Source organism: Microtus pennsylvanicus, chromosome 2 (assembly GCF_037038515.1).
Source record: "Microtus pennsylvanicus isolate mMicPen1 chromosome 2, mMicPen1.hap1, whole genome shotgun sequence".
Lineage (NCBI taxonomy): Eukaryota > Metazoa > Chordata > Mammalia > Rodentia > Cricetidae > Microtus > Microtus pennsylvanicus.
This window is the reverse complement of record NC_134580.1, coordinates 70,855,102-70,927,190: the sequence shown is the minus strand read 5'-3', so window position 1 is coordinate 70,927,190 and position 72,089 is coordinate 70,855,102.

Genomic DNA, 72,089 nt, shown 5'->3' with positions numbered 1-72,089 from the left:
ACAGTACTTACAGACCACTGCCATTACCTCCAGTGAAAAGCCAGGAGACGGCTGTCTCTGCTTTCTCACTGGCCTGGGTAGAAGTGGTGGCTTAGGGAAACTCGAGGCTTAAGTTGTGTTTAGCTGAAATAGGGACTGGCCATTCCGATTTGGAAGAATGTGAAATATTCACAGGCTGAGCGGGATGCGTGGGGGTGGAGGCTGGGGAAGTGTTATTGCAAGGACCTTTGGGACCTGTACTCCGCTCTTCGCAGAGGCTCATTCACCCAGCAAGGCTCGGTGGGAGCTCTCTGAGTTCTGGACCCTTCCTTGGAGGACCTGCTGCTGCAGAAATGGTACTGCTGGTATCAAAGCCTTCCTGAGGATGGGGTGTGTTTCAGGTTGAAGTCCCTCTCCTGAATCCAATAGTCATAGTACATGGAATGTGGTGCCTGACCACCGTCTCCCATTGAGGCACAGGAGCAAAATGACTCAAATATGCAGGTCCTGAGGAAGGACAAAGGCTGCTCTGCTGGGTTGTGTTGCCAGCAGACAGCTGAGCCTGGCTTCGGTGTCAGGGAAGCCAGAGGGAAAACAAAACAACAAACCAAGCAAAACTCCTTTTCCACGCCACCTTTCAGCTCTCTGCCTTTGCTTAGCTGTGAGTGGGAACACCCAAGGAAACTGAGAGGCAGAGGCTGCCCAGTACATTCAGGACCTGGTTTAGAATCTCCCACATGGGGGCGGGTGGATCTGGCAACTCTCTGACTTCAGGATCCTCTGTTCCCTTGGTAGGACGCATGGGCACTGGGACTTGCAGCCCATGTTTTTCACAGAGCTCTGCTGAGCTGGCTCCTCCTGAGAGAAAATTCTGGAGCCCTTAGTGCAGATGCAGAGAACACTGACCCCTCGATGAAATAAGCTTCTGGCAGCCGCCAACAGTCCAGGACCCTCTGCTCCTGCCACAGTGTATGTGAAGGAGAAGCTGCCTGTTCCCCATCCAGCAAGCCTTGGCCTTCATGTCTACTGTGTTAGGCCCCCTTTCCTATGTGAACATGACTTAGTGTCTATTGGCCCAGCCTGTGTCTAGGACTGGACACCTGAGGCAGGTGTATCCTAAATGTGGAGTGGCAATACTTTTTTTTTGTCCCTAGATCCTCAGAGCCCAGGACAAGCCGTGACATCCAGACTCTGAGTGCAGGCTTCTAGGGAGATTCTGGAAGGACAGGGCTGGATCTGAACCCTTAGTTACTCTTTACCCCATGGCCACAGCTTTGCAAAGACCCCGTTTTTAGGGTTATCAATACTGAACAGACTGGGAAGGGAGACACCAGGCTTCAGAGCCATCTATAATGAGTTTAAGGTCCCTAAGAAACCTGGTCTGTATGGGCCTGATTGATTCTGGGCTTTGAGTCTCACGCACAATAAGGAAACTGGTGAAAACACAGGGATTCAAGATGTGGAAGCCAGCCTTCCTAGGAGGAGATGTGACATGGAGCCAGCCTTCCTAGGAGGAGGAGATGTGACATGGAGCCAGCCTTCCTAGGTGGAGGAGATGTGACATGGAGCCAGCCTTCCTAGGTGGAGGAGATGTGACATGAAGCCAGCCTTCCTAGGAGGAGGAGATGTGACATGGAGCCAGCCTTCCTAGGAGGAGGAGATGTGACATGAAGCCAGCCTTCCTAGGTGGAGATGTGACATGGAGCCAGCCTTCCTAGGTGGAGATGTGACATGGAGCCAGCATTCCTAGGTGGAGATGTGACATGGAGCCAGCCTTCCTAGGAGGAGGAGATGTGACATGGAGCCAGCCTTCCTAGGAGGAGGAGATGTGACATGGAGCCAGCCTTCCTAGGAGGAGGAGATGTGACATGGAGCCAGCCTTCCTAGGCAGAGATGTGACATGGAGCCAGCCTTCCTAGGAGGAAGAGATGTGACATGGAGCCAGCCTTCCTAGGCGGATATGTGACATGGAGCCAGCCTTCCTAGGAGGAGATGTGACATGGAGCCAGCCTTCTAGGAGGAGGAGATGTGAAATGGAGCCGCCTTCCTAGGCGGATATGTGACATGGAGCCAGCCTTCCTAGGAGGAGATGTGACATGGAGCCAGCCTTCCTAGGCAGAGGAGATGTGACATGGAGCCAGCCTTCCTAGGAGGAGATGTGACATGGAGCCAGCCTTCCTAGGAGGAGGAGATGTGACATGGAGCCAGCCTTCCTAGGCGGAGATGTGACATGGAGCCAGCCTTCCTAGGTGGAGATGTGACATGGAGCCAGCCTTCCTAGGAGGAAGAGATGTGACATGGAGCCAGCCTTCCTAGGCGGATATGTGACATGGAGCCAGCCTTCCTAGGAGGAGATGTGACATGGAGCCAGCCTTCCTAGGAGGAGGAGATGTGAAATGGAGCCAGCCTTCCTAGGCGGATATGTGACATGGAGCCAGCCTTCCTAGGAGGAGATGTGACATGGAGCCAGCCTTCCTAGGAGGAGATGTGACATGGAGCCAGTCTTCCTAGGTGGAGGAGATGTGACATGGAGCCAGCCTTCCTAGGTGGAGATGTGACATGGAGCCGGCCTTCCTAGGAGGAGGAGATGTGACATGGAACCAGCCTTCCTGGAGGAGATGTGACATGGAGCCAGCCTTCCTAGGTGGAGATGTGACATGGAGCCAGCCTTCCTAGGTGGAGATGTGACATGGAGCCAGCCTTCCTAGGAGGAGATGTGACATGGAGCCAACCTTCCTAGGCGGAGATGTGACATGGAGCCAGCCTTCCTAGGCGGAGATGTGACATGGAGCCAGCCTTCCTAGGAGGAAGAGATGTGACATGGAGCCAGCCTTCCTAGGAGGAGGAGATGTGACATGGAGCCAGCCTTCCTAGGAGGAGGAGATGTGACATGGAGCCAGTCTTCCTAGGAGGAGGAGATGTGACATGGAGCCAGCCTTCCTAGGCGGAGATGTGACATGGAGCCAGCCTTCCTAGGTGGAGGAGATGTGACATGAAGCCAGCCTTCCTAGGTGGAGATGTGACATGGAGCCAGCCTTCTTAGGCGGATATGTGACATGGAGCCAACCTTCCTAGGAGGAGATGTTACATGGAGCCAGCCTTCCTAGGAGGAGGAGATGTGACATGGAGCCAGCCTTCCTAGGCGGATATGTGACATGGAGCCAGCCTTCCTAGGAGGAGGAGATGTGACATGAAGCCAGCCTTCCTAGGTGGAGATGTGACATGGAGCCAGCCTTCCTAGGTGGAGATGTGACATGGAGCCAGCATTCCTAGGTGGAGATGTGACATGGAGCCAGCCTTCCTAGGAGGAGGAGATGTGACATGGAGCCAGCCTTCCTAGGCGTAGATGTGACATGGAATCAGCCTTCCTAGCAGGAGATGTGACATGGAGCCAGCATTCCTAGGTGGAGATGTGACATGGAGCCAGCCTTCCTAGGCGGAGGAGATGTGACATGGAGCCAGCCTTCCTAGGAGGAGGAGATGTGACATGGAGCCAGCCTTCCTAGGAGGAGGAGATGTGACATGGAGCCAGCCTTCCTAGGAGGAGGAGATGTGACATGGAGCCAGCCTTCCTAGGCGTAGATGTGACATGGAATCAGCCTTCCTAGCAGGAGATGTGACATGGAGCCAGCCTTCCTAGGTGGAGATGTGACATGGAGCCAGCCTTCCTAGGCGGAGATGTGACATGGAGCCAGCCTTCCTAGGAGGAAGAGATGTGACATGGAGCCAGCCTTCCTAGGCGGATATGTGACATGGAGCCAGCCTTCCTAGGAGGAGGAGATGTGACATGGAGCCAGCCTTCCTAGGAGGAGGAGATGTGAAATGGAGCCAGCCTTCCTAGGCGGATATGTGACATGGAGCCAGCCTTCCTAGGAGGAGATGTGACATGGAGCCAGCCTTCCTAGGAGGAGATGTGACATGGAGCCAGTCTTCCTAGGTGGAGGAGATGTGACATGGAGCCAGCCTTCCTAGGAGGAGATGTGACATGGAGCCAGCCTTCCTAGGTGGAGATGTGACATGGAGCCGGCCTTCCTAGGAGGAGGAGATGTGACATGGACCCAGCCTTCCTGGAGGAGATGTGACATGGAGCCAGCCTTCCTAGGTGGAGATGTGACATGGAGCCAGCCTTCCTAGGTGGAGATGTGACATGGAGCCAGCCTTCCTAGGTGGAGTTGTGACATGGAGCCAGCCTTCCTAGGAGGAGGAGATGTGACATGGAGCCAGCCTTCCTAGGAGGAGGAGATGTGACATGGAGCCAGCCTTCCTAGGAGGAGGAGATGTGACATGGAGCCAGCCTTCCTAGGAGGAGGAGATGTGACATGGAGCCAGCCTTCCTAGGAGGAGGAGATGTGACATGGAGCCAGCCTTCCTAGGAGGAGGAGATGTGACATGGAGCCAGCCTTCCTAGGAGGAGGAGATGTGACATGGAGCCAGCCTTCCTAGGAGGAGATGTGACATGGAGCCAACCTTCCTAGGCGGAGATGTGACATGGAGCCAGCCTTCCTAGGCGGAGATGTGACATGGAGCCAGCCTTCCTAGGAGGAAGAGATGTGACATGGAGCCAGCCTCCCTAGGAGGAGGAGATGTGACATGGAGCCAGCCTTCCTAGGAGGAGGAGATGTGACATGGAGCCAGTCTTCCTAGGAGGAGGAGATGTGACATGGAGCCAGCCTTCCTAGGCGGAGATGTGACATGGAGCCAGCCTTCCTAGGTGGAGGAGATGTGACATGAAGCCAGCCTTCCTAGGTGGAGATGTGACATGGAGCCAGCCTTCTTAGGCGGATATGTGACATGGAGCCAACCTTCCTAGGAGGAGATGTTACATGGAGCCAGCCTTCCTAGGAGGAGGAGATGTGACATGGAGCCAGCCTTCCTAGGCGGATATGTGACATGGAGCCAGCCTTCCTAGGAGGAGGAGATGTGACATGGAGCCAGCCTTCCTAGGAGGAGGAGATGTGACATGGAGCCAGCCTTCCTAGGCGGAGGAGATGTGACATGGAGCCAGCCTTCCTAGGAGGAGGAGATGTGACATGGAGCCAGCCTTCCTAGGAGGAGGAGATGTGACATGGAGCCAGCCTTCCTAGGTGGAGGAGATGTGACATGGAGCCAGCCTTCCTAGGAGGAGGAGATGTGACATGGAGCCAGCCTTCCTAGGAGGAGATGTGACATGGAGCCAACCTTCCTAGGCGGAGATGTGACATGGAGCCAGCCTTCCTAGGTGGAGATGTGACATGGAGCCAGCCTTCTTAGGCGGATATGTGACATGGAGCCAACCTTCCTCGGAGGAGATGTTACATGGAGCCAGCCTTCCTAGGAGGAGGAGATGTGACATGGAGCCAGCCTTCCTAGCAGGAGATGTGACATGGAGCCAGCCTTCCTAGGTGGAGATGTGACATGGAGCCAGCCTTCTTAGGCGGAGATGTGACATGGAGCCAACCTTTTTAGGAGGAGATGTTACATGGAGCCAGCCTTCCTAGGTGGAGATGTGACATGGAGCCAGCCTTCTTAGGCGGATATGTGACATGGAGCCAACCTTCCTAGGAGGAGATGTTACATGGAGCCAGCCTTCCTAGGAGGAGGAGATGTGACATGGAGCCAGCCTTCCTAGCAGGAGATGTGACATGGAGCCAGCCTTCCTAGGAGGAGATGTGACATGGAGCCAGCCTTCCTAGGAGGAGATGTGTCATGGAGCCAGCCTTCCTAGGAGGAGGAGATGTGACATGGAGCCAGCCTTCCTAGGTGGATATGTGAGGACCCACGTGGTTGAGAAAAGGGCAACCTTCCCATTCTGTTGGCTCTGGTTCCATTGGAAAATTTTATTTTCTATTACAGCTTTGGGTCATTTTAGTTTACAGTTGAACAAGTCCATGTGGCTCACTTGGCTCATGTGGATCATGATGTGGCTGTCTACCTGCTACCTGTATTGGTCTGAGGACAGGGAGGAGCCTCTGCTTCTGAAGCTCCGGCAGATACAGCTGCCCGCAGTGACACAATTCTATCTTTTCAGATAACCCAATGCTATCTAGCTTGGAGCCATCCTTTTAAAAAGCGTGGTCCAGGAGTCTGCACAATGGAGAATTCCAGGCGTTTGGAAAAACGACATGCAGAGATACTACTGGACATTGCGTGTGTGGATTTAAAGACAATAATATTTATCTATTTATTTTCTGCTCTTTTGCCTTGTGGGGGAATACAGGCTGAACTCAAGGACTGGCACCAGCTAAGCACACACTGTCTATTGAGCTAACTCCTGTCCTTAAACTCATTTTTATTTGAGACAGTTGCTCTTTGTAGCCCTGGGTGTCCTGAACTCACTCTGTAGACCAGGCAGTCCTTGAACTCACAGAGATCCAGAGTTTAAGTTCCTTTTTTAATGACAAAAGTGGCATGGAAGTCTGATAAGAGACACACTTGGAGGTGCTTCTATAGTGAATGGACCTAGTGACTGCATGCCACTATTACCCCCATGGATCTGTGTCTATCCCCTTCCCGTGGCTCCAGGACCCCATGGGCTCCCCGAACTGATGATCCACCTGGAATATAATTTTCAGAGTGGTTCTGCCTACTCTTTTGAGTGCCTTGGACGTGTGACATGAGAGCCATGGCTTTCTGTCCCTCTGGTCTTCCGAAGGTGGCTAAAGAGGGCATCTGACTACCCTTTCTTTAAAAAATATCTATCTATCTATCTATCTATCTATCTATCTATCTATCTATCTATCTATCTATCCATTATACAAGTCTGTCTGCATGTATGTCTGCAGGCCAGAAGAGGCACCAGATCTCATTACAAACAGTTGTGAGCCACCATGTGGTTGCCGGAATTGAACTCAGGACCTTTGGGAAGAGGAGATAATGCTCCTAACCACTGAGTCAACTCTCCAGCTCCAGCTGACCACTCTTGACTCTGAATGTCTCTCAGGAGTCAAACAGACCTGGGGTGTGAGCTACCCTGTGGGCAGGGTAGGGCATCTTTCTAAGACTCAGTTTCTTTATCTCGAAAATGGGGCCACAAATCTCCATTCTCAATTTATTCCTCCAAATCAGATTTTCCCAAGGGCCTAGCATTGTGTTTCCAGAAAGTTTCTTTCTTTCACAGGACACCAGATAGAGAAGGACTCAGCAGGAAAAAAGCAGGGGAAGTCAGGAAAGGCTTCCAGGAGGCAAGGACAGGATAATTGCACCCTAGAGGGTGGGTAGGAGCATCTTGGTTGGCTTGCAGTTAGGAAGGGAACGTAAATGGCCGTGTAGCTTGAGTAGCTGTTTGATGGATCCCATGGCAGTCATAGGACAGAAGGGAAGGGAAGTGGCAATGAGACTCTCCAGCCACATCAGGTTGGATAGCAGAACACAGAATGTATTTAGGCTGCTATGTCTCCTGTGCTGCCCCCAGGAGAAAGGGATGCCCCTTCAGCTTAAACGGGGAGTGTTTTCTCTTGGTTGAGTCTGAGGGCCAGACAAACTTGAGACCTTCAAACCCACTGCCTCCAAAGGTGCACCACCACACACGTGCTGACCTCAGGCAAACCTCAGCTTCCCCACTAACGACATGAGGACCATGGCAATGCCACGCCATGCCTACCTTGCCCAGCTGGAAGAGTCCAGATGGCCCAGGGCACTTAATGCCTAGCACGTGCCAGGAAGTCTGCGGCTGGCTGCGTTCTCCACCAGCCAGCCAGGCCCTGCGCCTGGACTAACGCCATCCCTGTCCCTCCTCCCAGACACACGTCCAGGTCCCAGTTCATCTGGGGTCTACACGAACGCAGCAGTTTCATCTCTCTAGTAGGTGTTTGTCTTCCTGGGCTGATATCCACCCCACCTGCCTGCTGGCTCTGCAAACCCCATCAGGCAGAGAAATTGAGTGACCCCTAAAAGCAAAGGGAAGAGATGGCTGTGAAGTGTGGAGATGCAGGGAAAGGAACTTGAGTGCTGTCCCCAGCAGCTAGGCCACACAAGGCGCAGCAGGTAAGCTTCACACCTGCCCAGGAGCCCCCCCACTGCACTTCCCAAGCCAAGCAGGCAAACGAGGCTTTGACTCTCCTCCCTCCTCTCATCTGTAAAATTGAGACATTACAATCCCAGAATGGGCTTTGAGCCTGTGCAAATTAATCGGGTCTGTCAGGAGGGCTGAAATAAACATATTGTTTCGATTGGTGTTGACATTTGGATTGTGGAAGCTTTGAAAATGGAACTGTCGTGGGACTCTGCAGTCCATACACGGTTTCCAGTGGAGGGGAAGCTTCTCTACCGGCAGAAAGGGGTCACTAGAAAAAGTACCCTAAAGCTGGCGTGGGGTACCCTGCTTCTTTGGAGTTCAGCATGTTGTGCCCTTCTAGGTAGCGTGGGGGTGCCAACCACTCCAGGCAAGACTCAAATTATTCAGAACACCCACTGCAAAATGTACTTCGTCCAGCCTGTTGTTCAGGCAGACACACCGAGACCCGAGTCACGTGCCAAAGCCACACAACGATACAGTGAGACCTTCACTTTGGCGTACTTTGGGTCTCCACAGACTGCTCTATGCTGCTCGCTGTATGCCAGGAGCTTTCTGGTAGGTCTTCTCACCAAGAGAAAGCTTGAGCTTGAGCCTGAACTGAGGTGGCCTAAGCTGGTAGGTGCTTGGGTATGGATTGCCAGCTCCACTGCCTCCTGGGGTCCAGATAAATCTGAGCCTCCTTTATCTTCTCTCCATTATGGGAGCCTAGAGGGCGGGATTGTGCCTCGTTCTATGCACTGGGGATCCTTCCTCAGTGTGCTCTGAGCCCTAGGGCTTCCCCCTCCCACCCAGTTCTAGCCTCCTGACTCAGCCTCTGTCTATGGGGAGGCAGCGTGGTTTCTCATAGAAAGGAAAAAGCCCTGATTAGTCTCTGGCCTCAGGGTCAGGGCAGCAGGACATATGCAGCTTTGGGAGTAAGTGAGTAAGAACTTTTTTTTTTTTTGAAAGCTCAGTAAATTTTACAGCTGACAACTTTTCCACACATTAGGGTTCATCCATTAGGCCTTCAGCCTCTGGAGCAATAAGGGCTATATCTAGTGGCTTTGATTTCTAGTCCTCTCTCCTCCCCTCTCCACGACCAGCTTAGTGTGACTGGCAGACAGCCTTGCTGAGCGGTCATCTTTCAAGTCACCAGCCTTCAGGAACCTCAGATGCATCTGTGGTCCTGGCTGGACCTCTCCCACTGCTGGCCTCCCAGACCACGGCAGGGTCCACTAGGCAGAGGCCTCCTGCTGCCTGAGGGGGCTCCCTGCATTGCACATCCCATCTACCCACAGGGGAAAAGCCTTGGCTTCAGGAAGACAGGAAACAGGGCCTTGAGATGGTGGCCCAGGCTCCACCTCATCCCCGGAGCTTCTTGGAGGCTGACACCATGCCTGGCAGGGAAGGTGGTTCTTCAGTTCCAGCCTTCCTTGGCAGAAACTCAGGCCTCCCAGTTTCTACTCGGAATCGAGCACAGGACCCTGCATTGTGAGAGGCCTTGTTCCCACTTGATACCCTGTCTCACATTCAAAGGTCTGAACTGTGGTAAGAGCTTGTAGGCAGAAGCTGGGACTGGTCCCACACTGCTCTGGGAACACATGTTTGGGTGTGGACCCTAGGGGTGTTTTTCATGCCCTGGCTGGCATCGCCTCTGGGCAACCAGGCTTTTGTGTACTTCAAATTTCTGAAAATCACTGTGGTTTTGGGTCATGGTTGGGTTTGATTTGAATGTTGATGGCAACAGTGGCCAGGTGGCTCCACATTGAGCCTATGTTTGGTCCTTGGGGGCTGAGTGAGAGACAGTCAGGGGTGTGGCTCGTCCCCAGCCAAGGCCTTGAAGGAGAGGCTAAGGCCTGAGAGGTGAGCGTGGGCTGTTTGAGGTGGGTGTGCTCTTGTCCCTTAAATGTTTTATCAAAGAGTGCGTCCACTTTCCGTCATAGTAAACGCTGGAGGGAAGAGCCGGAGGGAAGGCTTGGAGGCCTGTGCTGGTCACAAACCCCACTGTACAACTCGGGGCAGAGACTCTGCTTCTCTGAGCCCCTTTCTGGGCTCTACCTAAGGCTGCTGTAAGGATCAAAGGGCTCCCGTGCTGCAGAGGAGCAGAGGAGGTCAGAATTCATCATGCCTTTGAACCCAGCAGAGCTGTGCCCGGCCTGTGCCAATCTCCCTGAGTTAGAACAGGGCCTGGCCCCAATATTCACCATTTTCAACAGAGAGCAGTCTCATGACTGTCTCTGTGAACATGGCTCTGCCCCCCACATCTGGGCTCTGAGACGGAGGCCTGCCCTGCCCTGAGATGGAGGCCTTCCCTGCCCTGAGTTGCCACAGGAGTCCTTCCCTTTGGGCACAGTTGTCTTTCGAGACACTAGCCTTTGGTCATTTCCCCAGGGTGCTCCCTGGCCTGCTGAGGCCTGTCACCTCCTGCTCTCAACTGACCAAGTCCATTTCCACCCTCCCGGGGTGAGAGAAGCCGGCCTTCCTGTCAGGAGGAGTTCCCACAGACTCTGGGGTTTAATTTTGGACCAGCATGCTGGAACTTGAGGCCTTGGTGGAGCGCCCACGTGTTCTGGACTTCCAGCCATGGTTTAAATCCCCCAGTGACATTGTCCTTGCGAGTGTCAGCCTGGCGACCTTCAGTTTGAGTCTGTAAATAATCTTGGCATTGACCCACTTTTCTGTTCTCAGTCCTCACTGCCACTCTGGGAGGCGACAATGCTACCATTAGCAGCCCATTTTATAGAAGAGGAGACTGAGGCTCAGAGAAGCCAATTTCTGCAGCAGCTGAATGTCTGCATAGATTTAGTATAAAGATTGATGTTATCAATGCTTGGTGGCCCTGAAGCTTTGTGCACGAATGGGCATGTTTGTGTGTGCATGTATGTGTCTTTGTGGGGTGGGGGAAGAGAGGGTGTCAAAGGTCAAACTGGAGTGTCATTCCTCAAGATGCTGTCCACCTTGTCGTTGGCTGGAACTATCCAGGTAGGCCAGGCTGGCTGGCCAGTGGACCGAAGGGACTTTCTTGCAGTTTCTCCAGCGCTGGATTACAGCCACACGTTACCATGCCTGGATTGTTTTTTGCAGGTGATAGCTGGGTATTGAACCCAAATTTCCATGCTTCGGAGAGCAAGTGCTTCCCCACTGAGCCAGCCTGTGACCTTGGATCTCATCTGGAACAGGGACAGGGGAAATCCCTGGTAAGGGCTCTGGCACAAATGGCTGTCACACCAGACTGGGCTGGCACAACTTGCTCAGGAGGGACCCTGGCCATGAGTGATGGACACTAGGGAGTAGAGTGTCCAGGGCTGTGCTCCCTGACACTCCCTGCTGGGCTTTCCATAGCCCTGTCAGCCCTCAGCTCTGTTCGGTCACACAGCCACAATCATCAGGATGACAGACCCACCATAGCCTGGATAAGCTTATGGCTACACGTGACAACATTCCCATTTCATTTCTGTCTCCTGCTGTCAACGGATGTGAATTTTAAGAAAGACACAGGATTGTATCTGTTTTTTAAACTGCTTATCCTCAAGGTCTGGGAGTATGGCTGTACACAGCATGACCCGGATAAATGCTGCTGGATGTCTGTTACCAGTCCCAGGTTTATTTATACCTTCTGAGGTCTTTACATTTCTCTTAAATAAGGCCAATTTCTTTAAATCACCCTCAGAGGCCACATGACCACCAGAATCCAGGCTAATGTCCCCACCCCACCTTGCCACCCCACCCTCTTTACCTCTCCCAATTATTTCTTAAATTTGGTTCTAGCTACTAGCTCTTCTTTCTGCTCTGAAAGGTGCAGGCTTCAGACACAGGGCCTTTGCACGTGTTGTATCTTTTCTCTGGAAGGTTCCTCCTCCCAGTTTCCTCACCCTTTAGGTATTCAGCTAATTGCTCCTGGCTTGCCTGGTTCAGGCCAGTCAGAGAAAGGGTTCCAGGGAAACTCTACCAGAGTCAAAGGTGATCTGTGCCGTGGTTGTCTTACTGTTTACGTCCCCCAGAACCGCGGGCCCCATGGGCCAGGTTGTGATCACAGGTATGTTGTATCCTCGGCAATGACAGGCTTAACCCATCACACAGGCTAGTAAGCAACGGGTGGGATAAAGGGCAATCCTGGCACTATGGCATTTCCATAAAAATGGAGCAAGCACTGTCTCTAGGGCCTGGAAGAGCCAGGAGGGCATTTGGAGCTGTTCAGACTAGCGTCTTGCAGGAATGCATGCCCCAGTGTCTGCAATGTCCCATGCTGCCGCTAGCTGTGGTGCACATCATTTGCACAAGTATGTGTGTGCACTTGTGCATGTAAGTGTTGGGGTGAAGATAATACAAGCCACAGCACGTGGAGACAAACCTGCAGGCATGTGGACACTGCTGGTTTTGGCAACATCTTTCCTTCAGGTCCCTCCCTCCCTCCCTCCCTCCCTCCCTCTCTTTTCCCTTCTTTCCTTCTGTCCTTCCTTCCATACTCCTTTCCTTCCTTGCCTCCTACCTTCCCTCTGTCCCTCCCTCCCTTCTTTACTTTCTTTGTTCCTTCTCCCCTTACTTGCCTCTTTCCTTCCCTCCTTGCCTTCCTTCTTTCCTTCATTCCACTCTTTCTTTGGCGCTGGAGACGAACCTTAAGCATGCTAGGCAAGAGTCCCACCAATGAGCTATGTGCTCAGCCCCTCCCTGTTTGGTGCTCAGAGAAATTAAGACCCAGAGAGCCAGAGAAACTCGCTCAAGATCACAGAGCAAGGGCGTGGCATTTGTGTGTGACTCAACTGAGAAGGAAGCATGAGGACCTGAGTTCAATTTCCAGTACCCACATAATAGCCAGGCATGGGGGGGGGATGTCTGTAACACCAGTGCAGGGGTGGGAGGGGATGGAGGCAGAGACAGTCAAATCCTCAGAGCTCCAGTTCAGTGAGAGACGCTGTCTCAAAGAATAAGGCAGAGATCAAACAAGGAAGACAGTTAGTGTTGATATCTGGCCGCCACACACATGTGCACACATTCCCAAAAGAACAAATGTACACGTGCATGTACTCTCACACACAAACATACACACATGTACACACACAGACGCAGACAAAGACACACACACACACACACACACACACACACACACACACACACACACACACGATGTGTGTCATGAAGACCCCAGTGCTGGACTTTGGTAGCTCACCCCAAGCACCTGTACATCCGAGTACTCCTAAGAAGCTATGGAGATTAACCAGTTTTCTTCCATCATCAGGTGATTCGGCAATTATTTTTCTAGCTGAAGACATGACTTCCTGTTCACACACAGAAAAATCACGTCAGGTGCTCCTGTCTCTAGAAGGTCCCCAGGCAGGAAACTAACCTTCTGAGTCTCTCTAGAAGTCTGTGCTCATCGACTACTTTACGATACTGTCTGAAGGAGGCCCTACAGAGCTATGGCAGAGCAGATACCCGGGCTTCTGGAAAATTCACAAAAACAGGACTTAGGGGAGTAGACTCTGTCCACTCAATGAATTCATTCTCTCTCCCTCTTCTCTGCTCCCCCCACCACAGACAGCCAGGAGGAGCTTTCTTTATTCTCTCTCTCTTATCCTCCCCCCACCACAGATAGCCAGAGGGTCTTTCTCTTATACTGTTATTTTGTATTCTTTAAAAAAATAACTTTTCATTTTTTTTTCTTGCTTCCAAAAGAAACAGGCAGCCCAGAAAGCAGAGCACTCAAGGAAAAGAGAGATGGTGCCCCCTCTCCCCAGGCAGCTGCAGACTGAGCAGCTTCCCTCCCTACTGAGTGTCAGGCCCCATTTCAGGAACAACAATGAGAGATGCAGATATCAGTCGTGTCCTTTTGAGATCACGGGGAATAGACACAGAGTCTTTGCAAGACTGTGAGAGTCGCTTGCCTTTTAGGTAGAAAATGAGCAAGCTGAAGGCGCACAACTGGGCTGAAGGCCTTGATGAGAACGTCTAAGAAAGCTTTGCTGAAGGCGTGAAGACGCTGGGAGCCCTCTTCTGTGAGTGGAGACAGAAGGAAAGCGTGTTTAAACAAGAGGAAAAGGCCGGTGCAAAGGGCATGTAGCACAGGGGGCAGATTAAGCTTTAGAACTTAAGCTGAGGAACTTCCAGAGTTAAGACTGTGTAGACTGCTCAGCTTTTTGTATCTTAAGAACAAAGAAAGTTTTGAAGCTCTTTTCAATGGGATGAGTGCAATTGAATTTGGACTTGGCATCCATTCCTGATGTTTTGGTGTGTGTGTGTGCCCATCAATTCCTTGTGTAACAGGACGAGTGAAGACTGTCGTTGGCTCTACAGTTGCATCTCCAGCAGCCCCTGGAATTCAGTTCTTCCCCATCTTCTTGCCTTGGAGATTGCCCACTCTTTTCAGGCTCCACATGGCACTTCTGTAGCTCTGAGTATTTCAATTTCATACTCTACCCATGACATAGGAATAAGACATATCTGTCACAGCCAATATTGTAGCTCTGCTCTGCTTGGGCCAAATAATTGGGGGAATGCAATGCTATGATTGGTCAGGCCTGTGTCACATGTTCTAGACTGAGATGCATAGGTGACTCTAAGAAGAGCCCTTGGTCTGATGGGTGGGTTGGAAGTCATTATAATCTTGAAGAGGGTGGGAGGGAAGTCCACTGGGAGAGGGCCCAGGGGTCTCCATGATCCCTGTATAAGGTGGGGCTGTCTAGAAGAAAACCGAGATAATAATGCATAGAATGTATATGCATTATACAGGGAATTGGCCAGAATGGCTTATAGCCAGTAGAGGCTGGCTAGTCCAACAATGACTATCTGCACACTGGAGAGGCTGAGAATCCAGTAGCTGGTCAGGTCATAAAGCTGGAAGTCCCAGCAGTCCCCATCCAGCAAGGAAAGGATGGAGACCCCTGTAAAGTCACTGGTATGGAGATCATATTATAAAGTGGAAGGAGCCAGAATTCTGTGTTAGTTGAAGACAACAGCCTTGACAGACTCACCTACTCAGAAAGTAGTAAAGAAAGAAATACAACTTTCTCCTTGGATGTCCTTACATTTGAGCTGTCCATTTGGATGGTGCAAATCACCTTGAGGGCAGGATGCTGTGCCCCAAGAAATGTCACAATCCTGTTACTAAGAGAGGAGTGAATGGGGAGGTGATGATCCCAAGAGACTCACAAAAGCACACACACAGTTCTACCACTGTATGGATACTGCATGTGCCCTCTCAGATGATTTAATCACTTAGGAGTTCTGTGCTTCTCTGTGCTGACCATATGGTTAGGTGTTTCCTGCAGCAGATTATTGAAGAACTATATATTCATTAGGCAAATGAGCTGTGTCTCCTCCGCGCTTCCTCTGGGAGGTGAGAGCCTAGAAGCATGCTGGGGACCATCCCCTGACAGCCATAGGTCACCTTGTACTTTTATGACTCATAACTTTTGTGGTTGAGGACCAATGCAGCATCCAGGATAATCTCTCCCCACATGCCGCAGAATGGCTAGGAAGGAGGCTCCAGCCCCAGATGTTAGAGGTTAGGTTCTATGTAGTTGTAGACATACTGTATTGTTGACCAAGGTTTCTCTTCTGCCCAGTCCTACAGTCAGTCATTCAGTCCCAAAGAAATACACAAAGGTCTACATTAATCATAAACTAGTTGGCCTATTATCTCAGGCTTCTTATTTTTAGTTATTACATATTAACCCATAATTCTTATCTGTGTTAGCCACGTGGCTTGGTACCTTTCATCAGTGAGACATTCTCATCTGCATCCTCTATGTCTGGGTCATGATAGCAGACTGAATCTTTCCTCTTTCCAGAACTCTCCTGTTCATATTGTCCTGCCTCTACTTCCTACCTGGTTGCCCTGCCTATATTTCCTGCCTGGTTCCTGGCCAATCAATATTTTATTAAACAAGTATAAGAAACAAATCTTTACAGGGTAAAACCATTGTCCCACAGCACTGTGTATTCTAAGGCAAATGATCCCCCTACCCCTGCTGTGCTCACTTCATCCTTATCACAGAGATAAGGATGTGCTTTGGGGTGTTTGGCTGCTAGCAGTGTTGGAGGAGGCCGCTTGTTGGTTCCTGGCTGCCTGGCTAGCTTAGACCAGAAATAATCACACAGAAACTGTATTAATTAAATCACCGCTTGGTCCATTAGCTCTAGCTTTTTATTGATTAACTCTTATATTAATTTAACCCATTTCTATTAATCTGTATATTGCCACGTGGCTATGGCTTATAGGGTAAAGTTTTTAGCATCTGTCTCCAGTGGCTCCATGGCTTCTCTCTGACTCTACCCTTCTTTCTCCCAGCATTCAGTTTAATTTTCCCTGCCTACTTAAGTTCTGCCCTATCAACAGGCCAAGGCAGTTTCTTTATTCATTAACCAAGATAGAAGGACCTCCCACATCATTTCCCCTTTTCTGTTTAAACAAAAAGGAAGGCTTTAACTTTAACATAGTAAAATTACATATAACAAAATAGGTATCAAACAAGAATTACAGTTACAATATTTATATCTACTTTATCTTTTATCATAACTAAGGAAAACTATAACTATCACTATAAATTCTTCAACTCCATTAAAGACTCCAGAAGGATATAATATTACCTAAGTAAACAAAAAGTACATTGTAAGCAACTTTCCAAACTCTAGAAATCACAGAGACATCTTTCTGCCTGGGCAGTCACCCAAAGTTCTTCTGTACCATTGGGGCATCCATCTTCAGTCTACAGGCCCATAGTATCCAGCAGACTTTTCCATGAGGCAGGAAATTTCAAAGGCAGTTCTGCTTATGTATCCTGCAGAATGTCTAGCAGACTCTTTCATGAAGCAGAAACCCTGAAGGACAGCCTCATATTTAGGCAAGTTCAGCAGTCATTTCTCTGTAGGTCCTGCATGTCCAGTTTATCAAGCAGGGCAGGTAAGAGAAGTTTCTTGCCCAAATGGCTAACCAATGCCATAAGGAGTCTCTTTAATGCCCATCTTCCTCTTAAAGTAATTGGTGCTACCAGGAGCAGATGTATCTCACTGTTATGAAAAGTCCTAATTTCTTAAAACATTTTAAATGCCATATTCTGTAGTCTTTGAAAGGTTTGAAGAATGCCTATCCATCTGAAATACATCTCTATAAATCTAGAAAATCTAACTAACATGACAACAAGCTTGAATATTATAGGTAATTATCTATTAACCTATATTTCTTAATTATATATTACATTTTAAATAAGCTGCACAAACACAATATCTTAATCAAGAACAGAAATATACATATAACAAAATTGATCTTAAATTTGTATCAATAAACTAAATCCATACCAATGCAAATCTCTATAGCATATCCCCCTTTAAATGTAAAGAAGCATTTACAAACAATATTTGGGAATATGGGTGTAGTTTTGTCCAAATTTCTTCCTGCTATTTATTGGATAAAGTAATTTTTGGTGGTGTTCATGGTGACATCTCAGGGGGTCGTGGTCTATCAAACCATATATCCTGAAATGAATCCACAGGTTCTCATCCTCTGTGGAAAAAAAAGAACCTCTTTTCCAAAGCAACATATCCTTAGACCCAAATTCTAAAGTCAAGATACCTTTATAATATACATGCTGGTTTAGTTAGCAGCCCATACAATGAAATGTCTCTCTGTACTTAGCTCCTTCACAGTCAAAAAAATCAAAGAAAACACAATAATATACATAATCTAGACTGTGTATAGTTCATCTTTATGTGGCTTATTTTTCTTTACCCCTTTTAATCTATGACTGTCTGTACTCTGCCTCGTTAAAGACTTTTTTAAAAAATGATTTACTTCTTTTCTAACTCTCTATACTCTTTTTCTTCTCTCTCCCAAGCCTATGTATCCAACACTGTGACCCACTTAGAGTGCTTTTATGTCTGAATTAGTCCTTATTGCATTATCTGTAATTTTTTACTATCTTGAAGAGCTTTTAAAATGGTAAACAGCTTGGTTGCAGCTTCTCTGGAAGCTGGCTCTATCTCTCTCCACTTTTAAAATGATGGAGGTACCATTGCTACTGCCAGCTCTGGGGCTTCCAGGAAGGAGCAGAGCTTAGCACTTTAACTCTGAGAATGAGCATTAGCACATAAACTCCTTTTATCTGAGTAATAGCTAAATCTGCCATGCAGAGCATTGTGCATCCTGGAAATATCTCTGTGTATGCTGGCAGGAATCCCCGCCATGCTCTCCTGCTTGTGCATGTCTATTAGACCTGATCCCACCACCTGCCCAGGTGGGAGTGCTGAGCCATGGGCGTGGTCTCAGTTACTTTCCTCCCAACCCTGAGTGGGCACACAAACACCCAGGTCCACAAATGCCATTCAAATGCTCCATAGCCAGAGTTCACACTGGCAGCACAGCCCAGGAGGCTGCATTTTAAAACCACACTGTTTTTTCTGCTATGGCTGAATCAGGAAAACCTCTCTTAAAGGAGCCATGTCTCTGCTTGCTTCTAGCAAACAGAGCCCACCCAAGAAAATGCCACTACCAAACCAAGCTTAACTGTGTTATTTTGTGTCTAGGATTACTTTTAAGTGTTTTCAGGTTTTTATGTGGATGTAGTTACCCATGTTGGTGCGCCAGTCTGCTGGAGGAGGGCCACTTGTTGGTTCCCACCCTCTCAGCTAGCTTAGATCTGAAATAATCACACAGAAACTGTATTAATTCAATCACTGCTTGGCCCATTAGTTCTAGCTTCTTATTGGCTAACTCTTATATTAAGTTAACCCATCTCTATTAATCTGTATATTACCACGTGGCTGTGGCTTACCAGGTAAAGTTCCCACATCTGTCTCTGGTGGCTCCATGGCTTCTCTCTGGCTCTGCCCTTATTTATCCCAGCATTCAGTTTAGTTTTCTCTGCCTACCTACATTCTGCCCTATCAACAGGCCAAGGCAGTTTTTTTATTCATTAACCAAGACAGAAGGACCTCCCACATCATAGCAGAGTTCCTGGCATACAGGAATTGTGCTACCTAGCACAAAGGGAGAGGTGTTGCCAAGCTTTGGGGGTGTTGGGGAGTTCTAGAGAAATGCTTAGCTGTGGATAGGGCATTCTCTTATCTGCTGGGTCTTGTGTGGACCTACCTCGCCATTTTCAATATTAACACTTTCTGGCATCTTCTCTCAGCCTTCTTCACAGGGTTTTGGGGTCTCCTCTGGGAGCCTGTAGGAGGGCCCTAATGACTGCCCAGAGCTCATGGATACCTACCTGGGCATCTTCCCCTTGACTCTATAGTATCATGGCTGCCTAGACTGTCTTAGTAAGGATTTCCATTGCTCTGAAAAGACACCATGACTATGGCAACTCCTATAAAGGGAAAGATTTAATTGGGGCTGTCTTACAGTTTCAGAGTTTTAATCCATTGTCAGCATGGTGGGAAACATGACAGTGTGCAGGCAGACATGGTACTGGAGAAGGAGCTAAGAGCTCTGTATCTTGATCTGCAGATAGTAAAAGGAGACTGTGTGCCACAATGGGTGTAGCTTGAGCATATGAGACCTCAGAATCTGCCTTCAAAGAGACCATGCCTCCTAATAGTGACATTCCCTATGGGCCACATGAGTGTATGGGGGTCATTCCTATTCAAGTCTCCACACAGCCAATGTTGGTATCTTCTGCCTAAGGAAACCACATACCTGCTTGTGTGCTTGGGTGCACTTGTGCCCCTGACCCATCCATTTTCCCATTTCCAGCCAGAATCCTGAGCTATGTCTGGCTGCACTGGCCACCCCTAGCATCTGCTACATATTTGTGACTCCATTTCATCTTCCTCTCAGCTGGGAAATCACATGTTATTTAGCTCAGCTCTGAGGAGCTACCCTCCAGAGGGTCCTCAGGCTTCTCGCTGGAAAACCATGCCCAAGCTACACCTGGCAGGGTCAGGAGGACTAGAGCAAGGAATGAGTTCCCCCAGTGTATACTTCCTTCCCATCTCAGCCATGAAGATGTGGTTGAAGTCTATAAAGCCATTACTTCTAACTCTCATGTCATAAGCAGAAGACGGTGAGTCTTAAAGATGGAGGTGAGGAGAGGACTCTGTGTGCAGAGTATTTATGCAGGATGACCTGGGTTTGAACCCGCAGAACCCACACAAAACTGGTTGTGGTAGCTCACACTTGTTAACACAGCTCTCCTATAGCAAGATTCTCCTAAGACAAGAGAATTGCAGAAACTCAAGGGTTAGTGAGCCTGGCGTGTACAGCAATGAACAAGAAACCCTGTCTCAATAAGGCAGAAAGTGAGGGCCAACATCTGAGCTGTCCTCTGAGTTCCATACGTGTGTCATGGCATAAGTGTGCCCATAATCACACACACACAACCCCCCCACACACACACATACTCTCTCTCTCTCACACACACACAGACATAGACACAGACAGACAGACAGACAGAGAGAGCTTTGCCCTTCTTTTTTCCCTGTGGCAAGCCTTCCCTAAACAATCACCACTCCCAGTTCTCTCCAAATCCTTGGCTGTAGGCATGTCCCCTAAAAGCCCTCTTTGTAGTAAAAGGATACCAGCACTCTGAGAACAGAGCGGTGGAGAGCCGCTTAGCCAGTGAGCCGAAGAGCCAGAGCCTGAACTACGGTGTGACCGACTCTAAAGCCAAATCAGCCCCACTTTTTTAAATCACATATGTTTCCCTGTAACTCCTCGGGTCATGAGCTTGTCAGTTTCCTCCAGAGTGAGGCTTCCCTTGTGGCCCCAGTCAGCACTTTCTGAGGAAAGAATGGGAAGACAGAGGTGAGGCAGAGGCGGGAGAAGCGCTGGGTCAGCACAGCTGGAAGAGCCGGTGGGGAACACATGCGACAGACAGCTCTGGAGCCTCGGTACCAGCAGCGCTCCCCTCTGCACTCAGGGCAAGAAGGAACCGAGTCCATCCCTCAGTTTCCCCATCTGTCAGATGGGGATGAGGACACAGCTGAGAATAAATCAGACAAACTCAAGGATGGCTCGCTTTTCCTGAGTTGGAGCTCGCCCTGTGATAGAGGCCTTGGGAGGACCATGTTGTCCCACTGTGGGCGAAAGGAAGGCAGGGAGCTTCACATGGGAGGGTCAGGTGGGCGGCCGGTTGCTGTGCATGGCTGTCGGCTGAGATCACTGCCTTCCCCTTCCAGCTGCCTGGGGATATTATAAGGTTGTGGAGACAGCAAGAGGAAGCACTAGCTTGAGGGCCTCTTTGGGGGGTAGGGAGGGGAGCAGAAGAGTCAGACGCTAATGAAAAAAACATTTGGCTTTCAAGGTGACTGCAAGGGTTGGGGGCTTGTTGGGTCAGGGTCTGACTTTAGCTGGAAACAAGTCCCCAGATGCAGAGGGGCCAGTCTGGGGACAGCTGCTGAGGAGGTGTCTAATACAGACCTTGTTGACCTTGGCTTCTTGGGAGTGGCAGACCGCAAGACCTTGACTCTGAGAAGATGCCCTGTGGGGCAGCTGTGGTCTTGAGGTCTTGGGGCCCAAACATCCCCGTGTTTTCTGCCTCCAACCGGTGTGCTTGTTGCAGTGGCTTCCCAGTTCATCCAGAGAGGGCATTTGCTGGGTAACTGGGACACAAGAACTCACCAAGGTGGTAAGGTTGGGATGGACTCGGGGCACAGTTTCTAACTTACCTCTTCATCTGCCGGACAAGAATCCTGACTAGTTTTCCTCCTGATTAAAAGAACCGAAGCTTGCCCTCCCTCCCAGCACCTCTGCCAGGGACACACCTCTACCTCCCAGCTGGGGGATCAGGGCTCAGAAAGGTTAAGGTCTTAAGCTGCTCATCTGAAAAGGGATGGAGGCTGAGTCTCCACTTCTGATCATAAGGGGAGAAATCCTTTGCTGCAGGCCAGTCCTTTCTATTTCCTTCTAGATGCTCAGAAACACTTAAAAGTTGGCCATCATGAGAGACATAGAGAGTGTGGGAACTGAGCGGAGGGCCATGGAGCAGGACATTGGTCTTCAGGTTGCTTCTGTGAAAAGTGACAACCTGTTTGCTGGAGAAAGGGCCTTGGAGAAGCTATAGGAGCAAAGCGACTAAGAATGTTCTCAGGGGAAGATGTTCATTAGCCACTGAACAAGACTCCATCGGCAGCCTTTATCCCTCGGGAGAGAGAGGGGTCCTGGCAGTGAGCCTTCATTCTCATGGGACCCTTGGTTCTCCTAGGGATGAAGTCATCTGACCACACAAGTGCCTCTTGATATAAGCTCTCTTAGGGAAATCCAGTCTCTTGCTCCATCAACAGTTTCTAGGTGCCTGGCTGTATTAGAGAGCTCTGAAGATGTTGCAAGCGTAGGTTGCCTGGTGGCCTCATATGGGAAGCCATGCCTCTGTATGTCCCCTTTTGGGTATCTTCGTCAGGCCATAGGCAGTCTTGGTCCTTCACAGGGCTGGAGAAGCACCCACTCTGAAAGGGACGGTGGAATCATCCCTTCCAACTTTCTTAGGAGAAGGTCAAGCAAATCTAGTCCCAGGAAGGAGAAAGCGTTACTAAGTGGGAATTAGAGAACTTTCCAGAAGTGTCTTGCAAGGACTTTCTGGAGAAGAACACTGGAGGGGGCATAAAGTAGACATCCAGGAGTCTGCACTAAGGGGTTACGGAAAGAATCAGGCCGTGGAATACTTAGATATAGTTTCCTGCTTCAGATACCTCCAGAATCAGGAAGGCCATCTTCCTGTTAGACTGGTTCTGCTCTGCTTGGACTCGAGTAGAGGGTGAACCATCTAGATGAGAAGTCGGAGGACGGCTCCCCAACCGCCCTGACAGTGACTGTTATGTGAGGAAGCCTTCTGCTGAAGGATGCTCTCACTGAAGATTCCAAGAAAGCCAGCTGCTAAAGCTGCCTGGGCTGAGAGTCATCACCCCAAACCAGGTACCACTTCTACACCGAGCACAGAGGATTCTCCAGTCCTCCTGGAGACTGAGAAGTGTTTCAGAAGCTCTCAGGTGGGCAGAGCCTGGGATGGAAGCTGATGTTGGGGAAGATTGCAAAGCCAGATCGGTCTTCCTGTTTGCACCTTCTGCTCCTCTGGAAAACAGCATACGACACACGCCTAAAAAGCCCCTTCACGTTCAGAACCCATTTCTACCCCCTTTAGCACTCCTTCCTTTTCCTCTGTTTTACATGGAGGATGCAAATTCCCAGCACCACCCCCTCCCCAAATACAAAACAAAAAGCCCTCCCAGTCTAAAGAGATATGATAGGCCTGGACACCGCTCCCCACATCTCCCAGAGCACAAGGCCTCCCGTATTCCTGCTCAGAAGCAGAACGGCTGTTCTTGCCGAAGACAATGTGGTTCTAATATATATCAACAGAGTCACAGAACAGCTCCCCCTCCCCTCTTTTTTTTTTTAAGAAGTTAACTTCATTTCTAGGACTTGTGTGTTTCTCATTAGTAACGCTGTCTTTTGAAATGCAGGCGAGGGAGGCGACTCCAGATGAAATCAAAACTGATACGTGAGCGTTTGACTTAACCGCTGCTCTCTGCATGCCTGCCTGCTGCCTCGCTGGGGCTGATGCCCACAGAGATGGGACAGCGAGTCTGCAGTCCCCAGTTCTCTGTATAGCAAGGGAAAGCTCCAGGCTGGAGCAATTCACCTCTGTCCTTCATGTCAGTCTAAAGAGAGGGGTGACCTTGACAGAGGGGCTCTGCTGAGTGACCACGATGCTAAGCTCCCTGGGATGGCTCCAGTCATCACAAGAGTCACAACCTGAACGCTTTTTAGATGACAGAGCGGGGCGCACACATTCCACGGGGGGGGGGTGTCATGTCGCTCCTCACTTTCTAGGTTCTTAGCTTTTCCAAGTGGAAAAGTCCCCCCTGGAGTCTTCTGGGTCTGTTATGGCATCCTTACTCCATGTGACCAGGCCTTCTGGAGAATATTAAGAGGATGGAAAATTCTCTTCATGGCAGGCCAAGGGGTCTGCTCAACCTTTCTGTCAATGAGGGTCACTTTCTGGGTATCCAAATGTGTCTGTCACTTTCTAGGTGGAGAAGCAATTTTGGGAAGCTAGACCAGGTCACTGATTGCCTTCCTAGCTGACATTTTACCCAGTGGCCCCAAGTTAAATTTCTTTTTTCCTCAGTAAAAATCTCTTGTTCTTGGGAAAGCTGATGCTGATTGCTTTCTGGTCCCAAGGGATTGGTTTCAAGGGTGGCAGAAGACTAGAGGTCCCTTTCTCTGCCACTCTACCCTATCTAATCTGGTCTCCCCATTTTCATGACTCAATTACTTCCTTCCTTACATGGAAAACCCTTCTCTTTCCACTATCTCTGGAGGACAGTCATGACTTCACAACCCAGGGATGTGACCTTCATAAGGACAAATGTCTCTTCTGAGCCTGTCTTCCCAGCTACTAGCTACGCAGACTCAGTATGGGCTTGCAGACCAGAGAAGTGGTTAATAGAATAACAAAGTGTTTCCTGGGAGCAGCCAGATGGCACAATGGGTAAAAATGCCTGCCACCAAGCCTGAAGACCTGCATTCCATCCCTGGCAAGGAAGAGAAAGGAGTCCTGGAAGTTGTCTCTGACATCGAGAGAGAGAGAGAGAGAGAGAGAGAGAGAGAGAGAGAGAGAGAGAGAGAGAAGAAAGAGAGAGAGAGGGGGGAGAGAGAAAAAGGAAAGTGAGGGAGAGAGAGAGGGAGAGAGAGAGAAAGAGGAAAGAGAGAAAGAGAGAGAAAGAAGAAAGAGAGGGAGAGAGGGGGACAGGAGAGAGAAAAGAGGAGAGATAGAGAGGAAAAAGAGGGAGAGAGGGAGAGAGAAGAAAGAGAGGGAGAGAGGGGGAGAGAGAGAGAGAAGAAAGAGAGGGAGAGAGGGGGAGAGAGAGAGAGAGAAGAAAGAGAGGGAGAGAGGGAGAGAGAGAGAGAGAGAGAGAGAGAGAGAGAGAGAGAGAGAGAGAGAGAGAGAGAGAGGAGAAAAGAGAGGAAAGAGAAAAGATTAAAAATTCTGACTTTACCCTGAATTCTCACCTGTTCTTTCTGTGGTGACTCCTTTAACAGAATGGCATAATGGTATGCCCATCAGGTGACCTTTACAGATGACTTTTTCTCTAGGACCCTTCTGGTCGGCATCATCAGGACCATCATGTGCCAAGCATGGCACGTGCTTGACTTTGCTGAATGCTTTCCCCAGCACTGCCCTCTTAAGTAACCAATGGATCTGCTCATTAACCCGTTCCATCACCCAGTGAGAGAGAGAGGCTGGGGACCATCTTCCCTCTCTCTCACTGCAGATTAGGTTTGGGCAAACAGGAGGTGACATACTGTAGAAAAGAAGAAGCGAGAGCTGTCTGGAAAGAACATCCGTATCTCATAGCCACCCATGCCTCCTGTGGGGACTCGGGGAAATGGCCCCACGCATCTCATCCCCATTCCCTCGCCTATGGCCCAGAGACCAGCATTCTTCCTTCCCTGTGAGGGTCTGCGCTATGAGGTGAGTCTGCAGGAGTGTGTGTGGAGCCTAACCAGGTCAAGCCCTATGCTGGGCCCTGGGTGTGCCAGTGAAGGCAGGAAACATTAGATATCCTAGAAACCTGTCTTGCTTCCACCCCAGCCCATTGGGGCCAGTTGTCTTCGGAGTGCTTGGCATCTCCTCTCCACAGTCCCTAACCCATCTGTGCCAGTGTGTATTCTGTGTGGTTGCCATCACCCTCCTCCACGAGAAGCTTCCAGACAGACAAGGCCTCATCCACTTCTCTCTTGCAACTCTCCCAGGTTACTCTTGGGCACTTAGAACACTTTACTACATCTTCCTTGAGTCCCTGTTCTCAATACTTTCAGAGAACCCTGGGCTCAGACAAGCAATGGAGCCTGTAGGACAGATCCGCAGGCACGTGAGATCGAGTCTTCTTGCCCTGCATCCTGATGCAGGCCAAACTCCGCATGTACAAGCTGAGTAGTTTCTGCGTCTACCCTTGTGGGGGTATCTCCTCTGAGGAACACGTGAGTAGAGCAGAGGGGCTGGAACTGAGGGGTTGCCCTCCTTGGCACCGTGTCCCTAGTCCTACAGGCTCACCCAAACCATGGAACCCCCAAGTGAACAGATGTCAGGGTTTCCAAGGAGGGTCAGAGAGGATAACTCACTAGCTCCAGGTCACACAGTTGCTGTGAAATCCCAGAGACAAGAGTTTGAAGCTGGGACGGTGAGTCCCCAGCTTGCCCCTGCAAGCCAGAGATCCAGGTTGGGCATACAAAGACACCGAAGTCTCCAGATCAGAGCTACCATGAAGGGATGGTTTTATTTAATGGCCTGGGGGGCTGGGCTTGTCCCTGTCCCCACTCTGACACCACAGTGAACCTTGAACTGCTAACTGGAGTGGGTTGGGGGCAGGGCAGAGGTGAAGGGGGGCTGCATGGCCCACAGGGCTGGGGAAATGAGCTAATTGAGACCTTGCAGTGGGGTGGGCCACAGCTGGGCAGCTGTTGCTAGCTCTGGGTGGACAAAGGTCAGAGGGTCAGCCCTGTCCCAGAAACAGTACAGATCTGTCCCTGTCCGTGTATTCCTCCAGGCTAGGGACAAGGGACCTGACACCTGCATAGGGAACCACTCCTTCTAGCCATTCTCTTAAGAGACAAGCGATCAGCTTAGGGCTGGGTGTTCCAGATATCATTGTCCAGGGATTCTTGGGCCCTCAAACTCCTTGACTTTATTTGGGTTTAATGAGTAGCTGTAGGACACAGGAATGAGCCTTCCCTATTTTCTCCCAGTCCCAGAACCCAGAATCGAGCACTTGGCACCCAGCATATGTCACATAGCCTGCATCATGCCAGGTGGGTGCTTACTAAGTGCTTTTGCATTGAATAGAAACAACTGGGCGATAAAAATCACAAGGCTACACGCCAGCCCTATCTGACTAGGGTGTGGATGCTCAGGTAGACCTTGACACGATTAGGTCTAGCAACGTATATGAGTTAGGACTTGTCCTGGATCATGGAGACCTCCCCCAGTCTCAATTATCTCTAGATATTGAGGTGTGTAATAGAATCAGTAAAGACTTCTCAGAGCAAAGGTCTTCATGGCACCTTCAGTGAGGGGAGGGGTGTGAGGGTCGCTAGGTGCCAGAGTGTAGCATCAAGTGCTCCCATGTGTCTGTCTTCAGCCAGCAGGTGTTTACTTCTGGCTCCTATATGGGGCACTGCTAGACAGATGAGCCCTCCAGACCTCTTCATCAGGGCTAATCTGCCAAGCAGTTAAGACCCTGAGTGTGGAGGACAGGGCAGGAGGTCAAGAGGCTAGAATAAGCCAGAGCTTGGAATGTCTGGTCTGTCTCTCCTATAAGAGGGACATCTTCCCTGTCTATCTCTACCCATGTCCACGTTCCCAAGACTATGGCCTGTTGTGTGGTGTGTGTGTGTGTGTGTGTGTGTGTGTGTGTATGTGTGTTGCAAACTCTAACCTTCCTCTGTTCATGGCTGAACCAGAAGCCTCCCAGTGCCTCCAGAATGGTGCGTGCTGTCGATTAGGGGTGAGGTGGGAATGAGGACAGTGCAGGCTCCAGTCTGTGCTGGGCAGGACAGAGGGGCTCGCTGGTGTTCTTGCCTTTGCCCAGCACTGTGGCAAATTGCTATTCCAGGCATAGGCTGAGAGCTGGTTGCAAATGAGGGTGGTAGGATCTGTCCCAGAGTTACCAGACCCAAGTCTGCATCTGGACACGAGCTGCGCAGTCAGGGTGGAGAAGGGCTGCTCCACAGAGCACCCTCAGTCAGCTCTTGACTTTCTGTGGGGTTTCCTGGGCTGTCGAGTGGGGGGATGCTGATAAGAAAGTCATCAGCTTGGCATACAGTAAGGGGATCCAATCTCAATTCAAAGAAGCAGGCTCTGAGGCTGAGTGGGAAGGCAGAGGGCAGTTCACTGGTCTCTGGAAGCAGATGGACCAGAGAAAGGATGGGGGTGGGTGGGGCAGGGTCAGCCCCTCTGTCCTGTGGTGAGTTTAAAAATAGAGCCAAAAGAGAATTGAGAGGCGCATGGAATGGCCAGATGCCCTCTCCTTACTCCAGGTCTGCGAGGGGAAGTCAGGAATCACACCCAGCCTGCGGTTTCCAGGACCTCTCCCTAATAAAGCTGGGGCCAGGGGCCGTGCATTCCAGGGGCCATAATTAAAACCACCAAGGGTTATTAGGAATCACAGACCGTTCAGTCGGAAGCTCTTGCTATGCTAATTCAAACAAGGTGATTACAGACGATTAGCAGGCCTAATGCCTTCAGTTGAAATCCAGCCCGGTGGAGGGATGAACCCAAGGCCTACCTTACTTCCTGTGGGCTGCAAAAGGGTCAGACCTGGGACTGAAAGTTTGGAAGGTCAGTACCAAGGAGGTCAATGTGCTCCACATCTAGGTAATATGCTTAGGAAGTACAGGGCAAGGAAGACTGGCCCCACCTGGTGGGGCAGAAATGAACCAAGCACTCTCATCTGCCCATAGAAGGGGCCCCTGCTTACCTCTTCAGCCTCCTCCCCCAGTGACTTCTTGGGTGTTGTGGTCCCAACAACATGGAAGGGAAGGTTTGTGGCTGCTCCTATAGACAATTTATATATATCTCTCCCAGTGCTAAGCAATTATACATCCTCAATAGTCCATCAAAGCCAGTGTCGTAGTCTGCTTGTGATGGATGTGGGCCTTAAGAGACAGCCTGTCATGCATGCTGGGGCTTTGACCTCAATCCACTTGACCCTGAAACCCTGATGTTGTCTCCTGAATGTTTGTGAGTCCATGAGATGGGTGGGTTTACTGTGAATTTTTTCCCAAAAGAGGGGAGACCGAGGTACTTGCTAAAGACTCTCAGCTAGAGAGGGGCAGAATATGGCCCAGGTTTGCTGACACTAAGTCCATGTTTCCAGTTTTTCTGCCGTAGTGCTCCGGACAGAAATGAGACTGTCACCAAGCTTAACCCACTGGAGGCCCCAGCAAGATTCAGCTGAGAGTGAGGACTCGACATGGGAGCTTGGAGCTGTCAGGGGCCAGAACCCCACACTGCCAGTTTCAAACCTGCTTAGGAAGGAATATCACCTCTACCAGCAATACGAGCTCCTGCTAAGTCCCAGGGCTTCATCAAAAAAAAAAAAAGGAATTCATTCATTCCTTCTTTCTTGCCTATACAGTCCTTTGTGTACCACGGGGAGCCTGCTATGAGCCATGAACGCTCATGTGAGCTGCTGTTGCAGTTAAAAAAAAGTACCTGTCTTCATGGAACCAACAGAGTTTATAAAAGGCTGGTAAACACACACACATGCTGATTATATATATATATGCTGTAATATATATACACACACACACATATGTATATATATATAATGATATACACATGTGTTGTGTATGTATAACAGTACACATACTATAAGGAGTATAGTGGAGGGAGCCATATCAGACACCTTAGACAGACATGGCAACCAAAGAAGAGAAGTGTGTCTTTCCTGTCTCTCCGTCACTCTGTAGACATCTTTCTTGTGAGCCCCAGTGGGTATTTCTTCCAGCTTGTTGCTGGAATTGAGTCCATGTCTATACCTGCCCTAGACAGAGGAACACTGCTGTCGCTGGTTTAGATCAGGAAGTCTGCCTATGCCTTTGAGCTGTGCTGAAGCCATTTTTCTGAGAAACAGGTAGCAGAGGCAGGAAGAGGAAACCCAGTGAAGCAGCGATAGGTGAATGAGGGGGTGCCCACAGGGAACACCCATACACACCAGGCAGGAACTGTGCTATAGGAAACAGGAGGCCTGAATGCCTGGATTCTTGGTGTGTCAGGTAGGGTCGGAGAGGGGAAGTGATGAGGACCACACCCTTTCTTCCCAGAGCTGTTTTGTGCTTCATCTTTGTCGTGTGCTCCAGGCCACTGCAACATTTGCCTTTCAGACTATCTCCAGCCTGAAGGAAGAAGCAGGTGAACTTAATGGATGAAAAACCCATCCTCTGGCAAAGTCCAACAGTTGGAGAAATAAACAAAATAGTTACATTGGTATTTTAAGACTTTATAATTGTTTAAAAGAAAAACATTCCCCCAGTGTAGTCAAACCTAGCGATCCCTTGCCCTGACTTAGGTTTCCTAATCTCTGGGTCCAGAAGTCCTTCCTTCACTGCCTGACTACTTCACTCTGCAGCACCATGGCCAGGTGTGTGGGAAGGGAAAGCAGCCCTGGGAGGATACCACTACACGTGTAGAGAGCTCTGAGCTCATCGAAGCCAGGAGGCAGTGAATGGCGAGTTCCACAGGGTGGGGCAAAAGCTGCCAAGGAGAGCAGAACCTGCATGGTTCCAGAATCCAACCCTTGTTCAGCCGAGAGGACGAGCAGCGCCGTCATAGCTCATCCTGGCGAGTGACAGCAACTGACACAAGCTGGAAGAAGGGAGATGTTACTGGCCCGTTTACTGCTCCTTTCTTGACTCTTCCTGCCTCTTTGATCTGTTCCCTGTATAGTGCTGTTTCTCCTCCTGGTGGGAAGGGGCCCACTGCAAGCAGAGGTTCAGTACCTGGTGGTGTCTGTGTAGGAGTCGCTCTGCCTCCGCCAGTGTAATTCAAGCCTGCAAAGGCGCTGATTTCTTTGTCTGGATTCCACACTCAGTACTTGGTTGATTCATTCACTTTGAACTGGATGGCACAAGCCACCTGTATACGATACAGACACAGATTATGTGCCCTCCTCTTTCATTTGGGCACTGATCTTGTCCCCTAGGAACTGTGGGATCCTGAAGCTCAACCACAGATGTCCACCTATGGGAACAACAGCCTTATGTCACCTTGGTGTCCAGAGGCCAAGTCTGATTGAGTCCAGGGCCACCTGTCACCCAGAACTCTCCCCATCATGACTATAGTTGTGTCTGAGCGTCTGCGGCTGGTCCGAGTGCTCAAGGCCAGGGCTTCTATCTCAAGGGGCCAAGATAAATGTCCACCTCCTCTGCTTAGACCGAAGGCTGGACAGTTCCTAGAAGAAAAATAGGGATGCTGTTACCACAGACGGTGCCTGCAAAGTGGACGCCTTTCTCCTGGTGGGTTTAAACAGGCATACTCCGCCAAGCCCTGTGTGGCATCAGGACAGGGTGCATTTAGGTTCTTGCTGGACTCTGTGTAGACCAGGCAATGGAAACAGCACAGGTTCTGGACGCTCACAGGCTCAGAATAGATGCTAAATGCTTGTGTAACCTTAGGCCTTTTTAACCTCCTTGTGACTCAGTTTCCTCATGTATAAGGTGAAGACAGACTGCTACCATGCTCTTAGCAAAGACACCAGGCAAGAGGGGGGATTGGTCCCTGGGCTGGCCCACAGAAGGCCTCTCAGTACCCAGTCGCTCTTACCTTGTTAGATCCTATTACTCAGCGTGAGGGCCTCACTGGGGAGAGCGAGCTCACCTGGAATATTCATTGGGCATGGAAGCTGCAGGTGTACTAGAGGTCCTGCACACCCACTGGCTGGTATGAGACGCTAGGGCATGTGTATGCTAACCCGCTCATGGTCTGCCACAAGTGGGCAATGCCCCATGTGACCCTGGGACTTCCATTTTCTAGCTCATCTCTGTCTGGGTGGATGTTTTTAACATTGCGAAGTTAGTTCACACTTACTTAAAGACGCCTTGAGAAGAAAATTTATTTGGAAATGGAAGGGGCAGTTGGTAGGACAGTGACCCTGTGGTAGCTCTGTCATTACAGACTGGCAACACACACTGCTCTGCGACTGGGGACAGTGCTGGCAGAGGCAGTATAACCCATGGCCTCTGGGAACTGGAGGACTGGAGAAGAGTTCTGACTTTGCCACCGAAACACAAGACACCTTCTTCAGCGAAAGCATTGACGTCTGGGCACCCCAGTTTCCTTATCTTTTAGTGGGATCCCACGGCCCACCTGATGGCATTGAGTGTCAGGATCTGTGACCAGAGGCTCTCCACACCACAGACCTGTCTGCATTCTCATGGTAATGCTGGCCAAGGGTCCCCCATGTGTCCTGGCTCTAGCCTTGATTTGGGGGGACAGAACCAGGTTGTCCAACACACTCCTACAGAAAAGGCTCATGGGTAGAATCTCGGCCTGGACCTTGCCACCAGGTCCCCCAAATCAAGAGATATCTTGTACCTCCAGGCTCCCTGCCCCCTCAAGAGCCGCTTGGCTCCTCTGAGCTCAGACAATAGCAGCTTTGTTCTTCAGTAAAGAACCTTAATTGATTGAAAAGAAGAAGGAGGAGGAAAATCCGAGCTCTTCCTTATGAAGCTCTTAATTTAATAGGTGAAATGTCAGGGAAATCAATGCCAGGCTCGTTCCTTGAGGCCTCATTACGCTGTCCATTAAACAACTTTTATTCTTTGTTTATAGTTACCCCTTCCCCCCTCTTATTCCTCTCCCACCCCTCCTCTCCCTCAATAAAAGAACATTTTTAAATTTATGATGTTAAGGAAAGGGCCATGGGCTGAGAAACTAAGTTATGAGAAATCTACTAGCCATCCTTGGCAGGACGGAGAAAAGCTGGCCACCACAAAGTGTCCGCATGAGTAGTGGCTGCCACAGGCAGGCCTGGGAGGGTGATCACGGGAGCAGCAGGTTTCTGTAGTTTGCAATCTGAGGGACTTTCTGGCAGTGAAAAGTCCTCATTTGTTGGGTGATGGTCAGAGGAGTGCCTGGAACTTTCTTTTGCCAGTTGAGAAGCTGCAAGTCTTGTGTCTACTGGGTCCTGGTGGGTCAGGAAGGGTGCTGGCCAGATGTGATCTGGTTCACGAGTTTTTCCGGGAGGCTCTGGATACAGGTAGAGGTCTGGAGCGCCATGGGCCTGACCAGCGACTGCCTGTCACTCTCAGTCTTGCTTTTGGTTTCACAGGACCACACGCAGGACACCCCAAACCAAAGAGTGACCCAGGCCCAAGACAAAGCTGGCCAGAGGACAGGTAAGGTAAATCTCACAGAGCTTCCAAAGGCCATGTCAGACCTTGTCCCTGAGATTCTCAGAGCCAGCTTGGAGAGGCAAATCTGGGTCAGGTCCTTCCAGGCTTCCAGAGGTGTGTGCTGTTCAGAGGGACCCTAGCTCCATATGGACCCTGCAGGGGTGAATGCAGAGATGAGCTTTTCTGTGAGTAACATCTGCTTAGGAGGTAACTTGGGAAGCCATCCCGGAGTGGGGGACAGGGTTGGTGACAAAGTGAGATTGCACCATGGGCAATGGGGGCTTAGCTTTTCTGGGAAACTAGAACATGCCTCGGGGAAGAACCCTCTGTGGTCACAATTTCCTCCTGTACTCCTCCCCAAGCTCGGAGCTTCAAGGATGCAGTGAGGACAGGCTGGTCCCCCAGGCCTTTCCGGGAAGGGGAGGGGGCTGTGGAGGACTCCGTGTGGTCCAAACTCCAGCTCAGTTCTGAATCTTAGGCTTCAATCTGTAAGGGAGAGGTGATTGTGCCTGCGGCGTCCCTGTGGTCCATGGCGCTAAAGGAGTCCTGACTGTGTTATCTACTGACTGTGGTCTCGTCTCCTCTAGTTCAGGTGGTGGAAGCCTAACTTTCATGAGCTGGAGATGAGCTCAAGGTTAGAGGGAGGCATGAGGGTGGGCTTTTAAGCCAATAGGGTGGGTGTCCTTATAAGACAAGAGAGTAGGTTGGGGGTGTAACTCAGCCAGCCCAGTGCTCGCCTGGCTCAGTCTCTAGTCACATCAGCCGAGCAAGGTGTAATTCCAGCACTTAGGAGGGGTTAATGGGAGGATTGGAAGTTCAAGGCCATCCTCAGCTACATAGAGAGTGACTCTATGAGAGGGCTATTTTTCTCCCCTACCTTTCTTTCACCCCCTCTACCTGCCATCCTGACCCCTTAGAAGGCACAGTGACAGGGCTGTCCTCTAGGGCTGGGAAGAAGGGCGCTAATGAGCACTATTCTGCCTGCTGGCCTGACTTCGGCCTGTCTCCCGGAATAGTGAGAAAGTCAATGTCCACTGTTGAACACCACTACCCCAGCCCCGAAGTCTGGGTTGCATATCGTGGCAAGTAGATCAAGGTCCCCTTGTGCCCCAGACCCAGATTGTGCAAGCTTGGTGGCCGCTCTGTGGGCATCTTCGTTCCCAGCCTCTTCTCTGTGGTGTGGGAGGGTAGTACATGGCAGCGGCTATAGCCCTGGAAACAGCCCACAGCTCAGGTTAGGGGCAGACAAAGTAAGCAGTTACTATCACTCATGGGTGGTTCTACCTCACCCCTGCATCTATAGAAGCTGCAGGATGAGTGGGAAGCCCGTGGACAGGGGCTACACCCTGTCATGGTAAAGCTGGCAAGGCCACCACAAGCTGGTGTGAAGTAGACTCAGCTGGGGCTGTAGTCACAGATGTCTGGAGTTTACACACACACACACACACACACACACCAGCCTGATGCTCACCCACATCCTGGTCTCCTTGCCAGAGCAGGAATGTTTCAAGGGAGCAAGTAGAACATACAAAGCTGCTTGAGGCCTAGTCCTGGCCCAGATATGACACCTCCACCGTGTCTATCGGCTGTGCAGAGTCTCACTCAACCCAGATTTGACATCTCCACATGTCTATTGGCTGTCCGGAGTCTCTCTCAACCCAGATTTGAGAGGAGGTGAAGTGTGTTAAGATGCAGTTATATTACAACAGTGCAGATCCAGGAAGAATGGGAAGTGAGGCCATCAGGATGACCACAGGCTCACAGGCTGCTAGAGGAGGAGACATAATGCCTGTGAAGAGACAGCTGCAGGTCTTTGTTGCCTGTGCATGGCCGTGCCTGCCATGTAGGTTCTCAGTTCTCATGGCCTCTGTTCCTCTCAGCAGGCTGGTGTGGTCCTGCTGCCCCTCTTGGTATTGTGGCTAAGACAGCTTTTCTCTGCCTCTCCAATAGTCTCTGGGTAAGAGGAGACATCAGGCTTGGAAGAGATCTCAGGGGTCATGAATCTGAAGACTTCAAATCCAGAGCCTGTTTATTCCTTTGACAACAGCACAGGTGTGCTTCCCCCAGCCATGAAAGACCCACGCAGGGCCCCATAGGACAGATCCACGCAGTCCCCTACCAGGACAGTCCCGCACAGAGCCCCAACTGAGACAGATCCATGCAGGGCCCCAACCAGGGCAGACCTACACAGAGCCCCAACCGAGACAGATCCACACAGGGCCCCAACCAGGGCAGACCTACACAGAGCCCCAACCGAGACAGATCCACACAGGGCCCCAACCAGGGCAGACCTACACAGAGCCCCAACCGAGACAGATCCATGCAGGGCCCCAACCAGGGCAGACCTACACAGGGCCCCAACCAGGGCAGACCCACGTAGGGCCCCAACCAGAACAACTCATGTACACAGACCTGATACAGACCCATTCTCTGACAGGCCCAGCATGCAACTCTATGTAGACAGACAACAGGTGGGTTCCCCCACCACTTGGCCCAGTGGACACTGGAAAGCCTCCAATCTGTGGTCACTGCTCTTGATTGTCAACTGAACTACACTGGAATCACCATGGAAACACACCTGTGACTATGTCTGTGAGAGAGTTCCTGGAAAGGTTTAACTGAGGAGGAGTGCAGCACCTTCCCAGAGGCTAGAGTCCCATACTGAAGGCCAGGAGGAGGTGGCCTGGGTACCACCGTTCACTGTTCTCTGCTTCCTGACTGTGGATGCCGTATGCCTCCCACTCTAGCTGCGATGACTTCTGGATCTCCACGGCTGCACCCCTGAACTCTTCCTTAAGTTCACTGGGTACCACCGTTCACTGTTCTCTGCTTCCTGACTGTGGATGCCGTATGCCTCCCGCTCTAGCCATGGTGACTTCTGGATCTCCATGGCTGTACCCTTGAACTCTTCCTTAAGTTGCTTTGTTCAGAGATTTTGTCACAGCGATGAGAAAGTTAACAAGTACACACTCTAGAGAGCCACACAATGTGCCCCACATGTGACAGATGTTCCTCCATAGACACAGGGCACTGTCCACACACCCACGGTTGACATCCACGTGCAGCAGCCACATGTGCCCATACCACACAAACAGGCACACACCATCTCCCACACTGGCTGCAGCTGGAATTGCAGACTGTTCTCCCTCAAGGAGACATAGAAGTCCTGACGGCCTGAGCTTCTGGTCTCCACCTATACCATGTCTCCTGTGCACCTTTTTACCGAGGAGGGGTGGGTTGGCTGGAATCAGGACTAATGTTTCTGTTCCACTCTAGTGCCAAATGGGCTTAATAAATAGCCGAAGTGGGTTATATAGATGGCAATAGGCATCCATGGGGACCACAACAGAAGATACAAGTAGGGTGAGAAGTAGGCCCCTGTGTGAAGTCCGGACCTGGGACTTAATGCCCCAAATCATCTCTCATGCCTTTTCTGTCCTCTCGTGCTGAGGAGCATGTGACTTCCACACAAAGCAAACATGGACTTGCTACTTGTGCTTGTTTTTATTTATTTATTTTTATTTTATTTTTTTTTAATTTGATCATATTCATTTGATCATCTTATTCTCTCATAAGTCTTACCTTAACCAACTTCCCTATTACCTTTCATTCCTATTCATAGTTTTCCTTACTTTCCTGGAATGTATACATAATATTTTGTGCTTGTGAGTGAGACCTTTGACAGGACGATGATGGTACCCATCACGTGACTATGCCGTAGCTTCAGACCCCCAGCTACTATAGCTGAGGGCATAAGTGGAGAAGCTGCAGACTCTGAGGCTCAGCTTCCATCCTCTGAGATGGGGTGGGCCCAGGAGGCAGTACAGGCTTGTCTAAAGACGACTACTGAGGATTTGTGAGGGAGGTTGCTGGGTTTTTTTTTCCCCCTCTTTGACAAATTGTACTGGAATCCAGCCTGGGTTAGGGATGCACTGGGGATAGAGAGTATAGCATCTTAGGATCCTGGAAGGTCCTGTGTGGTTTGAAGACGGCCTGACTCTTTTGATGAGGAGTCCAGCATGGGTCCTGAGGGATGCCCATATCATGTAGAATGTGGGGCCACTCTGGCTGTGTGTATGTGGGGAGTCTCTGTGTTTTTGTTGATGACCAAGGTAGAGATGATAAGGACGATGGTGTGTGATCAAGATCACACTGTCATCTCTTAAGGGGCCAGCAACTTGCAGCCCACCTACATAAAGTTTTCTACATAGTTTTATTAGAACATGGATAGGTACTCTTAGTGATATGTTATTCATGGCTTTGCGGAGACAGCTCAGCTGGTAAAGTGCTGTGCAAGCAACAACACCAGAGCTTGATTCCCAGAACGCACATTAAAAATAAGCCACACATGGTGGTGTGAGCATTAGAGGTGAGATGGATAGCTCTCTGGGCCTCACTGGCCAGCCCGTTTGCCAAACTGATGAGTTCTAGGTCAGCAAGAGACCTTATCATCAAAAACGAGAAGGAAAGGGTCCTGAAGTTGACCTCTGGCGTCCGCACATATGTCCATAAATGCATACCCATATACATATAAACACACACGTACACACACACGCATATCAACCAACAAGCACAAAAGCCACAGATTCCCCCTTATGCAAACCTGTCAATGGTCTTTGAGATGGGTATAGATGTGGGTATCAGGGAAGGCAGGGCCATGGTGCCGTGGGTGTGGCTTAAGGGGACCAACCATCTCTGGTTACTTGTGATTGAGAGGTTTCTCATGGGAAGTCCCCATAAACTGAGCTGAGTTGGTCCCCCTACCTATTGAGTCTCCTTAAAGTAGCTAGTCAGTGAGACAGCCTGGTGAATTCAGGCCCGACCCAGAGTCTGACTTCCTGGGAACCTGCTCCACAGTCACTGAGAGAGGCTTCATGGTGTTTAAGCGGCCTCCCCCTTCTCGGGTCCCCAGGCACCTTTCTGCACCTGCTCCTCCACATCTGTCACTGGAGACTCCATCACTATGGGATCTCGCACCTCCCAAGCCCCAGTCAGGGCAACTTTTGAGAAAGGACATTCTATTGGTTCTTAACCCCTTGGAACCCATTTTGGTAAGGAAACTCACAGGGCAGAGGTGTCTTTCTATTTGAACTTTCTTCTTTCAGAGAAAAGGGGTTACTGGAGGTGCAACCCAGGGCCTTGTGAAAGTTAGGCAAGCGCATTATGAGTGATACCTTTAGCTGAAGCTTCCTTTTCAAGAGCTGATGAAGTAGTTTGGAGAAAGGGATATTTCTCCAGGGTGGGGGCCAACAGGAAAGAGGGCTGCACTCAGGACAGGCAGTGAGCTAGTCCAAAGAAGTCAGTCCAGGAAGCACGAAAAAATGAGGGGTGTGTCCTTTCATACCCAAGGGAACCCCAGGTCCCTGGGCCACCCTCTGTCTCCCAAGACTTCCCCCAAGAATGGTGAAATCTTAGCTTTTGAGCCAGGAATATTGTTTTGAATAAATGAAACGCCCCGAGATTCCCTATGGCCCCAAAGCTCATTTTGAAGGGATTACAGCAGCTGGCTTGTAAATCCTGTTTCCTATGGTAGGGGGCTTAGAGCAGGGCTCAGGAAAAGACCAGGGTGGGAAGAGAGAGGAGGTCATTTCATTTCCTGGAGAGGAAAGCCAGGCTCCCACTGTGAAGCTTGTGGCTAGTCTTGCAGTGCCCTAGGGACAGGAGCGGGCCCTGGGCTGGCGTTTGGTGGGCAGGGATGAGGCCCCATCATCTGTCAGTTCCTGACTGCTCCTCCTCTGGGCTTCCTGCAACACAGAGTCGAAACTGGAGCAGAATTACCCTTCTTTCCTATCTTCCAAATAGGGGGAAACTCTTTGTAGCCCTCCCTACCTGTTGTGCAAGAGCCCAAGAGAGCTGGACAGAAAGAGATCAGAGCCCTGCCCAGGGGAGGTGTTGGATCCAGAGATATGGCTCAGCGGGTGAAGGCTCTAACCACCAAGCCTGACAACCTGAGTTCAATTTCCAGGACCCACATAGTATAAGGAAAGAATGGAGTCCAGCAAAATTTTCTCTGACCTCCTCATGGTCACTGTGGCATGCATAGAGAAGCATGCACAGATGTGCACACACACAAAACAACACACTACACACACAAAGAACCATCTCAGCTTTAAAAAGGAAGGCTTATTTGAGGGAAGAGATCTGACACCTGCCAGATGTGGATTTTGGAGGGATCAGACAGGGGGAATCCTGTTTGTCAAGTTCACTGGGTTGAGAAGCCTCCGGAATCAGTAACATCCCACTGTCTGCGCCTGTGAAGGTGTTTCCAGGGAGGGGGAAGCTGGAGGCTGGATGTGGCCAGTGCCACCCTAATATCCCAAAGGCTCAGCTGGGACTGGATGCAGTAAAAGAGGGGAAGGAAGAAGCCAGCCAAGCACAAGCATACAAACATATTCTCTATTTTCATATTCTTCCCCTCTCTCTTTCTTTCTCTCTCTTCCTTCTCCCCCCTCCCCTCTCTTTTTGTCTCCACTAAGAAGTGACCAGCAGTCCCTCCCACGCCCTCCCAGCAGTGAGGACTCACACCTGTGAAGCTTTGGACCAAGGATCCCTTTTTCCTTTAGTCTAGGCCAGCTCCATTGAGAAAGCTGGTGTGGCTGTGGTTTTAAGGCAGTCTTTCTTAGTGGTGCGGAATGTAGCCACCTCCAGGAGCCAGTGAAGAAGCTTCAGCTATGATTGCTTGGCTGCCACAGCACCATGGGGCAGTGCTCATGCAGAGGCAGGGCCATGGGAAGAACCTGGAAGACCCGGTTCTGTCTGACTGGAGTCTCTAAAATGGCCAAGATGGTCCGGAGGATGCTGCCTGGAGGACGGGGGATGAATCGCCAGAGACTGGTCAGGCAACACTGAATGACACACGATGGACGGAGAAAACCAGTTTATGCCTGGATTTAAACAACTTGGGGAAAAACAGCTCCAGTCTCTGATGTTGTAGCTGTTGTTGCTTAGGACCAAGTCCAAAGAGATATTTCTGTTAATAGACTCAAGCTCGTCTTATCATTTGTAAAGTTTTGTTTTAGGCCACACATCCAAGCCGCCACCAGCTGCTAGTCTTCTTTACGTTGGCTTGTTTGTTTGCAGGGGACGGGGTGGGCCACATGCTATGTGGTGTATGTGGATATCAGAGAGTAACTTCCGGGAATGCGTCCTTTCCTTTCGCTGTGCGGGTCTCCATGATCAAACTCAGGTCGTCAGGCTTGGCAACCAACATGCCTACTGTCCTGCGAGTGGATTTGAAAGCAATGTTAACTGATGTTTTACTTCTTGGGTCTTAACTGAGTAGATCAGCAGCAGCCACTTGGTGGACAGAACTAAGGCCTGGCTGTGAGCTCAATATTCCCTCACTCTAAGCATCCTGTCACCGTGGGAAGAGGAAGACGGGCAAAGGATGAGCGACTGGGTGAGTTGCAAGCCAAGGCTCGCATGCAAGAGGCGGCATGAGTTTAATCCAGACCCAATAGCTTCGCTCCCCACCCTCATTACCCCCTTTATACCCCATCCCTGTCTCATCTCTACTTTATCCACCAGGTGCAGACTCCGAAGGTAGTGCAGAATGATTCTAGGGAGGTATCTAGAATACCTCATCTTCTCGGTGTTCTAGACACAGCATCTTCTTGGCAAAGCCACTTCCACCTAAACAAGGAAGGTAAGAAATCCTCATGAGCAAAAAGATTATATTAGTAAAATGTGAAAACTCCTGGCTCAGTAGCCTGCATGGACAGTCAGAACATTACACAGAGGGTCTGAGGAGTCTCAGCACACACTGGGAGGTTTGAGTTTTCTCAGTCTATTTTGTTTAAATCCAACTCTGGAATCTTTCTCTCTACAAAATATGAGTTAACAGTGCTTCTGAAGAAGTGATTTGGGGTTGGAAGCTGCCAACAGGCTCCCCCTGATGATTTATACACTCGTTATTGATATTCCTTGAAGCACCTTGGGTTTGAGGTAGCCCATCTTGGGAAGGCGTCATTTTCTGGGAGGCTTCCAGGCAAAATCTGTCTCCCACTCTGCCCCGTTCCTCTCTGAGAGAAGTCAGCATTACCAGGATGGGGCTTTTTGAGACCCTGAACAATCTCTAAATATCGCCACTGACTGCCCAGGCCTTCTCACCCCTGCTAAGGGGATCACAGAAAAGAACAGCGACCAAAACACAAAGCCCCAGACAACAGAAGCCCAAACTGAACAATGCCTAAGCCACATCAAGCAGCCCTTTCCCTGCTGGCCCCGCCTGGGTAGTCGGGATGTCTGGGTACCACTCCCAGCTCCGTCCCATGGCCAAGGCCAAAGGACTCCCTGAGGACCTCGGTTTCCCCAGCTCTTGCTGCTCTCCTCACCAATCTCCTTGGGTGGTGTGAGTGAGTGGGAGGCCAGAGCAGGCTCAGTGGTGAAATCTCAGCCCTAAGGTGGTTGGAAGTTCTTTATATAAATGTTTTAAATGCTCACCAACCTGAATGCTGGCTCATGGATCACAATGAGTCCGTTAGCATCTGGTGGGCCTTTGATGATTTACAAAGGCCCTGATGGTCACAGTCTGCCAGAACCCAGGAAATGCGTAGTGCACTTCTATGACTTTGAGAAAACAGACACAGAGAGACGCGGCTTCCCCAAGGTCACACGGCCAGTGTGTGGCAAAGGTCTGATCTGAACCTCAACTTCCAATTCCAACTGCCTATTACTATAATGTACAAGCTGTGGTCCCTGTATTTGAATGGCTTTTGAGTCTCATTGAGAAAAAGGGGGTTATTTCATTCTGTCTTTACTGACATAAAGTGGAGGGACAGGGAGTATAAATCAGCTGTGTAAGAATATTATAGATACTGTTTCATTTGAGAATTCTGAGTTCAAGGAAAGGAAAAATTCCGATGGGCTGGGTGGATGAGAAAGGCTTCTTAGACATAAGAGAGACTTCTGACACACATATACACTATGGTGTAAAATACACTTGTTAGCTCATCTCTAAAACAAGACAAAAACAAGGCTTTCTAATTATTCCTGCCAGACAGCCTGTTGAGCCCCTTCTGGACTAGATGCTGGCTTCAGCATGTGCCTTGACAGGATTAGCCTAAGGAGGCAGTCAGGGGTGATGAAGCTATGGACATCTCCTAAATCTGCTTCTCTCTAAGTGCTAGGCTCACCCTTCTAGAGAAGCAGTATTGAGCTCGGAAACAGGGCTGGGACTCAGGCTGGGGACTCAGGTGGGAGAGAAGCAAGCAGGACTGCAGAGTCTCAGCAAGGCTGGGTTTAGAGCTCATCTGAGAGGCCAGAGCGCTACAGTGAGGGTTTCAGACAAAGGGAGGGATGGAGTGGTTGGCCCATGGGCAAGCCAGCTGTGTTTCTAATTACATTTCTGATCTCACAGCATTTAGAGAGTGACATGAAAGATGGAGAGAAGACAGGCAGCTGCTTTGAAAGTGGACCAGGGTTGCAGGGAAAGTGACGGATGACACCTTGTCAGGGGCTGTTGGTGAGTCCCTCTGCTTTCTATCAGGGAGGCTGCAAATAGGGCTGTGGGGCTGGAACTTCATCTTCAGGCTCCCTGTGGGGTCTTCTTGATGTTCCCTGCTGTCTGAACTACTCCAGCCTCTGGGCTTCTCACAGCATCTCTGAGACAAACTTCTCACTCCCGCATCCCTCTGCTAACTGACTTTGCTTGTGTGTCTCCTAAATCTCATAAGACCCCTCCTCGCTCTCCATACACCTCACACTCCAGTCTTTCTGTCCTTTCAGCATCCAGGCCTTACACACTTCTCTCTGAATGGCATCTTTCTTGCCCTTGCATGGCTGGTTCTTTCTATGAGAGATCGAGTTCAAAACCATCGCTCCCCCAGACCCACTTGGTGACCATCTCGAGCAGAGTGACACAGACACATCCATTACCCTGATTCCTTTTCTTCATGGTGTTTGTTTTGTTCGAAACAAGAACTTTCCACGGAACCCAGGCTGGCCTTGAACTTCCCATCCTCCTGGATTACAGCCATACACCACCATATCTGGATACTGAGTGGCGTTTGACAGTGAGGAATGATCTAACTTTTGGAAATGTATTATCTACTCTATTAAAGAAACATATGTCCTGGCTCTAGAAATCAAATAATACAATAAAACTGCTATCAGAACTCAGCAGACCTGGTCCTCGGCAGTCAGGGTCTTTAGTTCTTCTATACTGTCCCGCTTTAAGTTTGTCTTCACATGAGGGTCTGTATTAGAAGATCTTGACCTTACTGCTCGTTTGTTACCCATGATCCTTCCACGGAGAATACTACTGTGCGTGTGGTGTGTGGGCATATGTGTGTGGTGCATGTGCCTATGTGTGTACATATGTGTGTAAAATATGTATGTGTGTGCCTATATGTCCACACATGCATCTGTGTGGTGTGTGTGCGTATATGTATGTGTATGCATATGTGTGTATACATGTGTGTCCAGAAGAGGGTATGTGGGCTCTCAGAATCAAAGTTTGATCTTCTGGAAGGCTATCAGTGCCCTTAACTGCTGAGCCACCTCTTCAGTCCCAGATAATCTAATTTTTAGTGGGAAGTATTTTTGGCTTTCTAGACCTTGACTGGAAACACTGTACAGAGGCAGTAGAGCACCTGGCTTTCTTGCGGAAGCTTCAGACGTCTGCGATGATCTTGGCAATCACTCAGTTATGCCTGTGTTCATTACTTCAGTTTTCTATGTGTTCATCGTCAACTTTTCCCTTAGCACGCCTGTTAGGATGGACTATCATCTACCATTTAAATTTTGTTAAGAGATGAGCACCTGAAGATCCACCATCTCATGATCCAGTTGGGTGTCTGTTAATTTTGTGGGCACAGCTGAAATTCTAGAATCTTTCAAATCCCATCTTTCTTGTTGGAACCTAGTCTTGTTTTTTTGGTTTATGCTGATTTTTCCATGATGCTTTTGCAAGGGGTCAGACAGAAAGTATTTGGGGGTCTGCTGGCATTGTGGGCTCTGGAAACAATCACCACAAAGTGGGCAAGCAGCTGTTTTCAAACTACGAACTAAAGGCACAGTTGTGTTCTAACAAAACTTCATTGATAAAAGAGTTGCGAGGCTGTTTGACCCACAGGCTATGATCTGCAGTATCCTGGGTTTTGCCCTCCTTTTGAAGAGCATATTCTTCAGTAGCTTTTTTAGAAAGGTTGTATTGCAGACAGAATAATTTGCATGTCAAAAAAGTCATTGACCCATTTTCATGCCCATTGCAGATTTGTAAGAATATTTAACACTGCATCGGAAATATATTTTCCTAGAAGCTTTTGATCACTTCTCTGGTGTTTTATGGAGATTTGGGCTGCTCTTCAGAAGTCTGACTCAATTCTGGTTCTTTCTATGCTTATCTATTTCTAAATGATTTCAGAGATCCTTCATTCTGGGGGTTCTGAAATTTCCTGGTGATATCCCTCAGATACTGTATGCTGTTAAACTGAAGATCCCAGACCTCACAAGCAGCTACTCTACCTGATACTGTGCAGTTAATTCCACAGAGGAGCACCAGCAACGCTCATTAACCCAGGACCAGCGTCGGATGTAAGATACAGTCTTCATTTGCCTCTATTAGAGGTGATCTCTTGTCCCTGGTGAGAGGTGGCCAGGAGGAAGTACTTGGGTGCAGCCCGTGTTCAGGCATGGGATGTCAGTGATGAAAGTCACTGAGCTCTGCTTTAGGAGCCTCTGCCAGAAGCAAGATGGTATACAGCAGCATGGGAGAGACACATCTGTATTCCACAGAGCTGGAACCACGTATGTGACAGGAAGAACATGTGGCAGAAATGTGGGTCATCTCAGACTGTGATGTCATCTGAATCGAAATGTTCCCCCCAAAGACTGGTAAGTTAAAGGTGAGTGCCTAGTTTGGTGCTATCAGGAGACCTTGAAAACTTGAAGAGGTGGGGCCTGAGAGTTGGGTCTTCTGTGGTAGAATAATCCTTTTGTACACTGTGAAGATTTGTCACTCAGACTGGCTTAATAAAATGCTGACAATGAATAGGTAGGCAGGGTTTTCAGGCACACAGGATGCTGGGAAGAAGTGGGGAGACACTAGTCAGATGAAGAGGAGGCAGTGCGGGCAGTGCAGAGTAAAGGTAATAAAGCTACTAAACAAAAAGTAGATTGATAAAAACGGGCTAATTTAAGTTGTAAGAGCTTGTTAGTAGTAAGCCTAAGCTATTGGCCAAGGTCTCATAATTAATAAGAAGTCTCCATGTGGTTATTTGGGAACTGGAAGGTGGGACAGAAAAATCCACCTATTCTTCTGTCATTGAGGTCATGCCTCTTAAAGGGATGATGCAATCACTGTCCCTTGCTCTCTTATATTTCCCTGCCATGACGTTAATGACTTTGCTCCATTTGGTGCTCCAACCATGGTGTGTCCTTCATCTCAAAGTAATGGGCACGTTTTACTGAATCTCCAAAACCATGAGCCCAAACCAGCCCTTTCTCACCTGAAATTGATTTCTCTCGGGTGTTTATTACAGTGATGGAAAGCTGACTAGCACAGGTTGCCTTAACAGCCTGAATAGGTGACTTGGGAAAAAGATAGTTAGTTTTTCTAGTTCTGGGAGAAGCTGGGAAGTTCAAGATGAAAATATTGGCTGCATAGGTTTCAGTGAAGTCTCTACTCTGGCTTGGAGCTACCAGTCTTCTCTCTGTGTCCTCACGTGGTAGAGAAGGAAGCAAGTCCCTTGGCCTCTCTTCATAAAGGCGCTCAACTTTCCATTCTCATGACCTCATCTAATTCTAAACAACCCTAAGTCCCCATCTCTCCTGGCACCAGAGTGGGGCTGGAGCTCTATATGGATTTGTGTGTCTGTAGCAGTGGTCCAGTCAGGGTGAAGTCACCATCAGATTCCAGCTTGGAAGGTCAGTCAGGCTGCCCTGAGTCAATTAGTGTGACTGTAATGTAGGACAGAGAACAGTTATGGAGAGAAGAAACAGTGGGGGCATAGCAGTGCCAGGGCAACCTAGTGAGAGTGATCGGGCCAAGGAGAGGGAGCATCTGAAAAGGAGAAAGCCCCAGGACAGACAACGAGGTCTGGCTGCCCTCCAAGTTGCCACCTGGAGGATGGATGCCCATGCTTTGAGGCACTCTGGAAAGCCACTGCCAAGCGTCCCCTTCACTTCCCATTGAGGCAATGAAACCAGTGATTTTCACAGAGAATAGCTCTTCTGAGACTGACAGGTCAAAGGTCACATTTAGTACCAGCATCTCCAGGGTCCACAAAAACCACCATTTTGAATTTTACTTGTGAGAAGCTGAGGAAGATGGGTGGATATGTAGAGGAGGCAGCATATTCTTGGGGACCTTCTGACCTGGAGCTAGAGGTCTCGGTAGAGGAGCCTTCCTACGAGGCTTGAGAGGACCCGCATCTGAAAGGACAAGAGGCTTTGGAGGTACAGCTCATTCTGCACCAGGGGCTCCTGGCCAGAGTCCCCATGCCCACCCTGGATGAAAGGCCTGTATTGCTGCAATCCTGGCCCATGAAGAGCTTTCCACAATGCAAACCGCTAATGAAGCAGTCCCAGTGCGGGCATCCCCTTTCTGGTCTCAGCTTTGAAATGCCGTCCAGCAGTGGGGGACTGTGACCCGGACTGGCTGGGAGACCCTTCCCCGCCATCTGGCCTATGAGCGGCCCAGGGTGGGAGCTCCCTACTGGGCCACCCCTCCCCAGCCTCTAGCTCTTGGCTTCTGCAGGCAAAGCTTGCTTTTTTGGCGGGGCCCAGCTGCTCCAAGCTCAGATCCACCACAGGAACCGTGCTGGCCTATGCTGACTTGCCAAGTTGCACAAGCATTTACCACACACAGCTGGCTGGAGGAGCAAGGATTCTGTCACTCCTGAAGGAACAGGAGGAAAGTTATACTCTCCTGAAGTGCTTGGCTCTGGTGGAGGGCAGGGGTGATACCTTTGAGACCACTTTCTGCACATGTGTGGCCCACCAGTTTTGGGGGGCTGCCAGGCTCCTGGGCCCAGATTGAGTTTGCAAAAATATTCTACCTTTGGGGTGCTAGGGATTACTAGTGGGGTGTCTCCTAGAGCACCTGAGCAGGACCTGTCTCTGAAACAGTACTCCATACTCCAACATGAAAGCCTCCTAGTACCTGGGGACCTAGAGCACGGGAGAGACAGAAGGAAAGTAGTGGGTGGTGAGAACTCCAGCAGAGATGGGGACCCCCTTTTTGTTACTTTCATAGCTGACAATGAGCCAAGAAGGGGACTTGAGATGTGGCCCATGGCAGAGCCAACTGTGATCCCTCTGGGAATTCACATCTGATGCTACAGAAAAGGGTATGTCCTCTCTGTCCACCCACCACAAGGCAGGGCATCTTCAGGTCTTCCAATTTGTTTTCCTGGTCAAGATCTTCTGAAAGGTAATTCAGGAAGGAGAGTGTTCATTACATAAGAAACATATTTAATCCTTCAAGAATTTGGTGAAGTAGGTACCATGATGACCCCTATTTTGCAAATGAGGAAACCGAGGCAGGGAGGTGGTAAGGAAGACCCTCATGGTCACACCACTTATGAAGGTGTGCCTGCAGACTGGAACTGTCACCATCGGGGTGCATGGCTGGGCTCACCTGTCCCAGTTCTCCTCCAGCGTGGGGGCTCCCCGTGACCACAGGTTCCAAGGAATTTGTGTTCTTCCTCTCTGCCACATACCAGTCCACTTTGTGAAGAGACGGTTCCCCCATGAGAAAGAAGCAGAAGCCTCACTTTCAGGTCTGCTAATTCTGAGAGTAATCACTACAGTAAGGTTGGGAAGCCAGAAAAGGTCTCCAGACAGAGGGACAGCATACTCAGCCTGTGGCCTTTCATCTCCGTCTCTCAATCTGTATAATGGGGTGGAGGGTGTTGCCAGAGCTTCGGAGTGGCTATGATGGCTGCCTGAGAGGATGGGTCCCCTTTGTTCCTTTATCCCCTTGCCCCAGGCCCAGCCTAACTGCCCCTCATTCTCCACACACTGTTGTTCTTTTAGAGAGGAGATGGGGTAGGCAAGCTCTGGCACCCTCCAGAGCTTTGGCTCAGTCCAACTCCAAACCAGGCACCCAACACCCACATACAAGGGTGGGACATTTGCTTTCCCTACCCTGTTTCTGAAATCAGGGTTGAGGGCGTTGTTTTAGGAGATGTTGGTCCTTACATTTTGGGTAGTTGTGAATCTGTTTGATTTTTCAAAGTGGAACCTGAAATGATCAAGGGGAGAGAATGAGCCAAATAAAGCACGAGGCAGATAAGAAATATTACATCCACGGGTGACCAAGGAGACAGAAGGGACTGCAGCCGAGGTCTACTGTGCCCAGGACTGTAGTCTGACAGTTTCATGTGGAGACACAATAGCCACCTTCACAACTGTCATCCACACCATCTCTAAAAACACCAATTTCATCTCTTGTGTCTGGAAAATGCAGTCACTAAAGGTAGTCTGGTAAGTACTGAGCATAAGTCATTTGGTGATGGCACGCAGTAGGTGTGATGGCACACAGTAGGTGCTCCCTACATAGACCTCTTCCTAGAAAGAAGCTTAGATGTCATATGTTCAGAGTCAGGTCAAAGCAGATGCACCAAAAGCAAAACATTTTGTATCTGCTCTGGGAATGGGGTCTCATCTTGCTGCAGTGGCCACACTTTCTGGGGCAGGCAGGTTAATTCATTAGCACCTGCAGACAACACATCACAGGGTATCTGTGTTTCCTTAAAATAATGGGAGGATGATAGGTATTTAGGAATAATCTAAGAGCAGGATTTTGCAACCCTTGTTTCCAACTTTTTCCTTTAGGTCTTTCCAGAACATTCCCCGAAGCCATCAATAGAAACAGCAACGTCCATCATGTCCTAGTGGTGCAGAGTTTGTCAGTACTTAGTTGAAGCTCATAGCGAGCAGATGGATGGGAAGTCTGCCACTCAACCGTGGGACAGGAGTCCAGGGGAGGCTAGGCACAGCAGCTCACTGTCAGTCTGGCCCTACGCACTGACTCTGTGTACAAACGTGTGTGTGTGTGTGTGTGTGTGTGTGTGTGTGTGTGTTACAAGGCTAGAGTTTGATGTCACGGTAGTCTCCTCTCTCTTCCTAGTAGTTTTTGAGGTTCTCTTACTTCCAGTTGGACTGACTTTCCTGTGCACCCAGGGATCTTCGCGTCTCTCCTACCCAGTGCCTGCTTTACCGCTAAGGGCTTTGATGGGGATGCTGGGATCTAAACTTATGTCCTAATGCTTGTTCAACAAGCACTTTACCTACTGAACTTTCCTTCAGCCCCTGTCTATAGTTCTAGTTAGTGGCCTTATTTTTATAAATATGATTACACGAATGATAAGATGGCTTAGCAATGGTTCTCAACCTTCCTAATGCTGTGGCCTTTTAATACAGTTTCTTATGTTGCAGTTACCCAACCATAAAATTATTTTCATTGCTACTTTATAACTGTAATTTTGCCACTGTTATGAGTCATAATGTAAGTATTTGAGATACAGGATATCTGATATTCAAGCCCCACGAAAGGGTCGTTCAAACCCCAGGTTGAGAACCACTGGCTTAGCAGGTAAAGATGCTTGCGGACAGGTATGTGGACCCGGGACTCACATGGTAGCAGGAAAGAACTGCCTCCTGCAAGTTGTTCTCTGACATCCACATGTGTGCTATGGCACTAGCATACCCACAACATACAGAAATACATATGAATAACTAAATGTGATTATAACATTACAATGCATTGTCTTGGAACTTATTTATATCATGAGGACCATCCATGATGCTGTTATCCTTGTGGGCTACTTACTTAGATGTCTATATAATATTCCACTCTGCGCTCACCACATCAATCTGTCCTTGGATTGTCATTGGCCTGCTTAAGGTTTTGCACTCCTAACCTGTGCTATTGGGAAACGCCTGAACCTAGCTGTAGAGTTACTAAGTTTCTCTCTAGGACGTGGACATCCTGAGACTTGAGTTTTAATATCCAGCTCCAGGAGATCATGCTGGACCCCACCAAGGAGTGTACAAGCTCCAGGGGTCTAATCCAGTGAGTCTAACCCTCCCTCTTCTTTGGGATTTGCAGGCTTCTTAATGATCACTAACAGGAGGGTCTAAGTGGCTTGGTTTTTCTTGTTTCCTTGAACATACACTATCTTTTTGGGGTCTATGGTGAAAGTATCCAAGTATGAAATCCACCCTCTTCAAAATCCCTATTCTGTCTCCTCCTGCTCTTGGGGTCCCAGGGAGGCCTCCCCCATTGCCCTTTCTCCTGCTCTGTCTGACTTCTCTCCTCTCCCTGGCATATGCCAGTTCTATATGCCCAGAGACTGTGTCACCATTGCCCATTCCTGCTCCCCAGACACTGCCCAGGTCCCAGGAGACGCTGAGCATGTGTCGGGAAAGGGAAAGCACCAGGGGACCCGTCTGGACCCCTCAGGATGTTTCCTGCGGCTGATCTCTAACCCCCACCATCAGGAAAAGTAAAAGCTTCATCTGGCTTCCAAACCCGGGGCCTCCTGTTTTCACCAACAGTAATTTGCTACAAGCCTCGTCAGTGCGGGGCAGACCATTTGGGATGCATAATGCAAAATGGAATCATGTGCGCGATCTTTGGGGTGGGCTGTATGGCTGGTCTCAGGTCTGGGGAGCCATAGCGGGTGAGGCTGGCCTGGAGGAAGAGCTGGCTTGGTGACAGGAGAGGTGAGCTGGAAGGCCTGCTCCCTATTTCCATAGGAGAAACAAGGGAGGAGGGGCCCTGCAGGTGGCCAAGGATTCCCTCCTTGCCAGTGGGAGCTTCTGAGGATGGGGTGGGGTCACCTCTTGGGCAGCTTAAAGAATGGGTGGGCTTGGCCACTGGCTTCTCATAAGTGTGTGTGGGGGGGTGATGGGGCTCTTGGAGAACACGAGCTCCATTGGGGCTGTTTGCTGACCTTTTATTTAAAAAAAAATTGTACTGTTTGTTTTCTCTGATTGTAAATCAAATACATGTGCATTGAAGAAAAGCTGGAAGCGCTAAAGAAAACAATATGATCATTAAGCCTCCTCCCATCCCCCAGAGTCCTCTGCTTCCAGGCTACCACTGCTTCCTGCCCATCTCCCTTCCTCCCAATGGCTCCACTGGCAAATGTGTTTGTCACCAAGCCTGACAGCTTGAGTTCAGTCATACAAAGAATATGTATGCGCTTTGCAACTCTGTGGCTTTGAGTTCAAGTCCTGACTTGGCTCACATGCTGGGATGAACTCTATGAACGTGTCTAAGTTCCACTCTGTCCAGATGCATGATGATGAAGATGGAGTATGTATGAGTCGGGGAAGGTTTCAGGAAATCAGAAAACCAGGCTAGCAGGAGCCCATGGCGTATTTGGCCACTTCTAATAGTGGCCTTTGTGGCTGTATGGAATGAGGCGAGGTAGGGCTGGAGGGCCAGCTAGGTCAGAGTTCAGAGGGCTTGGCAGCTTTCTTGAAGGGTTTTTTAAAGCAACTCCCATGCAAACTGAGCACGAATTGTGGACACATGAGGTCTTACACATCCACCCTTTCTGCCTAGTTCTTCCTTTACTAAACACTGGAGGCTCTGTTAAGAGCTTGTGAGCATCATGGGGAAGATGACTCTACCACATAGGCAAATCAACTCAGCCACCCCTCCACTGTTGGAAGTTGGAGCTGTTTGCCCCTTTAATGTGGCAGTGAGTAGCTGTTCTTTGGACTATTTGGTGGGTATCCATAAAGACATGCCCTCCAACCCAGGGTCATCTCATCCTTGCCCAGGGCCCTCAGTAGGCTGGAGGAGCCAGGGTGTGGAGCTACCTCCCCACCCCCACAGGCCTGGCTCAACTGGGCTCTGATGTCATGGAAAGTTGGCTGGCAGCAGCTGGCTCTCACCGGAGCAAGCCGTGCCCGGCTGGCACCCGCCCCTTGACCACAGCTGAGAGGCCAAACCCCATGCTGGGACATCAAGGCTGGGTCGGGGCCTTCTGGGGCCTCATTGCTTCATCTTCTGCCTGTTCACTTCAGTCCTTTGTTCTATCCCCATTGCTCCCACCCTTCCCCCAGTCCTAGACCCCTTGGGATTGGGGAGTTGGGGAGAGGTCTCTGGGCTGTTCCTAATTGTGTTTAAGGCCTACTGTGACCAGGAAGGTCAGGGACAGAGCAGCAGCTCCCACTGCCCCAAAGCTTATATGTAGAAAGCAGAGGAGAGACAGGCATGAGGGAGAATGAAAGGAGGCCCGAGGAAAAGAATCCTTGAGGGTATGGGCCCTGGATTATTTGTGTTAAATTGCTTGTTTATTTTTTGAGATTGCATTTTAATTACATTTCTCTTTTCCCTTTCCTCCCTCTAAACCCTTCCCCACCCCCTTTTCATCAATTGTTATTATATGCATAAATGTATTTATTTATATATACATAGATTCCAAAATATAACTTGGTGAGTCCATATAACATTATTTGGATTCAGGGCTGAGCATCTCTCACTGGACGATCAATTGGTGTGTTCTTCCCTGAGGAAGGCCACCTCTTCTGTTTCCAGCTCTGCTCAATCGCCTGTAGTTCTTTGGGTAGGGTTGAGGCCTGGTGGGCTATTCTCACGTGTTGTTTGGCATGTTCATTGGTATTGTCCTTGTTCAGCTCATGTTGATGAGGCTTTACAAGCGAAGATTCTGATATCATGAGGAGACACAATCTCATAGCAAAGTCTCTGCTGGGCTGCTTCTTACAATCTCCCCCCCCCCCCGCCCCACACATAATGTTCCTTGAGTCTTAGGTATGGGAGTATTTTGTGGATATATGTATTGGGACACATGATTGGTTGTGTTTTTCATTATGGTTTGGTTCCATCTGTGGCAAAGAGAAGTTTCTTGATGAGGGATGAAGACTACACCTATCTGTGGGTCTGAAGACAAATGTTTATAGATCCTTGTTAGGGATTATGCTGGCTTATTAAATCAGTGGTTGTAGATTCTCCTCCAGTGACCATGGCTTCACTAGCACTGAGTAGTTAACTAGGTTTCCAGCACCAGTCATGGTCTCCCTCTTGTTGAGTAAGCCGGTCTTAAGTCCAATGAGAGAGCAGTTGCCCAGATACGTGTGCCCCTGTTGCACCCACAGGGTTATCTTGCCATGTTGGTCATTGATGTGTTTCTTAGGCATCAGCTGGGTGGAGCTGTTGGTTGCTTCCGCCCTTTGAAAGCTTGCATGGTGCCTTTTGACACCATGAAGGCTAGTTCTCAGGGAAGGGGCATGCAGGCCATTTCTAACTCCGAGGTCTCTGGGCCCTATTTCTAAAGCACATGGTATCTTCAGCAATAGAGCCTGCGGTGGTTTGAATAAGAATGGTCCCCATAGGCTCATATATTTGAATGCTTGGGCAACAGGGAGAGGCACCATTTGAGAGGGATTAAGAGGTGTGGAGTAGATGTGGCCTTGTTGGAGGAAGTGTGTCACTGGGGGTGGGCTATGGGGTTTCAAAAGTTCAAGGCAGTCCCAGTGACTCTCTCTTCCTGCTGTCTTCAGAACCAGATGTAGGACTCTCAGCTACTTCTTCAACACCATGTCTGCTTGCGTGCCCCCATGCTTCCCACTGTGACAATGGACTAAACCTCTGAAACTGTAAACAATTCCCAATTAAATGCTGTCTTTATATTAGTCATCATGGCCTTGGTGTCCCTTCACAGCAATAGAACACTGGCTAAGAAAGGGACTTATCTTCCATCGCTGGGGGGAACCAAGGGCAATATCAATAGACCATATGTTTTGGGAATCCCTTAGTCCTTTGGTCCCTGAGTTATTGACAATGAATATCATGTGGATATGGGAAGTCCCTTTACCATACGTGATGCAGGGGTCCTCACATCCATGTTCTTGCTCTACCCTGAGGTCACCAGGAACCTCTTACAAGGTAAAAGCTTCTACTTTAAGTAAGTAGTGTAGGGAGGGTCTTCTGTGCTCAGACTCAGCCATCCAGTTAGAGTCCACAGCAAATCCTGAGGTCTCCCGGGTGTCCACGATGAGCATCTCTGGAGCCCATCACCTCAGGAGGATTTCATAAACAGCCCCATTTCTCCTGTCACTAACCCCTACCTGCACACTCAAAGGTCTCCATGTGATGTGAGGGGAGTCAGAGCCCCTGGGCCTTGTCATGGATCTGGACTGTCTAATACTCTGATTCTGCAGTGTTCCGGGGATTTACATGAAACCCAGCCACTGGAAACAAAATTGTCTCCTCTCCCCATCCCAGCTTCCCTCTTTCTCTTCATTCATCTTTCCTTCTTTCTCTTTCTTCTCTTCCTTTCCTTCTTCCTCCAACTAGTACTCAGAGACGTGTGCACTCCTAGGTCTGAAATATTGTCATGTTCTCTGGACCTCCATTTCCTCACCCATAAGACGGGTATAAACATACCTTGTGCAAAGCAAATGTGATTTCCAAGCTCCCACCCAACTACACGAGCCAACTACACACCAGCTCTACCTGCCACTGCCCTACCACATGGGAGACACTTGAGCTTAGAGGATGGGTGTTTGCTCAAGATCTACACCTGGAGGAGGTGGAATGAGAAAAGTCCTCTCCTAACTTAAATGTGAGTCCCCAATGGCACCGTGCCTGCTCTACAGTGCTCAGCATCTGTTATGTCAGAGAAGCTCGCAGCTGCTTCCAAGAATTGTTGGAAATCTGAGTGGTGCTGGACCCCACATTTAGAGTACAAGGACTAAGGCTTGTGGCGGAATTCTCTCACCACATGACATTCCTTATGACCCAGAGGAGTCATTTGCCCCAGCGCCCCAGCCATTGGCAAAACCAACAGTACAGACACATAAATTGATAGCCGTTCGACTTGCCAGTGGGTAGGAGTAGATATAGGGATCATGGCCAAAGGTTTGCTGTAGCCAGGCAGGTTTCAAGTGACCTTCTATGTAAGCTGCAGCTTTGGGGAGTTCAGGAAATGAACCCTATGATAACAAGGGAGGCGAAGAGTAGTATCAAAATCTAGACTGGGTCTTCCAGGTCACAGACCAATTTAGCTCCTGCTTCTAGTGATTTCTGGTCTGGTCAGTTGAGAAAGCACTTGCTGCACAAATGCTGGGACCTGAATTCACTCTCCATTACTCACATAGAGAGCTGGGCGTGCAGTGTACACTTGTAATCCCAGCAGTGTGAAGGCAGAGAAAAGTGGGTCCCTGGGACTCACTGGTTAGGTAGTCTAGCCTATCACTGAGCCTTGGGGCCCACTGACAGACCCTGCCTCACAGAGTAAGATGGACATTCCTGAGGAATGACCCCCAAGGTTGACCTCTGGCCTCTGTACCCATGCACACATATGTGCGCACACACATCAACATCACCTCTACACATTCTCTCTCTCTCTCTCTCTCTCTCTCTCTCTCTCTCTCTCTCTCTCTCTCTCTCACACACACACACACACACACACACACACACAAATTTTGAAATGATTTCTCAAGGGCTGAAGACCACTGGCTGCTCTTTCTAGGGACGTGGGGTCAAATCCCAGCATCCCGCATCCCAGCATCCACATGGTGGCTCACAACCATCTAAAACTCCACCTCTAGGGGACCCAATGCCCTCTTCTGACCTCTAAGAGGATCAGACACACATGTGGTACACAGATACAAATGTAGGAAAGACATTCATACACATAAAATAAAATAATAAGGATTTCAAGTTCAACTGCCAGCCTCATTGGGGGCAGGAATGCATGTGGTTTAGCCTTTGCACCCCACACAGGGTCCAGCACAGAGTAGGCACTCAGCAAATGTTCCCTGAATGCTAAACTGGCTGAATAGTAGCAGCAACACAAACCCCGATGGCCCATTGTAGCAGCCCCAGATGCCAGTGGTACCCAGAAGCATTCATGCGGACCAGATCGCCTCTCCAGCTCCTTTGACATGCCTGTTGGCTCTTGGCATGTGGAGGCATCCTCGGCACCACTTTCCCATGCACAAGGCCCCACAGAGGCCACCAGGGACTTCGGCATTGTCCTGCCCAGAAAGCTTCCACTTGGGTCATTAATAACAGCGCATTTTATTAAAGGAAAGCAGGCTTCAAAGAGCTGCGGGTTTATGGGAAGCAACTTGGACGGGAGTCATTATTCTTGCTGCTCCATCTCGCCTCTCATGCTGTCTCCTCTGTCTTCCACAGAGCTCATGTTTGATCTCCTGCCTGGGCTTTCTTCTGTCGGCTCAGGGTCCGTGGGGAGCGAGCTATTGTGACCATGGTGGGGAGGATGGGGAAACCCTTTGAAATGGCCTCTGGTCTGAGGGCTGCTCTGGCATGGCAGGCAGGGTGGGGGAACTCTGTGAGGTGTCTTCAGGAATGAGGACTTAATGGGGTGCTCTCACCAGGTCAGGGGACAGAGACTGGTTTGCAAAAACCCTGTCTTGTGAAAAGTCTGGGAGCCCGTGTTTTACCACTGCGTGTGTGTGTGTGTGTGTGTGTGTGTGTGTGTGTGTGTGTGTGTGTGATACATACAACAGCATCATGCCCAGACATGGGTATAGCATCCGTTGCTTGGCGTTTACTATGGACCACCCTGTGCCTGATGGAGCAGGCGCCCACTTTTCATTCTCCCACTTCCCAGCAGATAGCCCAGTTAACATTGAGAACAGAGGCCCAAGACACTGTCACACCTCTACATTCACACATGTGACTGCTCCATGCCTGTGTTGTAAGAAGCCACCTCTCTCTGAACTTCTGTTTCCTCCTCTGTAAAACAAGACATGGAACTAATTGTGTCTTATTCTCAGTCTTCTCTGATGGTGGTGGGCAAGACCAACTCCCAGCAAGCTAGTTCTAGGGAACCGCAAGGAAATCCTTCAGGAAAGGCCTCTCCAAAGCAGGTGAACGCACTTGACCTTGACGCTGTACTGTGAGGATGGGTCATAGACCCGCTCATGAACACTTGAATGTGGCTCTTGGGGAAGATGGCCTGCAGAGGCCTCAGGTTGAACCTTCCAGAGGAGGAAACAGCCTTGCGTGAAAGCCTGCCACAGGAGAAAGAAGATAAAGGAGACGGGCTGTCTGAGAGAGCCTGAGGGAAATAGTAAAAGTTGCTCAGAAGGAGAACCCTAAGGGCAGGACAGCACACTGATGCAGGTATGAGGGTAGTTACCACCTGGTGCTGGAGGCAGGAAACTGTGCAGAAACCCTGTGAGGTGCAGTCGGAGGGAGAGGAAGCATGGGGCAGTGAAGGACAGAGAAGAAACTGAAAGGCAGGAAGTGGGGCCAAGACAAATGCAACCAGAAGAAGCCTAGAGAACAGGGCTTAGTCAATTTAGACTCAGAGAGTCAGAGTGAAGGAAGGGAGGAGAGATGGAGTTGAGCTGGGGTGGGAGAGGAAACATGAAGAGGATGGAGCAGAGGCTACTCTGGGACTAAGCAGTGACTTCTGTAAGGCAGCTTGGCTCCTCTGAGCAGTGGCTGGGAACAGCGCTCAGTACACCCTGGAGGGATGTCTGGGGCGAGTTCTGGAAGGCAATCCCAGTCTGTGAAGCCTCTGAGGTGTCAGCTGAATGGGAGTGAGAAACCTGAGGTTCTTTTGGTCAAACCAAAATTACGAATGCCTGGCTCAATTGCAGTAGTGAGCGGGATCCCCTGGCGCAGGCCTCCTGCTTTCTGGGTTTTAAGGGAGCTGCTTCGTTGTGGGTGTTAAGCAAACACAGTCTCTCAAGTTCAATCACTTGGGGGCTGGATGGGAGCTCTTACGCAGAGAGGCTTTCATAGCTGGAAAATGAATCCTTAGTAGGCTGCCACCCAGCCGAGGAGCTGGGTCCTTAATACAAGATGGCAGAGGGAGGCCTGGGCGGGCAGAGCCCTCATGGCTGCTGATCATCAGACCTTGCCTGATTCGTGACAACAAGCACTAGAACTAATCCTCTTTTCAGAGCATGGACTAGAGGCCAGCCCCAGTCAGTGCTCACAGATACCCCTTTACTTCTTAAAACGACGCGGTGAAGAGGGGAGCTAACAGTTAACCTACTTATTTACTGCCCTAGACCCTGCCGTTCAACAGAGATGGCCCTGTCTCATAGACAGCAACACTGAGTTCTCCCCTTGTGCCTAAGATCACAGCTAGTAAATGCTAAAGCCATGACTCGAACCCCGGGTCCTCTAATTGCCTGGCCAATGCTGTCCAGGTGACTGGATTAGGGAAGATTCTGGCTATAGTCAAAGTAGTTCATGTCATGGGCTGGGTGAAGGGTCAGGGCCCATTGGAGGGACGATTTTCTTCCTTGACTACCCTTCTTGGAGTAGAGCCTGTGCTATCTAGGCCACCTCGTCCATTGCAGGTATCTCATGTCCCCAGTAAGTGTCTTGGGGGAAGTGATGTGGGGCAGCCAAGAGTCCTCAGAGGCTGAGCACTATAGGGTGGATGGGAGTAATGCCACCGTCTCTGCCTGTCCTTTCAGTGGTAGCTCTTCCCTTTCTTTCTTGGGTAGGAACATCTGTTCTTTCTACTGCGTGTGATTTTAGCAAATATGCCTGTTCTAGAACCTTCCCTTGCCCCTTATTATGGCTTTCAAATGCTGCTGTGTCTGTTTGGAAGGCTTTCCTCTGATTTGGGCCAGGGAATCAGTTATAGAGCATACACTCAGATATGCAAGGTTTTGAGTTCCCTCCCCAGATGTGCAAGGCCTTGAGTTCCATCCCCAGAGGTGCAAAGCCTTGAGTCCCCTCCCCAGCACTGGGAGATTGGAAGAATCATCCACTTTTAATAGTATTGTTAGTAAGATCTCAAATGAACACAAGAACAAAGTCTAGAAGCAGAATCTATAAACTGAGTGTAACACTCAGAGTCCCATCAAAGACCCACCTTTCTCTCCTGCTGTGCTGATAATGCACTCAAATGTAAAGGAGACTCCATCCCCTGGATATCCTGACTCTCGTGGCAGTAGGAAACCTTTCTCTGAAGTCCCCAGTCCACTCCTGTCACATCCCATTGGCAGGGGTGGAGTCATGTGGCTCCCCTCACTGTAAGGGAAGCTGGGAAAGCAAGCGTCTGAATTTTCACCTTTAATATACCAAGTGGGTGGGAAAGGTGAGAGTGTGATGAAGGTGAGGATGATCACGGCTCTAACAGCAGTCCACAGAGCGAGCTCAGGCGGTGGTAGGTCTTCCCCATCCTATACAGCAGTCCACAGAGCCAGCTCAGGCGGTGGTAGGTCTTCCACATCCTATATATCAGTCCACAGAGCGAGCTCAGGCGGCGGTAGGTCTTCCACATCCTATACAGCAGTCCACAGAGTGAGCTCAGGCGGTGGTAGGTCTTCCACATCCTATACAGCAGTCCACAGAGTGAGCTCAGGCGGCGGTAGGTCTTCCACATCCTATACAGCAGTCCACAGAGCGAGCTCAGATGGCGGTAGGTCTTCCCCATCCTATACAGCAGTCCACAGAGCGAGCTCAGATGGCGGTAGGTCTTCCACATCCTATACAGCAGTCCACAGAGCGAGCTCAGGCAGTGGTAGGTCTTCCACATCCTATACAGCAGTCCACAGAGCGAGCTCAGGCGGCGGTAGGTCTTCCACATCCTATACAGCAGTCCACAGAGCGAGCTCAGTTGGCGGTAGGTCTTCCACATCCTATACAGCAGTCCACAGAGCGAGCTCAGGCGGTGGTAGGTCTTTCACATCCTATACAGCAGTCCAGAGAGCGAGCTCAGGCGGCGGTAGGTCTTCCACATCCTATACAGCAGTCCACAGAGCGAGCTCAGGCGGCGGTAGGTCTTCCACATCCTATACAGCAGTCCACAGAGCGAGCTCAGGCGGCGGTAGGTCTTCCACATCCTATACAGCAGTCCACAGAGCGAGCTCAGGCGGCGGTAGGTCTTCCACATCCTATACAGCAGTCCACAGAGCGAGCTCAGGCGGCGGTAGGTCTTCCACATCCTATACAGCAGTCCACAGAGCGAGCTCAGGCGGCGGTAGGTCTTCCACATCCTATACAGCAGTCCACAGAGCGAGCTCAGGCGGCGGTAGGTCTTCCACATCCTATACAGCAGTCCACAGAGCGAGCTCAGGCGGCGGTAGGTCTTCCACATCCTATACAGCAGTCCACAGAGCGAGCTCAGGCGGTGGTAGGTCTTCCACATCCTATACAGCAGTCCACAGAGCGAGCTCAGGCGGCGGTAGGTCTTCCACATCCTATACAGCAGTCCACAGAGCGAGCTCAGGCGGTGGTAGGTCTTTCACATCCTATACAGCAGTCCAGAGAGCGAGCTCAGAAGGCGGTAGGTCTTCCACATCCTATACAGCAGTCCACAGAGCGAGCTCAGTTGGCGGTAGGTCTTCCACATCCTATACAGCAGTCCACAGAGCGAGCTCAGGCGGCGGTAGGTCTTCCACATCCTATACAGCAGTCCACAGAGCGAGCTCAGGCGGTGGTAGGTCTTCCACATCCTATACAGCAGTCCACAGAGCGAGCTCAGGCGGCGGTAGGTCTTCCACATCCTATATATCAGTCCACAGAGCGAGCTCAGGCGGCGGTAGGTCTTCCACATCCTATACAGCAGTCCACAGAGCGAGCTCAGGCGGCGGTAGGTCTTCCACATCCTATACAGCAGTCCACAGAGCGAGCTCAGGCGGTGGTAGGTCTTCCCCATCCTATACAGCAGTCCACAGAGCGAGCTCAGGCGGCGGTAGGTCTTCCACATCCTATACAGCAGTCCACAGAGCGAGCTCAGGCGGCGGTAGGTCTTCTGCATCCTATACAGCAGTCCACAGAGCGAGCTCAGGCGGTGGTAGGTCTTCCACATCCTATACAGCAGTCCACAGAGCAAGCTCAGGCGGTGGTAGGTCTTCCCCATCCTATACAGCAGTCCACAGAGCAAGCTCAGGCGGTGGTAGGTCTTCCACATCCTATACAGCAGTCCACAGAGTGAGCTCAGGCGGCGGTAGGTCTTCCCCATCCTATACAGCAGTCCACAGAGCGAGCTCAGGCGGCGGTAGGTCTTTCACATCCTATACAGCAGTCCACAGAGCGAGCTCAGGCGGCGGTAGGTCTTCCACATCCTACACTGGCCATAGAGAAGGCCTCACCTCATAGAGAAGGTCTCAGAAACCCAGGCCTCACACTGCCAGGCCTCACACACCTGGACATCACACGTGGTGGCTTGAGGAAGGGAGGAGAATTTCAGTGAAATTGGTCTAGCCACTGGAGAGAGAGACCATGTTCTTTGCAAGGCTGCTGCTTGATCACTTTTCTCTCCTTGCTCAGTCCTCTCCCCTCAGAGGCCTGGAGGAGACAGAAAAGTAAGGCACAATGACAACATGCACACCCCAGAAGAGAATAGTTCTCTACAGTTTACAGAGTACTTCTGTATCACCCTAGCCACCGGAAAGCCATACTTCCCTCCAGGGAAGAGGGAGGGTCTTTGTTCCCTTCTCTACACAGCTGGACTAGTGCTCCACAGATGAGGAATGTTCCAAGTGCCCCGGTGTTAGAGGTTGCCCTCCTGCCCAAAGAGTCAAGAAACACCCCCAATGTAGGACTTAACCAAGTCATGCTGAGCAGGTATATACTGCCAATCTATGTAGCTACCTGAAAAAGGGCCCATGTGCCCTGGAGTATAGCAAGAGCCTTTCTTTGGGTTAGATCAGCCTCAAAACACAAGAATCCAGGCAAGTTTATGAACTGCTGCAGAGACATCGGCTCATAAACCTGCTCCATTTGCATCCTGGGAGGCCAAGCTAGTGTCTCACCACATCCATCCTCTCGTTCATCCCCCGGCCTCAGTACGTCATTTCCTCAGGTCCTCAGGCTTTTCTGTGACTTCCTGCTCTTCCTTAGTGTCCCTCCTTCTTACACACAAATATCCATTCACTTAGCTGTCTGTCCATCTTCCATCCATTCATCCACCCACACGCTATCCGCCCATTAATTTAACCATTAACCCATTTATCTATCATCATCCACCCGTTCATCTACCTACCTACTCATCCACCGTCCACCCATCCATCTAACTATTTATTCATACATCCACCCGCCCATCCAATCATTATCCATCATCTATCCACCTAGCAATCTTCCTACCACCCACCATCCTCACTCTTCTGCCACCCATATACCCATGGATCTATTATCCATTCATCCGTCACCATCATACATACATACATACATGCATACATAATAGACGCATACACACATGCACACAGAATACATACACACATGCATACATAACACATACATGCATGCACACATAATACATACATGCATGCACACATAATACATATATGCATACATAATACATACATACATCGGCAATTCATTCTCAGACCCACTCGTGTGTGCCAGGGTTTATGAGGCTGGGTGGGGTAGCACTGCCCTAACAGCCCTTGGGAATTGCTTTATGTCAAGATGCATGAAAAGAAGATAAAGCCTACGAGGTACACTGTGAGAAGAGGCTCAGGAAAGTCCACTTAGGGCACAGTCTTCCCAGGAGATGCTGGAATTAAAAGGGCAGAAGCTGGCTCTGATGAGCGTGGGAGACCTGTGCCTAATGACCTCTGCCTTGGACGTGGCACCTTGGACTTCTCTCCTGGGTCCACAACCTCTTCTCCTGGGGAAGACTTGGATTTGTAGATGTCCCCTCAACCTTAGAAAAAGTGGGGGCTGGATTTTGGCCATGCCTTCTAGCCAACCTTCCTTCTGGACAGCCTCCCTTCTCAAAACATCTCTCCAGAGCAGGCTTTCCGAAGCACAGATCCAACCGTAGCTCCCGTCTCAGTCCATCATTGCTCGGTGTGCAACGATGCTCTTGTTTCTTTGTTCCGCCTTTGTGCCCTTTCAGTCTCGTCTTCCACTGCACTCATCCCAGAGGCCCGTGTCCAGTCTGTTCCCCCATCCCGTATGGGCGCCACACCTCTTCTTGTTCTTCTGAGTATGGGAAAGTCTGGTAAAGGGGATCTCAGGAAAGTCAATATTAAAAAGGCCTCACCGATTTCTGTGGTGTAAATACTCTTTCCAACTCAATCCATTTCCCACCACCAGCATGGCAGAGTTGGGACGAGATGGAAACAGCTGGCCTTGGGTGCGTTTTCCCATATTCCCAGCTGAGCATGTCCAATGTGCCAGTCTAGAGGTTGGCTTTCCACCCCTCCCCCACCTCCCATACTTTGGGGGTGTGGGCAAGCTCTCCCGTCTTCACTATGGGTGGAGAATGTTCTTTCTTCCTAGGACAGTTCTGAAGATGTCAGAAGAGGCCACATTGCAAGGCTTACTAGCACGCCTAGAACACAGTTTAGCACTCAGTGAGCGGTAGCTGTCACCCTCCACACCAAATCTCCTCAGAAGCCAGTCATTTTATCACACTCTAAAGACATACTCAAGCTCTCCCCACCACCACACCCATTTTCCCTTGGATTGTGGTGAGTTGACTAGCACCCTTGGCCAGGAGACGAAGACTCTGCTGCATCTGCAGTGCTTGGTGTAGGGACTGGCACACAGTAGATGTGAAAAACCCTTTCAGGGGAACGTGACAAGCTTGTCCAGAGGACAGGTGAACAGAGAGATGAATGCGTGTGCTGAGACATGCTGGGGTGTGCTGGGATACCTGGGTAGGTGCACCTACTTGGAGACCCTGTTGGATTTCTTCCTTCAGAGATGAGAAGGCCACAGCTGTTTAAGGATGAAGTAAAACCTCAACAGTGAATTCCCAAGGGTCATCTTTTCTCTCTGGTAACACCAACAGCACACTGGAGTTAGAGAGAAAGCTGGCCCAGGGCTGAGGCCCAGTGGAAAATGAAATCACACCGTGCCAAGTGTACTTGGTCCAGGCTTGGGGTCTGTGGGCCCTCGTTTCTCCTCCTCCTCCTCCTCCTCCTCCTCCTCTTCCTCCTCCTCCTCCTCCTCCTCCTCCTCCTCTTCCTCCTCCTCCTCCTCCTCCTCCTCCTCCTCCTCCTCCTCCTCCTCCTCCTTCCTTTCCTGTTTTTCTATTGGAGACAAAGTCTTACTCTGTAGATCAGGCTGGTGTTGAATTTGATCCTTCTGGCACTGCCTCTTGAGTGTTGTGATTACAGACATGCACTACCACACTCCTCTTCCTCCTCCTCCTCTTCCTCTTCCTCTTCTTCCTCCTCCTCTTCATCTTTTTCCTCTTCCTCCTCTTCCTCTACTTCTTTTTAAATTATGTTTTGCTTACTTCTAGCCCCGTGCACACCATACATATGTAGTACCGGTAGAGGCCAGAAGATGGCATCACATCTGCTGGAACCCAAGATAAAGACAGTTGTGAGCTGCCATGCTGGTGCTAGGAATTGAACCTGGGTTCTCTGGAAAAGTATTCAGTGTTCTTAACTGCTGAGCCATCCCTCCAGCCTGCTGGTTCATTCTTGGTCACAGCTCATACATCTTCCGTTGCAGTTCCTTCTCACCACCGCATTTCTGAGGATGTGAGGCAACACCTAGGGCCTTGGGTATGCATACCTGAAGAGGGGCAGGATGGAAGCCTAAGCGTGAAGCAGGCCAAGATAAGAGAAGCTGCAAGCATCGTGCAGGGCCCAGGAAGGGCCCACAAGCCTGCCATCTCCAGACCCAGTGGCACCCAGGCTAGTTCTCTGGGCAAGATGAAAGGTTCTCAGGCTCTGGAGCCAGAGATCACAAACAAATCCCAGCTTGGTTCTTCAACACTGAGCAAGTTGACAGTCAATCTGGCTTCCCTGTATCTCAGTTTCCCTTTCAGGAACATGTCTACTTAGTAAGGCCGTTGTCCAAATGAAACAAGACTATGAATACAGAGTGGTGACTTCCTAGCCCTCGCGTCAAACTGGCACAGTTTGGTGTGGGGGGAGGGGCGGGGGTTTTCAAGCTCTGCCATGTACTCAATCATGTGCCTTGCTGGATTTCCGCACTGGTATGTCTCAGGATACCATGGTATTGCTGCTGGGACAATGTATCAGAAAGAGCCGAGCCCCAGGCCCCCTACACTGGGACATGGCTTGTGCACTTGTCAATGCTTATTAGTCACCTGGAGCTTTTCTTAGGATACTGGGTCCTGGACACAGTAGGTGCTGGGTGGGGTGTTAATTCTTTCCACCTTTGTCCTGGTCAACCATGGCTCCTCGGGGGACCTCCTGGCCCTCTCTGGGACCTTTCTGTTTATGCAGCCGGCCTCAAACCCGCCTTCTGCCCGGGTTTCTGGTGCAAGGCCAGCCACCCTAGGTCAGGGCAGGGCCTGGAGCGAGACAGGCCTTCAGCTTTCAATTTCAGCACCTCCTTTCCCTTCCTCACCCTCATCCACCCTGACCCGCTTCCTGGCTGCTGCAGCTCCTCTCGGCCCTTGTGAAATCCCAACCACTGTTCCAGGCTCCTCTGCACACTACACAAAGGCCTATTGGATTCCAGATGCAGCCTGGGGGCCGGCTCTCTAACTCAATTACGGTGAGGGGGCTTTCTCCTTTTTACCTCCCCCTCTTCCTCTCCCTTCCTCTTTCCCTTTCTTTTTTAGATCAAAAATGAGAAGACAGACATCATGGCCCTCAGAAGACGCTGAGACCGAGAGTTCCCTCCGTGGCCGCAGCCCTGGCTAATGAGACAAGAATTTTCTCCTCCAGAACACGTGTGTGGAGTATTTGATGTGCCTTTTTCATGCCTCCTGTCAGATGCTGGAAACCCATAGAAGTTTCCTTCCTCACACTCGGTGGCTTTCCCTGCTCTCTGTCCAGCCTGGCCTCGGTGGCCTCTGCTTGGTTGCAGGGACAGCGTGTGCCTTTAACGAGGCTTTGCTCTGTTTATGAACTTGGCATTCATCTCTGCTGGACACACCTGCTATACCTGGCTTCTCACACAGACACCGGAATTCTGGGCTTGGGCGTTATGCTTGTGCAACAAGCACTTGGTTGATTAAACCTGAAGGCAGTGCAGAGCATACATGGCTGTCTGGCCTCTCCCAGTCCCTCCCTGCAAGACTCAGAAGCTCATCTCTGGGTCTCCAGTTATGTAGACAAGCAGACCTCATCCCCGGGTCTACAGCCATGTGGATGGACATGAAGACCTCATCCCCAGGTCTATAGCCGTGTGGACATGCAAACCTTATCCCCGGGTCCACAGCCATGTGGATGGATATGCAGACCTCATTTCCGGGTCTCCAGCCGTGTAGACATGCAGACCTCATCCCCAGGTCTACATCCATGTGGAAATGCAGACCTCATCCCCGGGTCACCAGCCGTGTGGACATGTAGACCTCATCCCCGGGGTCCACAGCCGTGTAGACATGCAGACCTCATCCCCAGGTCTACATCCATGTGGACATGCAGACCTCATCCCCGGGTCCACAGCGTGTGGACATGCAGACCTCATCCCCGGGGTCCACAGCCGTGTAGACATGCAGACCTCATCCCCAGGTCTACATCCATGTGGACATGCAGACCTCATCCCCGGGTCCACAGCGTGTGGACATGCCGACCTCATCCCCGGGTCCACAGCATGTGGACATGCCGACCTCATCCCTGGGTCTACAGCCATAGGGACATGCAGACCACGACTCCTCAGTCTTTTTCCTGTCTAGACTTCTTGCGGCCCCATCCCTCCGGGATGCTGAGGAGAGGAGGAGGACAGTCAAAGGAATGTGCTATGATGTGGGCAACCAGGAAGGCAGCCAGGGGTAGCAGAATGCCAGTGGCCTAGCCTGGGATCTCACCAGTATGGCAGACAGCAAGGAAGACAGATTTCTGTTCCCAGATTGGGGGGGGAGGTTGGGAGGACATAGGGACCTCTGCTTTTTCCACTTCAGTGCTCTTCCCGAGCTACCTTCCCTCCCATTTTCTCTCACAGCCCGGTCCACCCACGCCTTATCACCCTTCACAGATCTCTACTTCTGCCGTGAAGCCTTCCTCCAGCTCCCAGCTGAGAGCTGCTCCCCTGCTCTTTCAAACACTGTTGCATTTTGCCTGGAATGCTCCAAAAGACCTCAAAGCCGTCTTATTTGGTACTCTGGGAACACTGGGTTAAAAGAGACTCAAACGTATGTCTTATTAGCTTGTGAACCCTTTATAGTGTTGAGCCCAAGGCATAACCACTGTTCAAAGGATGCATGAGGCAGAGGCATCCGGGTTCATGCAAGCAGTGAAGAAGGAGAGACGGGCCAGAGAGGCTGTGCATGCTTCCACACTGGGAAGCTCCGTGATTGCAGGGTTCTAACTGATGCTTGTTTTCCAACTGCCTTTCACGTATAGTAGAAGCAGGATTCCACTGCTTGGAATCCCCCCGCCAAGTGCTGGGAATGGAACTTGGAGCCGCAGGCACACTAAGCAAGCACTCTGCCACTGAGTCACACTCCATTGGGAATGATTTCTAAATATTATAGATTTAATAGGTAGTAGAAAAAAAATCGATCAACAAGTAACCTTGTCGTTTTATCAATACTATCACCTAACTCAAAACCCGCAGAGGGTGCCGTTTTTAAAAGCTACTTTTGCTAATACTAATTAAATAATATTATGTACTGAGAGTTGTGAATGTGGTTTAGAGATGACGGGGATGTCTGCGCAGCACAGCTGGAATCCTGACCTCAGTCTGCTGCCTCTGGAGCTATTACTGTCTCTCTATTCCCACAGCGATGTGACAATGTGTCTCTGGGTCTGTGGGGAGCGAAGGGATGGCTTTTTCACCCGTAGCTGGGGAGGGGACACAGAAGGCCTTGTCATGCTGGGCTGGGGCTGTGCCCTTGCTGTGCCTCCAGCCTTGTGGTTGTGCCTGTGCCCTGTGGGACCAGCTCAGGTGTGAGAAAGTGTCCCCTAAGCTGCACACCCAAGCAGGGAGCACCTCACACCTTCACGTCCATCCTCAAGAGTGGGTGTGATTATTTTATCCAGTTCCCAAATCAGAGAAATTGAGATTTTTAGAGGCGAGAGGATCTTTCCACACTGATCCGTCTTTGTTGCCTAGAGGCTTCTTGATGGCCAAGGCAGAACTGGAAACAGAGTTTTCCAGGCCTTCATCAGCTGAGGAAGGGTGAACTGACGGGGGGGGGGGGGGGTCAGAGCTGGCGCCTTGAAGAGGGAGATCTGTGGATCAGCTTGAAAAACACCATGGCATGCTAAACCTTTTGTTTGTAACTTCAAGGTTATAAAAGGCCTGCAGGAATGCAGCAGAGAACCTCAGGCACCCCATGTTTAGATGCTCCCCTGTTGTCAGGACCTCCTTTCCTCAGGGGCCTCTCCTTGTCCCTGTGCTATTTCTAAACCACACACTAGTAAGTTACAGACACTGTTCCTGCTTCACATTTGTGTGTGTGTGTGTGATATGTATGTATATGGTGTGTGTGAGTATGTGTGCTTGTGTGTGAACACCACCATACATGTACCACAACACACGTGTGGAAGTCAGAAGATAGAAGGTGGGCTGGTCCTCACCTTCTTCCTTATTTTTGGGTTTTCTTTATTTGTTCTTAACTAACTAATTAATTGATTGTGTTGTGTGTGAGAGAAACAGAGAGAGACAGAGCAGACTGTGCACATGTATGCGCCGTGCCTATTATTGTGTGTGTGTGAGAGAGAGAGAGACAGAGCAGACTGTGCACATGTATGCGCCGTGCCTATGTATTGTGTTGTGTGTGTGTGTGTGTGTGAGAGAGACAGAGACAGAGCAGACTGTGCACATGTATGCGCCGTGCCTATGTATTGTGTTGTGTGTGTGTGAGAGAGAGAGACAGAGCAGACTGTGCACATGTATGGGCCATGGCCCATGCACAGAGAACAAAGGAGAACTTAGTGGAGCCAGTTCCGAGGTCAAACATATCGACAGGCTAGGTTGTAGGGCTTAATGACAAGCTCCTTTACCTGCTGTGCCACCAATAGGCCCTGCCACTTTGTTTTGAGCCAGGGTCTCTTTGTTGTTCACTGTTGTGATTGACAGGCAGTTGGCCCATGAGCTTCCAGGAATCCTCTTGTCTCTTCCTCCTGTTCTCTGTGGAAACATTGGCATTATATACATGCTACCATGACTGACCTTACATTTTTCCCGGATATCCAAACTTACCCAGTGAACCATGGCTCCATTCCCCACACAAATGTCAATCAAGATTCTTAGAACTTCCATTACTGTGCTAAACACCATGGCCAAAAGCAGCCTGGGGAGGAAAAGATTTATTTCATCGCACACTTTGGGTCATAGTCCACCACCAAGGGAAGTCGGGGCAGGAACTAAAGCAGGGCAGGAACTTGGAGGCAGGACCTGAAGCAAAGGCCATGAAGGTGTTGCTTACTGGCTGGCTCTTTATAATTTGCCCATTCTGCTTTTGTTTTTAAAAATAGATTTTATTGAGCTATACACTTTTCTCTGCTCCTCTCCCTTCCTCTCCCCTCCCCTTCATCCCTCTCCCATGGTCCCCATGCTCCCAATTTACTCAGGAGATCTTGTCTTTTTCTACTTCCCGTGTAGATTAGATCCATGTGTGTCTCTCTTAGGGTCCTCATTGTTCTCTGGATTCTCTGGGATTGTGATTTATAGGCTGGTTTTATTTGCTTTATGTTTAAAAACCACTTATGAGTGAATACATATGATAATTGTCTTTCTGAGTCTGGGTTTTCTCACTCAATATGATGTTTTCTAGATCCATCCATTTGCCTGCAAGTTTCAAGATGTCATTATTTTTTTCTGCTGTGTAGCACTCCATTGTGTAATGTACCACATTTTCCTTATCCATTCTTCGGTTGAGGGGCATTGAGGTTGTTTCTAGGTTCTGGCTATGACAAACAATGTTGCTATGAACTTAGTTGAGCACATGTCCAGTCTGCTTTCTTAATTATCTAGGACCACCAGCCTAGGGGCCACACCCACAATGGTCTGATTCTGCCCGCATCAATCATCAACGAAGTAAAAGTCCACAGACTTGCCTACTGGCCAATCTGAAGGAGGCATTTTCTCAATCAAGGTTTCTCTTTCCAGATAATTCCAGCTTGTGTTAAGATGACAAAAACCCAACCAAAACAGATCGTAATTGTAATTGAGATGTCCTTCTGGCCTTCTTTAATCTACACCATTTTCTAAGCTTTTTGCTAATAATTTCCCAACATAAACACTCATCAGTAGACTATCCCTAAATTAAAACTTTGTGTTTTAAGTTAAATTTCATCTTTTTTTGTTTGCATACATAGTGTGTGTGTGTGTGTGTGTGTGTGTGTGTGATGTACGTACGTAAAAGGTTGATGGTGGGTTCCTTCCTCAACTGCTCCTTCCCTTATCTTTTAAAACTTGTTATTTATTATTATCAAAAGAAGGGGACTCTCCATGACACCCATGCAGAGGCCAGAGAACAATGCTATGGAGTTGGTTCTCTCTTCACCCTTACATAGGTTGCAAGGATGGAACTTGGATTGTCAGGCTTGAACGGCAACGATTCGCTGACTAGGCAGACTTACCTAGCTGCTACCTTATTTATTTAATGACTTTTTCATTGTGTCTGACTTCTTTTGTACGCTCATGTCTATGCGTGTGGCCGTGTGCGCGCCATAGCCTGTGTGTGGAGGTCAGAGGACAGTTGATGGGAGTCCATTCTCTCTTTCTATTACGTAGATTCAATGAATTGAACTCAGGTCATCAGGTTTGGTGACAGACGCCTGTACATGCTGTCATGGGCAAACTTGACTGCCGATTTGACACACTTGAGAAGAAGGTCACTTGTGCCTTAGCTTCAGTATTACAGATAGTGATTTCCTTACTTTTGCAGAAGGGATAACTGACTTGGAACTCCAGTGTGAAGTCACCAGTTCTCACTTTTTGAGCCAGAGCTCTGGAGAAATAGCTTGAGATTATGGAAATAGCCTTTGAATCACCACACACACTAGTTTTAGTATCAAAATGGGTTCGGTTAACCTTAAAAATGTTTTCCTTGGCTGGAGAGATGGCACAGTAGTCAAAGCATTTCTTCTGTTACAGAGGATCCAAATCCAGATCCCGGGACTATGCTGTGACTCACACACCTGCAGCTCCAGCTCCAGGGGATCTGGTGCCCCCTTCTGGCTTCTGTGGGACCTGCACACACATGCCTGTATCCACACAGACCCACACACACACAATTTAAAAAAATAGTATTTTAAAAAATCTTTAAAATTGCAAGAACCTCTTCTTGTGCTGTTTCTTGTACAAATCCATGTGTGTGTGTTGGGGGGGTGGTTACCTCTGCTCAGGGACCGCCAGCTCAGCTCACTAGATTAACTGAGCATCCCAGGCCGCTTACTTGACTCCAGAATGGACAAGGCCTGGGAAGCTGCTCCAGTTTGGAGCTAACTGAAGTTTGCTGATCAACAGACAGTAGGCTGAAGGAGAAGGTGACCCTGGAGGTAGCCTGCATGGACATCTCTTCATGTTGCTGACTCAGTACTATAGTCTGGATGCTTTCACTACAGATACATGTTCCCATACTTTTGGAGATTAAAGTTCAAAGTTAAGGTGTCAGCATAATTGGCTTCCCTTAAGGTCTCCTCTTTGGCTTGCTGATGGTGGCCTTCTCTTTGCAAATAGCCTTTTCTCTGTGTGGTGTCCTGTGTCTGTTTTTCTCGTAAGGGCGTCCATCCTGCCATGTGAGGGCTGTAGGCATAAGGTGTTGTTTACCCTTAATTACCTCTTTGAAAGACTCTATCTCTAAGTGTAGTCACATGGGATTAGGGTTTCAGGGCTTGAACTTAGAGAACACTGTTTAGTTTGTACCAGGTGGGTAGAGGAAGACATTAGGAAAACTAATAAAAAATATGAAAAATAAAAAATAATAAAAATAATCAAAGATGGCAAGTTCCTACTTAGCTCCTGTCCCATACACCCAGTAGGATTGCTTCTACTCGCTATGAGTAAGTAATCCATTGCATCAAGACGGAGCAACCTATCCCATTCTTACAGGGCAGTGTGCCTGACTCTACTTCTCACCTGAAGCTTCTCCTGTGTCATTTCAAACTCAGAAGTGAGATGTCACCCAAGCAAACAACACTTCCTCTAGGATATGTGTCCCATCTGGTCCCCACACCTGTTTGCACAGATGTCCCCAACAGGACTAACTCACAGCTGTAATCCTGAGCCAACCCTTCAGCTTACCGCTATGACAATCCTGGAGCTACAGGAACCAACCCTTCAGCTCACAGCTATGACAGTCTCTGGAACTGTAGGAACCAACCCTTAAGGCTGGGTTTCTGAAGGCCTCCCCTTCAACTTCCTGTCATCAATGGGCCCACAGCCATGGAGAAAATTCCTCCAACACAGCCATGAATCTGTCTTCATCTGTTGGCTGGAAAGATTTCCTTTCTCCAAACTCTATTGTCAGAAAGCTCATTCAGGAAACTTCCTGGGGAGGACTCTCCTTATAACCCTAGCTCCTTGAATTTGTAGGATTCTTCTAG